Below are 71,894 nucleotides of genomic sequence, written 5' to 3' on the forward strand. Positions count from 1 at the left end.
CCTCCCCCCCTTCCCCCCCTCCCTCCCCCTCCCTCCCTCCCCTCTCCCTCCCCCTCCCCCCCCTCTCTCGTTTTTCCCTCTCCCCTCTTTTTTTTTCCCCTTTAAAACTATCAAACCCTAAATTTTGTGTTACTGCAGTTTAAAAATTTTTTGCCCGAGAGGAAGGGAGAGATAAAAATTTTCTAAAAAAAAAAATATACCCCATAAAAAACTTAAAAAAAAAAAATAGAAAAATTTTTTTAAAAAAAATTACCTGAATATTAAAAACAATTAACGGGGAAAATAAACTTTAAAAACAAAGAACCCTTTACATTTTTGACATATTTAAATTTTTGCCCCCCAAGTTTTTTTTAAAAAAAATTTTTCTTTTTTTTTTTAAAAATTTTTCTAAAGACCAATGAAAAGAGGTTTTAAAATTTTTACAATAAAAACAAATGAATATTTTTTTCTATCAACTCTTTAATCCAAAAGATTTATTGTCAACAAAATTTTTTCCGTAAACTTTTTATCTTTTTATATAATTTGCTCGTTAAAATATATGAGCATATTTTTAAATTTAAATTTTTTGTTTGAAAAATATTTCTATGAAAAAATTTTAATAAATAATTTTAAAAAAATCATAAAAAAAAATTTTTATAATAAAAAAGGTTTTTTTTTGTCGAAAAATTTTTTATCATTTTTTTTAAAAATTTTAAAAAAACTTTTGTCAAAAAAAATTTTGGGAAAAAATTTTTAAAATGACATTTTTTAGACATTTTTTTTTAAATTTAAAACCTGTTTTTTTGAAAATAACCTTTACGTGACCCGTAAATTTTGCCCCCTTTTTTTAAAACCTTTTTTTTAAAAAAAATATTTATCCCAATTAGCGCAACAAAATTTTCCCTAAACTTCAAATTCATTTGAAAAAATAATGAAAATGGTTCTTTAAACTTATAGCTTAACTTCCAATGACCCAAATTTATTAAATTAGGCAGTGATTTTATTTCAATTAACCGGAAAAAAAAATAGCTATCCTGAAATTTTTTAGGAATGAAAGAAAATTTTAAATTCCCAAAATTTAAAACTAAACAAAAAAAAGGGGAATTTTTCCCTTCCACATTTTTCTTTTTTTTTAAATAAAAAAACCAAAAACAACATGATACATAAAAACTTACTTTTTTTGTATAAAAAAAAACTATAAAATTCTGCAACAAAATCCGAATATTTTTTTCCCAAAAAAACAACAGGAAAAAACCCGTAGCGTACCAAAAAATTTTATGTATGTAAAGTTGAGGAATAATTTAAAAAATAAATTAAAAATTCACAATAAATTTTTAAAAAAAATCCAAAAATTAAAAAAAAAAAAAGATCTAAAAGAACTTAAAAAAAAGGGTTTTAAAAAAAAAGGGGGGACTAAAAAAGAAAATTATTTTTTTAAATTTTTGTGTTTTTTGCTTCCCCCCAAAAAATAAAGGCTTGCCTAAAATTCATAAAGAAAAAAATTTTCCCCCAATTTAATTAAATTTTTTCCCCCGTTAACCCCAAACCCAAAAACCCCCCTTTTTTAAAACCCTTTTTTAAAAAAATTTAATGATAAGTTTACCCAAAAAAAATAGTCAAAGTAAAAAATAGTTTTTTTAATTATGTAAAAAAATTATCTAACTTAAAATTAAAAAAAACATGAAATAATTGTACCCTTTAGAATATCGTGTTCCGAATTACCCCGGACCTTCAAAAAGACTTTTAAAAAACGGGGGCATTATTTGAAAAAACCCCCCATTTAAATTTTGGAAAAAAGATTTGGTTTTTGCTATTATATTTTTTAAAAAACAAAATTTTTTACTTTTTAAAAAAACTATTTATAACAAATTCCATGGAAAACCCCCCCGGGGGCTCCCCTCAAAAGCAGATATTGTTTGCAAATTTTAAAAAAAAACGATACTTGATACAATTAATGCCCCCCCAAAAAAGTAAGATTTTACTATCGCTTTTTTATTTTTTTTTTCATGCCGGGGACAGGCTCAATTTTTTTTTAAAAATTTAATGATTTTTCTAGACTAAAATTTACATAAACGAGAGGGGAAAACCCTTTTTTAATTTTTTGAAAAATTTTACTCAAAATTAATAAAAAAACATAAAATTTACATTTATTGGGTTTAAAAAAAAAAAATTTTTTGGGTAAAAAACTTTCAATTTTTCAAATCATCCTATGTATCCCTAAAAAAAGTGTCATATAAATCTATCAAAACCCCCTTACTTTTTTTTACTTCTATTTTTCACATTAAAAAAAAACATTAATTATAGAGATTTTTTTAAGTAAAATTTTTCCTTCGATCTATTTTTTTTAGAAATTTTAAAAAGAAATGAAATTTTTTTCATGTTAAAAATTAAACACCGAATGACCCAAAACAATAACAATACTAAAACCCAAAAAAAAAATTTATAGCGATAAACCCTACTTGAAAAACCCCCGGGGGAAATTTTTAAAAATCAAGTTAAAAAAAAATCAAAATAACGTAAAAAAAGAATTTTAAAATTTTTAAAGAGTCCCTAAAACCCCAAAAAACAAAAAAATTGTCAGCATAAAATTGGGGGGTTTTTTTAAAAATGCAATAATTTTTTGATGCTACCCATTTAAAGGGGGGAAATAAAAAAAAAAATTTGCACAAATAAAAGAAAATAAAAAAAATTCAATTGGATTCTGCAAAACCTCGGTGATTTCATCATAAAATTTTAAAATTTTCCCTACTTTTAATTAAAAAACAAAAAAAAAAATCTTGGGCACAAAGGAATTAAAAAAAAAGGGGTTATATCGGGGAAAATATATACTTAAAAAAAAAAAAAACTTTTCAAAAAAAAAAAACCCGGGGCGACTTGACGGTTCTTATTTTTTTTTTTTAAAAAAAAGTCATCTTGCATGGCGGTACTATATTCCCCGTTCTGACATTGTAATTTACAATATTTATTTTCTTCTTAAAAGTTACATTGTTTTAAATGTTTTTCCAAGAAAATTTTTAAAAAATTTTTTTTGTTTTTAATAGGTCCTCTTTTTTAAAAACAAAATAATTTGGGCTCCATAATTTTTTCCTTTTTAAAATTTTTTTAACATATGGTTAAAAATTTAACGTTTTTAAAAAAAAAAAATTTTGTTTTTTGGGATGGGCCTTAAGACAATTCAAATTCACCGAAATTTACCCCAAAATAAGGGTTTTCAAATTAGGAAAAAAAGGGTTTTTTTCTCAAAAATAATTTTTTCCAATTCAAAAAAAAACCCCGGGGAAAAAAGGGTCTTCGTTAAAAAATGGGGAAAATTCCCCCAAAACTGTAAAAAAATTCCCAAAGCAACGTTTTCCCGCATTTTTACGATGTAAAAATGCCCCTTTTTGTCACTTTTCCCGGCCTCGATCCCAAACGGTTTTTCGCCACGGGGGTTTTTGGCCGGGCGGCCAAAACCCCCTCGCGTTTCCCCAAACTTTTAAAAAAAAGTTTTTTAAAAACAAAATTTGGGGCTTGCCGCCCAAAAAGAAGGCCCACCCCAAAATCGGGGTACCCCAATTTCTTTTCGAAAAACCCGAAAACCCTAAAAAAAACCCCAAAACCCCTCCCGAAACGATTCCCCTTTCTACTTTTTTTTTAAAATAACAAAAAGGAAATTTTTTGAAACCGGTTTTTTTTAAAGGGGTCAATTCTTTTTTGGCCCAAACCCCTTCCCTTCACTGCGAAAAATTTTTTTGGCCTTTCCCTTTTTTTTGGGGGGTGGGAATTTCTTAAGACAATAAGTGTTAAAAAAAACGTGGGGGCCCACATGGGAGCCGCTAATTTTTGTTGGGGGTTAACCTTCAAATTTCCCCCGCGAATCCTAAAAAAAGGGGGCCCCAACTCAAAATTTTTCCCCGGCAAACGGGAACTCAAAAATCCCTTTTCCTTTGGCTTTCCCGCCACTTTTCCTACCCCTTTGATGGGCCCCCCAACTTCGTTAAATAAAAAAATTTGTTGTCAAATGGCATCCGGATCGAAAATTTCCGACCTTGGCGCATTAAACTTTTAAAATCGAGATCCCTAAAACCCCCAGGCCGGGTTTGTCCTGCCCCATCGGCCCTCCTCATTTAAACAACGAAAAAAAATTTCCCCCGGGGGGGCCTGCTAACTGTTACCGACGATTCCCCCCGGGCAAACCGAGGGGGCCACCCACCCAGAAAAAAACCACCTTGTTTGGGCGGGCTTTTTCCGGAAGAATGGGCCCAACGCAAGGGCCTGCTGGAACCCAAACCCCTTTTGGCTTCCCGCCACCTTGGAAAAGGGGAAAGCCCCAGACTGCTGAAAACCCCCCGAAAAGGGGCCCTCCTTCGGAAAACCCCCCCCCAAAATCCCGGAAAGGAAATTTAAACCAAAACCCCTTCCCAATGGTTTTCCGGGGGGGGCCCAAAATCTTCCAAGGGCGAAAAAGATTATTTGGGCACCCCCCTGGCCCCCGGGTTTTAAGTGGAACTTTTTAAGAACTCCTCTTCTGCATTGCGTGTTCCGGGAGGGGGCGAAAAACCTCAGTTCCCCCCCAAACCCGAAAAAAATTGCCCCGAGTTAAACCCCCCCCCCAAAGGAAAAACTCAATTTTTTTTTGGGGAAAAAAAAAGGCAGGAAAAAAATCCTTCCGAGGGGGTTTGGCCCCAGCTCTCCCAAGATCGCAGTAAAAAAACGTGCCGCCCCAAACCTTTTTGGCTGTTCCGGGGCCTCCTGGTTTCCGCCCTTTCCCCACTAAAAAGGGTTCCCCGTGGGGACTAACGCCTGAAGCCATGGGCCGGCTTTTACGAAACCTGGGGGACGGGAAAAGGGGTTTAATCCAGCGCTGTAACACGCCTAGGGTGGCAGGCCCCCCACACAGCGAATCGGGGGGGGGAAAACTCCAGTAAATCCAGGAGGGTCCAGAAAACCCCTGATGACGGGAACCCCAAATGAGCCGTCCTGTCCCTTCCCATCCTGCATCCCGGTACGGATACCCGGTCCCGTGGCGCGCCCCCCTCCCCCCCAAACCCCGGGGCCCCCCCCCCCAAACAAAACCCCTCCCTTTTTTTGGGGAAAATAAAACCCACCAGGACAAAAAAGCATTTGAAACCGCCCCCGGGCACCGCGCCCTTTAATTTCCCCCCCTTCCCCCCGGGGGTTTCAAGGGGGAGGGGGGAAAAACGTCGACCGGTGGGACCGGACCTTCCAACCTCGTCGTGGCTAAAATGTCTTTTAAATCCACCGGGGCCCTCAGGGGATGCAACCCCCCGGGGGGCTCCTTCACCCCTTCTGGTTCCCACGAGGCCCCTTTCAAACAATACTCACTTTCCCCCCCAAATCGCAAATTCCCCCTTTTTTAACTACCCCGCGATGGGGCACCCGCTCCCCCCATTTTTCGGGGGTGAAGAACCCCCCCCGGGGGGAAAAACGGGGAACCCGCCGGGGCATAAATTTTCATCGTTTTTTAAAACCTTCCCCAATTTTCGGTTACCCCGGTTAAAATGGTTATTTTTTTTTTTGGATTTTTTAGGAATTTTCCCAACCCAGGGGCTGCCGTTAAAACTAGCCCGTATGTCCACAGGGGCGGGAATTCACCTGCTCAACCGAAAAAAGGGGTTGCCTAACCCCCGTCCCCCCGGCTTGGGAAGCCGCCCCCAAACCCGCTTCCAGGGGGTGCGGTGCCCCCTTCCCGGGGAAACCCCACCCCCCTCCACAAATTTACTTTTAATTTCGCCTTTAAGGGCCCCCTCGACCAAAAGACCACAAAATCCGGGCCACCCCCCTTTCTGGGCCCCTTTCGCCCCCCGGGGGGGGAAACCGGGATCCGCAATAACACACCCGGGAGCCCCCTTTTCGGTTTTTGGGGGGAAAATTAAACCCCCCCCCCAAAAAAAGGTAAGGAAAGGAACTCCCTCACCCCTCCTTTGTCGCCAAATTTCCCCCCTTTTTTCCCCCCCCCCCCATACAAAATGAAACCCCCGGCCCATTCCTTTGGTATTTCAAACCGATTTAGTCGTCCCGTCGTAAAAATTTTTACCCCCCATTAAAAAACCCCCCAAAAAAAATGACGCCCCCAAACCTCCCCCTTTTTTTCCCCCAATACAACCCAAAAAGCATTAAACCCTTTTTTCCGAAAAATTTTAACCCAAAATTTCCCCATATTTCCAGCTTCCCCGGAAAACCCGTTTTTTTTCCCTATGGCGACATTAAAATACTTTTTGGGGGGCCCCCTCCCCTAAATTTTTAAAATTTTAAAATTAAAAAATAGGGGAAAGGGGGGGGGAAAAAAATTAAAAAAATTTTTTTTTTCCCCCTTTTTTTTTTTTTCTTTTTTTCTTTACTTTCCCCCCCCCCCTCCCCTTTCTTTTTCCTCTCTTTTCCTTCCCCCCTTTCCCTTGTTTCTTTTAACTTTTCCCTTTCCTCTTTTTTTTTTCCCTTCCTTTCCCGGGGCTTTCTCTTTTTCCCTTCCCCCCCCCAAAAAAACCCCCCCTTTTCCCTTCGAAATTTTTTTAACCAAAAAAATTTATTTTTATTTTTTTCTCCCCCTGGGCCCCACCTTTTTTGGGGCTTCTCTTTTTCTCCCGCTTTAAAAAAATTTTTTCCCCCCCCTTTAAAATCTTTTTTTTTCCTCTTTTTTCCCCCGCTAACTTTTTAAATCTTTTTTTTTTTGGGTTCAATTTTTTTCCCCTTTACGGCTCTTTTTCCCCTCCCCTTTTTTTTTATCTTTTTTTCTTTTCTTTTTTTCAAATTTTTTCTTCCCCCCTTTATTTTTTTTTTTTTCCCCTTTTTTTATCCCCTTCTACTTCCTTTTAATTTTTTTTTTTTTTTTTTTTTTAAAAAAAAATTTTCCCCCTATTCCCAAATTCCTTTTTTTTTTTTTTTTTTTTCCCAAAAAATTTTTTTTTTTTTTTTTTTTTTCTTTTTTCCTTTCTTTTTTTTCCCCTTGTTGTCCAAAAACCTTTTTTTTTTTTTTTTTCCTTTTTTTTTTCCCCTTTTTTTCCCCCTTTTTTTTTCTTTTTTTTTTTTTTTCCCCCCCCCCCCCTTTTTTTTTTTCTCTTTTTTTAAAAATTTTTTTTTTTTTTTTCCAAATCCCTTTGTCTTTGTCCCTTTGTGTCTTTTTTTTATTTTTTTTTGTCTCGCTATTCGCTTCGAAGTAAAAAATTTTCTACGTTTGGGGTTGCCCCCAAACCCTTTTTTTTGCACTATAAAAAAATGTTTTTTAGACTTTTTTTTTCCCTATTTTTTTTTAAAAATTTTTTTCCCCCCCCCCCTTTTTTCCCAAAAAATTTTAAATTTTTTAAATTTTTTATTTAATAAATCACTTTTGTTTTGGATGATAGAAAAACACCTACTTAAAAGGATTAAAAAAAAATTTAGCCCGGGTCGAGACATTAAAATGACATCAATTTTTAATACAAGATCTAAATCGTTTTGACTATATAGATGATAACATCATACATAAAAATACATAGGTGACTTTGTGATAAATTTTTCAGATCAGATCTGCAAAATTAGAATTTGCAAAAGTAATACAAAATATATGGCTGAGTAGCTTTTTTAAATATTTAAAATAATAAAACTTTGTTTATATACTTTAATTTTTATTTATTTGGCGCAGTTTTTTGATGTCATAATTCTTTTGTAGAATATATATAATTTGTAGAATTTATATAACTAAATTTTGTAGAACAATTTTTTGTGGGACAATTTCTTAGTAATTAAAAAATAACATTGTTTTTTTTTATATAATATTTTTACTTGGCTCTTTTTTTACCTTTTTTTAAAAAAGTAAGTTTTTTTATAGAAGTAGTCTTACATTTATTTAAATACATTTTCTTGCAATACAATAGAAGCTGCTTTGCAGCATAAAAATATTTGTGTCGCATTATATCTATTTTGACCTATTTAAATTCAAAATTTTCATAATATCCGTTAAACTTTGATTTATGTAAATTCTACATTTATTTAAGTACATTTTCTTGCAATGCAATAGAAGTTGCTTTGCAGCATTAAAATATTTGTGTCGCATTATATCTATTTTGACCTATTTAAATTCAAAATTCTCATAACATCCGTTAAACTTCGATACCGCATGCAATATGTTAATTTAAATTGAATGAATAATCTATTTTATTTTGCATGTTCTATTTTGATAAATACAAAAGTCAAGATTTTTAAGCTTATTAATATTTATAGTTTATTAGCATTTACACTTTACACATACACATTCATTAGTATTTATACCTTAAACATACACTATTTTGAAAATTTTATTAGTTAATTTGCATTATATTAATGAAAAATGTTATACATAGTGTTCAATAATTCGCGACCCACCTTTCATGGGCAGATAAAGCATGTTAAACTGAATAGAAACGTCCTGTATCATTTTGCAATATTTGCAATAATTATTGAGTTATTTATTAAAATATCTAAGCAAATAAGCGGAAAGAAGCATTATCTGATCGAGAGGCGGCGTCATGCAGCGAACAGTGAGCAATATAGCGGCGCAGAAAAGTAAGATGATACGTTTGAGACTCAGCAACATATAACAAATAAGCCGTCCGGCATGCCCACCGAGTCCGACCTACCGCTTTCTATCTGTTTATTCGCTTACAAAGGGAGGTCGCGGTTGACTCTTCACCGATTTTGATCTCCTTTGGTGTGGTGAATCTATATCGAAAAAAAATTGAGTGTTCGAGCTTTTCGTCCAATGCGCCTTCTAAAAAAAAAAAATTTTTTTCCTTGCATTTAGAGAAATTACCAGGTTTGTTATCAGGCTTAAAGAAAGATACGCTTTTGATCGGTGCCGCTAGTCCAGTGGCAGAACACAAAAATAGTAATCCCGGGTTCAGGACTTTGAGCTGTCATAATTTTTTTAATTTTTTATATTTTTTTATTATTGTATATACTTATATTTATATAATATGTATTATTTATTGTAATAAATAAATATTCGGCATACTAATAATGTTAGAATATACATTCTATTCTAACATTATTAGTATGCCAAATATTTATTTATCATAATAAATAATACATGTTATAAAATAATAAAAAAATATTAAAAAAAATAAAAAAACATTATGGCAGCCCAAAAAGTCCTAAACGCGGGATCCCGGGATTACTATTTTTGCGCTTTACCACTGGACTAGCGGCACAGATCGAAAGTGTATCTTTCTTTAAGCCTAAAAACGAACCTGGCAATTTCTTCAAATCCGAGGAAAAAAAATTTTTTTTAGAAGGCGCATTGGACGAAAACCTCGAACATGGATCAACTTTTTTTTTATGTAGATTCAACACACCAAAGGAGATCAAAATCGGTGAATAGTCAACCTCGAACTCCCCTTGTAAGTTCATTATATAAATTAATCTCGAACTTACATATGGAGAAATAAGCGAGAAAAATATAGATCCGAAAAGTCGCTGAAGCGGGAAACGAACCCGCATCTTTTCAACGCAACTTTTCAAAAGTGAAAGATGAAAAGTGAAGGGTTCGTTTCCCTCTTCAGCGACTTTTTGGACCTATATTTTTCTCGCTTATTTCTCCATATGTAAGTTCGAGATTAATTTATATATGGAACTTAGTAATCTCAAACCAAGAGATATAGTTCCGAAGAATTAATTTTTCGCGCTTGAGCTCTATTGGCCAATTTAAAATATTATAAATACAACTAGTGATAGATAAAAAAGCCAACTTATCGAGCAATTATTAGAGTTGTTCTGTCAAATAAAATTTATTCCATGTATAAACTAGGCAGAGTTTGAAATGAGGTGTCTTTTTATATTGTTGGTCTTATCTTGTGTCATCTTCAATAACTTTTTCAAAAAAACGTGGTTAAAATTGTCAAAAAGGACGATGTCAAGTAAGCATAATGCTAATTGTTAAGGATATATATTTTAATTTTTGACATACGTTAATCGTCAATTTTTTATTAATCGCAGCGCCTACGGAACGTATTAATTTCTCGCATATTAACGATGAAACTTTTCGAGATTTGATTAAAATTAAAGATTATATCGAGGCGAACATTTGTTGGATATGACGGATTGAAACACGCTTTAATTGCTTATAAATTCTCGACTCTTATTGAAAAACTAACATTAATTTTCGATATTATGTGGAATTTTTGTATGATTTTGTATTTTTTAATAATTACTGTAATATAATACTGAGGAAGACCGCGTGCGGTTGAAACGTTTATTTTATAATGATTGTAATTTTTATTTAAGTTTGAGTATAGAATGTTTGTAGCTTTTACATAATGTTTTATGTTTAGTTTATACATGGAATAAATTTTATTTGACAAAACAACTCTAATAATTGCTCGATAAGTTGGCCTTTTTATTTATCACTAGTTGTATTTACAATATACGAGCAAAACTTTGTATCAATTGATTTTAAATTATCATATTTATATTATTATTAATTTAATAAATTTGTGTGCCCCATTAACCGTGCTGGCTCTCATTGCCTTTATATTTTTTATATATTTTTTATTACATTTTTATTTGATCCCGAAATATATTTTACTTTTAATTTTTTTTCATAAAGTCTTAAGATACATATATTTGCATATAAATTACATGGATCGTCAAGTACAAAGTTCTATCTTTCACTAGTTATAAAAGACAGAACAATAAGCTAATCAGACAGAATAGTGTTGAATGTTTGACTTTTTAGATATTAGTTGTAGCTAACAATAAGTTTTTTTTATATTAAATCCTTTTCTTTCTCGAGGTATAAACTGAACATAATCATATCAATTGCTCACAGAATTGAGTAGAAGTACACAATGAACGTGTCGAAAATATTTCATTATTATTGGACGGAAATAGCAGGTAAGTAACATGATGTCAATGACAGATGTATTGGTATATAATCCTATTAGAATATAAAAAAAATGTTTTATAGAAAAGTTCGTTACGTGGAAAAGTTTATTTTATTTAATATGAAAAATACAAAAAAAGTTTTTATATCCCATTTATAAAATTTCTTATTTAATATAGTCGTCTTACGCTTCTATCAATTTTCCCAAATTTTTGTTCTAAAGTGCGACATGTCTTCGTGATCTATAATCGTATACGCTACTTCGATGAGTGCCCGAAGGGAAACAACTTTGAGATGTCTAGACTAGGTGTGTCTTTCGATTACACTCCACACGTAGTAGTCGAGAGGGTTAAGATCGGGATTATTACAAGGCTAGAAATCCTCCTTCGACCAAAACATATCCACGTTAGAGAGCTAATTTTGAATTAAATGACTGATGTGAGCGAGAGCGCCGTCTTATTGAAAATGTGCAGTTTCCCAGGGTCACAACCTCCATCCAAAGCTTCATCAGCTATCCTCAGAAATCTTCAAAATATTTCCTTTGTAACCGGTTTTCTCTTGTGAAAGAAATTCGGCGATATAACGTCGCCCTCACTTGAGACGACGCTTAAGACGTAGATACTAGTAAAAAAAAAATTTTGCTTTTTACGACGATGTTCTCGGTGTTAGCAAGCCAATCGTCCTTCTTGGTCGACGTTTTTCGAGCGCGCGGTCTTTCTACAAGAAATTGCCATTCTTTTATTATATTTTTAAGGAGAGATGTCAAAATAAACTATTTTTGACCTAAAAGCAGAACCTACATAAATCAACAACTGAAAACTTTTTGGAATTTTTTAGAAGCAAAAAAAAACAATTATTTGTTCACCAGGTCCGGGGAAAGTTGTGAAAATCAAAATTTATTATCGATTATTGGAAGTCATATAAAGATTTTAAACTTTATAGCCATGATGTCTATTCAAAATAAAATCAATTATACACTTATATATGGAAAAATAAGTAGTAATGTGGAGAATTTAATGTTTTGATTTACATAATTTACTTTACACTTACAGGATGTGCTTAAAGTTTGGAAATTATTGAATATTTTATAAACTGCATTTATAAAATACATTTAAAAAAAAATTTCAAACAAAAGTTGTAGCGCTTAAAGTATTTAAAGTATTTATTTTATAGAATCTCAAAAATAGTTTACAATGGTTGATTTAAATTCTGCTTCTGGGTCAAAAATCCCTTATTTTTAAATCTTCCTTTGATTTTATAAATTTGATTGTTTTGAGATTATAAAAGTCTTATCAACGTATCCAACCTATCTTAGCGTTAATTAGCACCTACCCTTGAATTATAATATATAAAAGTGTCAACCCTTCGGGTCACCGATTTTATTGAACTATTGTAGAAATATAGTATTCATATAAAAGTAATACATATTATTTGAAAACAATGCGTCTCTCAAGCGTTGATGAGAAATCGCGGTGTGAAGTTTAGTACATTCCTTAGTTTTTTCGACTCACAGCGGACTTAGCAACGAACTACAAGTATAAAGGTTGCCAGTTCGCGTCCCACTTTTTCTATAATTTCTTTTTCTTTTTTTTCAATATTTTCTATATTATTATACATTATATAGAATAAATTTATTATTATTACTTTAAAAATATTTATTATAATTTGAATTGTATTGTGCATAAACCATGTAAGCGCATAATATTATTTAATATTTAAGCAATATTCTAGTAGTTTTAGAATATTTAATATATATTAGTAGTATAGTGGGCACTATGGCCCGTCATAACAAACCCCCACCACCGACCCGTCTGGCGCCGAGTCTTATCTTATCTTTCCCCCACCACCGGCGTCTGGTTTTTCCGAGTGTGGGTGTAGGGGGAGAGGGTGTTGGGGAAAAAAAAATGGCGACTGGCCCCGAAAGGTGGGGATGAGAATTTTTTTTATTTTTTTTTTATTTTTTCTGATTTCCTCTGGATTTGAACCTGGGGCCTTCGTGTTTCCGAGCAGGGTCCTAGTATGTTGAGCTAAACGAGATCTTACTAGTCTAAGGATTAGATGAGGTATTTAAGCTAAAGTTGCGTAGGGTACGGTATGGGGGTACGGGTATACGTATGGCAAGGATAGCTCGTCGAATCAAATGGTCGATATTGGACGGGGTGGGGTAAAAACAGTTAGGGTATACGTATGGCAAGGATAGCTCGTCGAATCAAATGGTCGATATTAGACGGGGTGGGGTAAAAACATTTTGACCAAGAAAAGCGTCATGCGGTCGACCGGGGATCGGTGGCAGGTAGTAACTGACAATGCCGTAGGGTAATAAAAAAAGAACACGCAAATATTTGTACTGGCGAGCATTCCGACTCGTGTCACGATAAAAAAAATAATGCATCATCGTAGATTAGAAAGAATGCTTATTGTTGAAAAGATGTCGGATAAAATTTTATTTTAAAATAACTCGTTGCTTAATGAAGGTAAACAGAAACATGGATGTTGAGGAAATTTCTGGAAAGAGGAAGTGAAAGAAACTTGAACAATGGTTTTAAAAGTACAAATATGATTTATATTTAAAATATTTTTACAGAATAAAATTATTCACAAACATTTCAAGAAAATATTCGTCGAATAATTATTAAAATTTACGTTTTGATATAATTGTATGTACAATTTGTTCGAAATAAAGTGAAATTATTTCTAAAAATGTTATCTCAAAGTATACATCGAGAAATGTTAAATCTTTCAGTTGGGTACGTACATTACGTTCTATTTCCTTACTGTTACCTCTGATCGTGAGTTTCACGATACTGTTATTAATGCTACCGTTGACAGGAAGATTTAACTGTATTTCGTTAATTAAATATCGAGCACATTCGTTGACATTAGTTGAAATAAAATTTAGACGATTTAAATTAGCGTTCACACAATCAACTATATTTTCTACACCTTGAAAAGTCGTTCTCTGCATGACTATCGCAATGTTGTAAGTTTTACGTTTCTTCGCCTTCGGTCCGTTTTCGTTCGTATCCTCCACAGTCTCGGAAGAAAGATCTTCTTGCTCGTTTTTACGATATGTTATTAGTATGGCTCTAGCACCATATGCGGTAGTGAAATTTACAATTATCTTGTTAAAGATGATCGAGCTCAAATTAATTTTATCACCGTTTAAGTAGCTCGACATCGTTTTCATGTTTTCTTGAAATTTTTGCCACGATTCCATGTCGAAGCAAATCCCTACAGCTCCGTGAGATGTTAATTTAACAACAGGCAGAAAATCCAGTTCGACGTTGTCTTCCGTCATAAGACCCACTTGAATTTTCTTCGTGTAGGATGAATTCAATCCGTATGTTGTTGACAGCAGCATACGTGGTTGTTGCTCGATTTTCTTAAGATTGGTCATGGTAGTTGCTACCGCGTAGAAAATCAAAGATATAATAATCAAAGACACGGAAAAATCGAAAAATCGAGAACTTTTTACTAACAAACTTTTTTACTAACGAACTTGAAAGTCCGGACGATGAAAGACGAGTGAGCGAAGATTTTCAAGAAAATTTATAAGAAGGAAGATAAAATAGTAAAATGGTAGGGAGAAAATGTATGCGTAGATAAATAAAAATTATGAGGAAGGGATTTTTTAAACAATATAAATAATATAATTTTTAATGTGGAAGGGGAATTTTTTAAACAATAAAGCGATAGAGAGAAAATGCATGCGTAGTATAATAAAAATTATGTGGGAGGGGAATTTTTTAAACAATATAAACGATATAATTATTAATGTGGAAGGGAAATTTTTTAAACAATATAAATGATATAATTTTAAATCTGACTTCAGAGAAAATATAAAATTCCTATCGCTATCGAGAAAAGATACTTGAAAATTCCTCATCTTGATTTCTATAAACTTTTTGTAACTAAGTAAATAACGTCCTAGATTAAATATTTTCTGTATCTAAGTAAATATTACCATATATATATAAAACATGGGTAAAAATACACGGCTATGAGAAAAAAGATAAAAAAAAGATAAAAAAAGATAAAATAAAATCGAGAAAAGATACCTGAAAATTCCTCATCTTGATTTCTATAAACTTTTCGTAATTAAGTAAATATCGCCCTAGATTAAATATTTTCTGTATCTAAGTAAAGATTACCATATATATATATATAAAACATGGGTAAGAATACACGTCTATGAGAAAAAAGATAAAAAAGATAAAATAAATCGAAAAAGTTACCTGAAAATCCCCCATTTTGATTTCCATAAACGTATAAATACGGCTCTCGGAGTTAAGTTAGCTAGCTACATTTTTGAATTTCGTCTCTCACGTACTCACGTATTCGACGCAAGTGTACTATTAAATTTCAAATAATGAGTTTGAAAAAAGTAATTGAAATTTGTCTATCACTAGCGCAGAGTTTATGCGGAAAATATTTTTCCAAGCATATATATGAATTAACATGCGCGAGTGAAGACAAATGCTTCAATATTTTTGGAAAATTCGCGGGGGAATGTCCCAACGCTGTGCTAGCGGTATTATTCCGACTAGGACATTTTAGAGTTTTTCGCGAATTAGTGATTATCGCGGGTGAGGTGATCGAGTCGCGATACTATTTTGGTGGTGAGAAAGAAAACGACGCAGCAGGTCACATAGAATATCTCCTCCTACATTTTCATCGAGTTCTCCGGGGAGAAGATAATAATGGTAAGTTTTTATTTTTTTTTTTACACTTAATTATAAATAAAAATTAATTAAAACTACCCCAATTATTTATTTAAATCGCTTAAACTTTAGCTTTCGTACGCCCTGTCGCACGCGTTACAGGAAACCGGTTGCGCGTACTAGAGAATCGCCCCGTATCACTTAGATTAAGGTTAAATAGAAGACGACGAGCGGATTCTTCGCCGGAGCCCGGACCTTCGCGTAAGTTTTTAACATCATAAATTATATCGCGCTGCTAGAAAACATTATATTAAACAGGAAATTTTTTAATAAAAATAATATACGTTCCAGGCCGTGCACGCATCGTGTTAACGCCGGAGCTGGAACATCCGGTTATTGATTTAGCCGAAAGTGATAACGACGCGAAAGAGGTGCGGGTTCGCGAAGTAAGTCCGTTCGATGAGGCGGCCATATTTACTCCGCTTGAAAGTAAGTAAGAAAAATACTACAGTGCTATATATCAACACAAAAGATTTTTTAATTATGTGAAATACTAATAATATATGACTGATAAATATTAGATGACGCGGCGAATGAAAACGTGGTCGTAGAGGAGCGAGAACTGGGGGAGGAAATCGACGAGGACATAAACACGATTTCGGAAGATGATGAGGAGCTGGAGGAGGAAGTGGAGGAGGAGGAGGAGGAGGAGGAAGATGAAGAGTTGGAAGAAGAAGAAATAGAGCAAACGGAAGATGAAGAAGAAGAGCCGGAAGATCGAGAAGAACAAACGGGAGATGAAGAAGAAGTGGAAGATGAAAATAACAACGCCACGTTTTCTGTAGAAGAAGAAGAAGAAGAAGAAAATAGCGGGGCGATGGGTGAGGAAGGTAATAATTTCATATTTTATATTTAATCTTCTCCTACGTTTAAGTTTTTTGTTTATTTTAATTAAAATAAAATTTTATTAGGAATTTCTTTCTCTCCTAACATCGCGCCCGAAATTTCATATTCACCGGAGTATTAACCCTCGCACCGTGATACAAATACCCCGGTAAAAGAATATTAAAACGTAAGTGAACTTAACATAATTATTATTAATAACAACATTTTCACATTATTAATAAAAATTCAAACGTAAAAGAGTAATATTTTATTAAATATTTTATTTTGTTAATATAATTTTTATTTCTCACAGTGCAGAGTGGTGGGGGAAGGAACGTCAGAATACAACAAGAAGATTCCCAAACCCGCTCCGCTGAGGAAACTTCCGACGAAGAGCGACATTTAGAGGCTGCTAGTGGACAAGAGGAAGAAGAAGAAGAAGCGGAGGAAGAAATCGCGAATCAAGAGCCTGATGGTAATTTTAGATATTTAATAATGTTGGCGGAAAACGTGCGTCGCTTTAGAACTTTTGGTGTAGAAGGACGGGAAATTAGTTTCCGTATTCGTCCGATACCCGAAGGAGCAAACGTGTATGAGTGGTTAGAAAATGCGTTTCGCGAACTTCACGAGTACGCGTTGCATTCGTGCGAACCGAGGGATTATGTCGGTATATCTTTCGATTCCGCAAGTTTAACCCGCGGCCCCGCAGGTATATCGTTCCGACCTTTGAGAGATTTGACTTACGAAAATATTTGGGAACTCGTAAGCTCGTTAGCGCAAAGTTGCGGAGGACACGATATAGCGCAAGAATTTAACATTCGGATTTTTAAAGTCACCCCTCCCATTGGTCGCGGCCGTAACAGGATTACGCACGATGTTATTGCTAAACGCTCGATTTTAACAATTTCCAATACCGATAATTTATGTCTTCCTCGCGCACTTGTATCGGCTCTAATTTTTAACGAGCGTGGAAATTTACGCACGGGAGAGTTACACGCGAAATGGAATGCGGTGAGAAGACAAAACTCGGTGTTACAGCGCGAGTTTGCGTTGCAACTTACGAGGAATGCCGGTGTCACGATTCCGGAGGAAGGGTGTGGAATTGATGAAATCGAGCGTTTTCAGCAATATCTCGCGAGCGAAAATGTCGCGATAATAATATATAACGACGATACTTTTGGTCGAGGGGGTAATCCGCTATTCGATGGAAACGAATTTCTAACCACTTTGCAGCGGGAAATAAAAACTCGTCTAAATCTATTATACAGTTTAAATAATAAACATTTCGATGTAATTTTAAATTTAAATGCAGCAGCAGGCGGGCGGGGATATTGTATCCCGTGTAATTTAAGTTACCGCTCCGATGTGAGAGAGCATCGATGCTCTAATAAATGTCCGCGATGTAACGGAGAGCCGCCGTGCGAGCAATCATTCGCGGATCGTACTAGGTGCGATAATTGTAGACGTGAATTTTTCAATCATGCCTGCTTGGAGCGTCATCGCGCGGTAAAATCATACGATGGTAAATCACGTCGGAGTGTTTGTGAAACTATACGATTTTGCGAAGATTGCGGACGTTTGATTCAAAGAAATAATCAACACGAATGCGACACGGCTTATTGCGCTACGTGTCGTTCTCTTCAACCTTTGAATCATCTTTGTTACATGCTTCCCCTTCGTCGGCATGGCGATAATCGTCCCTATCCGAGCACTTCCGAACACGCGTATGGAAATAGCGAACAACAACAGCGGAGAAACGAGGACGACGACGATGACGCCGAAGGTTCGATTAATCAGACTCGCGAACGCGTAGAAAGCCGGGTCACATTCGTGTTTTATGACATTGAGACGAGGCAAGACGAAACGCTCCAAGGTAGCACAAATGTAAAAATTCACGTACCTACGCTCTGCGTCGCTCAACAAATTTGCGAGGAGTGTGCAGAAATGGATGAAATGTCGATGCGATGTCGCTGGTGTGGTATTCGCGAATTTATATTTTGTCGCAACCCTGTGCAGGAATTTGTAGATTTCGTAACGCGGCCGACAAAATATTTTAAACAAATAATTTGCATCGCGCATAACGCGAAATCATTCGACGCGCAATTTATTTTGAAATATATCGTTGAAAACCATGTCTTAGAGCCTTGAGTCATTTTAAACGGTACGAAAATAATTGTATTAACGCTAGGTCATACGAAATTTATCGATAGTATCAATTACATGCCGATGCGTTTATCCGAATTACCTAAAGCTTTTGGACTGACAGAAGGTACGAATAAAGGCATTTTTCCACATTTATTCAATACTATCGATAATCAGTCTTATGTCGGAGCGTTACCCGGTGTTCAATGTTATTCACCCGATTCTATGCAGATGAAAGAACGCGAAAAATTTCTCGCGTGGCACTCCGAGATGACGCGCGCGAACTATGTGTTTGATTTTCAACGTGAAATAATGCTTTATTGTCGTAACGATGTAGATATCCTTAGACGAGCGTGTATGGCTTTTAGAAAAATATTCTTAGAGCGTGGAAACGTGTGTCCATTCGAGGAATGCACAACCATCGCCTCAACGTGTATGCGAGTATTTAGAAAAAACTTTTTACGCGAAAGAGAGATCGGTATCATTCCAATGGGGGGATACAGACATGCGAATATTCACTCGCGTAAAGCCCTGCAATGGTTGATATGGAAAGAGCGGGAGCTCGCTCATCAGATTATCCATGGCGGTCGCGCTCGAGAATATCGATTACGCGATGGTACGCTAGTCGATGGATACTACGAGTCGGTAGAAAATAACGTAACGCAATATTACGCATTACAGTTTCACGGTTGTTTTTGGCATGGTTGTCCAAGATGTTTTCGGGTAAATCGCGATAGACTGCTTTCGACAGATCGTACAGATACATGTGATTCACGCTACGAACACACCGTTGCAACGACATTTCGTCTTCGTAAGCGCGGATATAGGGTGATTGAGAAATGGGAATGCTACTTTGATCGCGAGATGAATGAAAATGTCGAGATGCGCGAATATCTACATCGACATCAAATGATAGACGTCAAACCGCTCGATCCCCGAGACTCATTTTACGGCGGACGCACAGGAAATATCGTAACGCGATACGAGATCACGGGTACGGAAAAGATACGTTACGTGGATGTATGTTCTCTGTATCCGTTTGTGTTGAAGACCGGTGATTTTCGGATCGGTCATCCGACAATATACGTAGGTGAGGAATGCGAGGAATTAATCGGATTATCACCGGGATATAATTTCGATTCAGTCGAGGGGGTCGTGCGATGTAAAGTACTTCCTCCCCGCGATCTCTTTCATCCTGTATTACCCTATCGCGTGCAGGGTAAATTATTATTTGCGTTATGCCGTAGTTGCTGCGAAACATTTTCTCAGATTGCGTGTACTCACGAAGCTCACGAACGCGAATTCGAAGGTACATGGATATCGTGCGAATTACGAAAAGCAATCGAGAAAGGATATTTTGTGACAGGGGTTAGTGAGATTTGGCAATATAACATCACTCGTTACGAAACCGGTACGCGACAAGGGGGTCTATTTACGGAATACATCAATACTTTTCTACAATTAAAGCAAGAAGCTAGCGGATGGCCGAGCAACTGTGTCGATAACGTTGCTAAAGAGCGTTACATCCGTGAGTATGAGGAAGTAGAAGGAATCGTTCTTGAAAAAGATAACATTGCACACAATTCCGGTTTACGCTCGGTGGCTAAATTATACTTGAATTTTTTTTGGGGTAAATTTGGTCAACGTGCAAACTTACCGAATACCGTGATTGTCAAAACACAAGAACGATTAATGAGTTTGCTCACTAGCCTTCAACATGAAATAACCGATATATTGCCTGTAAACGATGAGGTGATATATGTTTCGTTTCGACTACGAGAAGAGGCGATCGTACCTTCGCCTCTTACTAATGTTATAATAGCGGCTTACACGACGGCTTAAGCGCGATTAAAATTGTATGATTATTTAGAAAAATTAGACAAGCGCGTTTTATATTACGACACGGATTCCTGTATTTATGTAAGTCGCGGAGATCCGCAGGAATACGAACCGCATACGGGTAATTTTTTAGGCGACATGACGGATGAACTCGCTAGCTACGGACAAGGTAGTTACATCGAGTCGTTCGTATCCGGTGGTCCGAAATTTTACGCATATGTGGTCCGTACACCCGAAGGACTCACGCGAAGTTTGCAAAGTAAAGGGTATAACCTTGAATTTTGAAAACTCGCGTTTAGTTAATTTTAATAGTATTAAAGATTTATTGTTGCGTAAAGAAAGAGAAGAAGAAGAAGAAGAAGAGGAACGGGAAGAGAAAGCGCTCGGAGAACAGGTTGAAGAGGCGATTCCTGGGACATCGATAAATCTTCGTTTTAAAGCCATTCGGCGAACCGCATTTCACGATATAATAACGCGTGACGAAACAAAAATATGCAAGCCTGTGTTATTAAAACGAAGATTTATCAAAAATCGATATTCTCTTCCTTACGGTTATTTACCGAAACAATGACATTGCTCTCCTCTTCACTCTTCTATCTTTGCGGAGATACGCGTGCGTTTTCCGCCACTTGCATAGCAATGCAAATATTATATAAAAGTGTAAATATTTTAAAAGTAAAATGTAATTCATCAAATATTATAAAATATTATACTTTATACTATATTTTATAAATCGTAGTTTTAAAATACCCGTAGTTTAAATTTTATTTTTATATTAGAAAGGATAAGGAATAGTTTAACTAAAGTTAGAAGATGTAGATATTAGTAATAAGAAAAAAATACTTTGTAAATATAAATACAAAAATTTATATTTTTAATAAAAAATATTGTTCAGTAATAAAATTTATATATTTTAATAAAAAATATTGTTTCCCCATTCTAGTTTTAATAATAATAATTAACCTTTTAAGCGAAATCATTTTTATTTAGTGAAATATTAAATTTTTTAACAAAAATTTTTAATATAATTTTTTTTTGTCTGAAAAACTTTAACATAAAAATATTTAATTTTTAAAAAATTCTTGTTACGTACAATTTTTATATATTCAAATATATTCATGCCGAACTCACATACGTCCGCTATCGCAAGACATACACACCAACGAGAACATTTGATTAAAAGCTGATTGTGGGCAGCGCAACGTAGCGCTCGTCAGCTGATCGGTAGCGGTGCGCTAACCAGGCGCTCATCAGCTGATCGGTAGTTGCAAGCTAACCAGGCGCTCATCAGCTGATCGGCGCTCGTCAGCTGATCGGCGCTATTCGCTAGCACGAGCATGCGACCGCCGCGGGTTGGCCCCCGGTGCGCGAATAAGCTTTTTCCGCCGTAACTCATTTCATACTATGAGTAATATTAAAATTTAAATACACGGACGCTCTTTACGCTAACTTTTGTTTTTAAGAACGCGCCGGATTAGACTTTCTTTCATTTACGAGATTGTACGTAAACGGTGAATATCGCGTTCATTTTGGGGAAATGGATGTACGCTGGAAACATCCTTGGACGTCGATCGTTTGCGGACCTACGGAATGTGGAAAAACGATTTTCGTGAAAACATTTCTTCGTTATTTGTTCGACGTGTCCGATACTCGATTCGAGAGAATTTTATTTTATTACGCCGAGTGGCAAGATGCCTATCAACGCCTGCAATGCGATGAAAATGAAAGAGAAGAGAAGAGTAGCGTAAGAAAAAAGAACGTATATGCAAATAGCGTTCCGATAAACTCGAAGAAAAATATAATCGAATTTCACGAGGGTTTACCGCGCCCGGAAGATTTTTCTTACAATCCACTCACCCCGAAATTAGTGATAATCGACGATCTTATGAGAGAGTCGTCATCGTGCGATGTTATCGTAGATCTGTTTACTAAAGGAAGCCATCATAAGAATCTCAGTGTTATTCTCATTTCGCAAAATCTCTTCCATCAGGGACGCGGACAACGCGACATATCTCTCAATGCGAATTACATAGTAGTTTTCAAAAATCCACGCGATCGCGCGCAAATTCGGCATTTAGCGCGTCAAGTATATCGGGACGATCCTAAGTTTATGGAAGAAGCGTACTACGACGCTACCTCGAAGCCTCACGGGTATTTATTGCTCGATTTAAAACAATCGACTCCAGATGAATATCGATTTCGGACGTGTATCTTTCCCAACGATAAGCTGCATTACGCGTACATTTCACGTAGATCGATCAAAAGAGGCGGAGGCGTATAAAAGGCTCGTATTCACACACGACTTGTCACTCGTGCAATTACACTGCGATGGTAAAAAAAGAAAAAAAATCGCAACCGGCATCATCGTCGTCGTCGAAGAATTCATCCGACGGCGCGGTAAAAATCGCTAGACGATCTATCGGCGAAAGAAACACGAATCTTTTGAAAACTTTATGTTATCTGAAAAAAAATCAAAGAACAGCGTTTTTACGTTCCGTCGATAATAATCTCATTAAGTGTATTCAAGATTGCGTTTTCAATACTCTTAAAGGTAACGTACCGCTTGCGAGTAGTGAAAAGAAACGCCTTGCTAGACACAAATCGATCCTACGTCGTATTGCTGCGAAAAAAGATAATTTGAAAGTTAAGAGAAAACTATTGGTGCAACGCGGCGGATTCTTACCCTATCTTATTGCTCCTATACTCGGAGCTATATTATCCCGGATCATTGGAGATTAAAAAAGGGACGCTATTCTGTGTATATTTGTTGCGTCAAATGTGAAAAAGATAAAATATTTACAATTCAATAATAGAAAGAACAAAAAAAATGGTTTTCATTTTGTCGGAAAATCTCGAAAGACTGCAGCGACAACCGGAAATTTCCTCTAACGCGTCGGCCGATAATTCATCGAATTAAATTACCGAGATATCGAATGTGGAAAATGATACTAATAATTCCGTACGGACCCCGGGAACTCCTTTGTCACGGCTCGATGCAGAGATGTGGCGTATTCTGAATCTCACACCTCAGGTCAGCGAGGACGAAAGATGGAAAATGTATAAGGAGGTACTTCAGCGTTATCTTCAATTTATTCGTGCTGCGAGAAAACGTTTACGCAAAAACGTGCACGCCAGCGATGAACGCGATGGAGAACAGGACGAAGACACGAAAGAGCAAGAGGATAATAACTTCGATGATGACGATGAACTTATGGAAACGCAAACTTTAATTACCAGCGACGGTAACATTAGCGCCACTAGTAGTAGTAGTAGTTTCGAGAAAAAACGCGATCAATCAGCGGAAATGATACAAAAAATACTTAATAGTGTTCCGAAAAGTTATCGTAGTAAAGCACGCTTGATAATGAAGCAACTGCTCCTTGCTCCGTCATCTAAGATTAACTGGAATAGACAAGGGCTCGTAACTATAGACGGCGACATTGTGGAGGGTTCGAATATCGCGGAACTTATAAACGATGCGGTACGCGAGAGAAAAACGGTAGAAGCAACCGGAAGAAATCAGTTTGCTCGATTACTACGTGACATAGGTACGTCACCGCGTCTCATAGGAAATCAAAAGTTATTAAAAGTAGGCGCGCGATCTCGCTATATTACTACCGCGTTACCTCGCGGATCCTCCACTCCGATCACACGTTCAAAATCGTACAGTCACAGGTTAGACGAAGCGAGTGAAACCGAAGGAGATACGCAATTTATATCCGCCGACGAGGAAGGTGACGACGACGACGGTGACGACGATAGAACATTATCACATACCGTAGTTTCTCCGTCAAAGAGAAGAAGAGGTTTACTCCATTGGATAAATCTCAATTGATGGAATTCGAAAAATTGTATTACGACCCCTCGCATTATGCAGGCTACTCTGCGGTGGACAATTTATCGCGAGCCGTTAAACCGAATTTTACGCGTAACAAAGTCGTCGAGTGGCTTAAATCACAGGATGCATACACGCTGCATCGACCGGTACGACGAAAATATGAAACGACGATGGGATAACGATAAAGGAAAGAAAAAGAAGCGTGGGCGTAAACAAAAGGCTAAATACCGCGTGAACGATCTCGTACGCGTCAGTAGAGCAAAAGTAACCTTCGAGAAAGAATACGAGGCGAAGTGGAGCGAGGAGATATTTCGTATTCATCGAGTTCTCGAATGGAGAAAATCCCGCGTATATGAATTAAGTGATTTATCGGGTGAAATTATAGACGGAATTTTTTACGAACAAGAATTAGCACCGGTTATTAAAGACTTACGCGACAAGGAATTTATCGTCGATCGTGTGATAAAAAGCAGAGGACGCGGTAACAATAAACAATTATTAGTTAGCTGGCAAGGGTATCCTTCTAAATTTAACTCCTGGATACCCGCTTCGAATTTAACTATTCTTCGAAATGAGGGTGGATCAATTTCTTCTGGTTCTTCCAAGCAATAGCAGTATACGCTATTCCCCCGACAATAAAACCTCATCGTTCATTACGGAATTACCTCAATCGCTGCACTTACACGGTGACTGGGAAGTCGGGTTGAGCGAAATCCAATTCCCTAATACCTTTTTTCATGTAAGGCGCGGAGAAAATATACTCAGTTTCGTCGATATCGACCCTCAAGTTAAAGAGAAAAATAAAGAAGATGAGGTGTTAATTTCGAAGGAAGCCGTAATATCAAATGGCGTTTATAATAATATGGAAGAGCTCGTCTCCGCGATTAATTCGTCGTGCAAAGAAACCGGTTCCCATATTCGTTTGGAGCAAGAAAAATTTACAGGCGGTAGTATTTTTTTCTTCCTCGCGTGTCCCGCTGGTTGCAATCTGATTCATTATATGCATTTTTCCGATAGACTTTTGCAAATGATCGGTTTAGCTGATTTTATTTATAACGCTCCTAAGGGGAGAAGTCACTATTGTTCTATGCTCACGACATCGAAGCTTAATTCCAAAGAAAAATCTACTTCAATTTTTCTTCAACTCGGTTCTCTTGACGAAAATGGAGTACGTCGCGAAGGATTCTATAGTTACGAAGCGTGTAGTATGGCGCGGGGTATTCCCGATAAACTGTTCGTTTATTGCGATATTTGCGAACCTTACATAACAGGCGATGTGCAAACTCCTCTTCTCCGAATAGTGCCTGTCACAGGGGTGGGGCGCGATTACGAATATGGAACGAATCAAATGAAATATTTCTCACCTCCGCATTATATCCCGGTGCGCCTAACAAATTTCCGACGGATTGAAATCGATATAAAAGACGATACTGGAAAAAATATACCATTTGAATCCGGCACGTTAACGGTGACTTTACATTTTAAACGTATCGATTAGATTTTTAAAAATACTCTGTAAAGATTTTTTTGATGAGAAAGAAGGATTTTGTTCATTAATATGGATTATTATTCGGAGTATTATAACGGATTACAAAACGGTGGAACTCGCGGCGGTGGAATTCCACGAGTTTTTGTCGGTTCACCCTATCAACGAGGTCATGGAATAGGTAGTTTTCTCGGAGGAATGTTCAGACGCGTATTGCCTTATTTAACTAGAGGACTAGGGGCAGTGGGTAAAGAAGCTTTGCGCGCCGGGGGGGTTAATATAATCGAGGATGTTGAAAATAAAATGCCGTTAAAGGTAGCTGTCAAGCATCGTTTTGAACAATCGCGTGACAATCTTAAGAGAACAGCTAGTGTTACGTCCCGTTCGCAGTCGCGGCGTGTTATTCGCGAGTGTATGATTCGCGTTGCACGTACTCGAACTATTGCGCGAGACAACGTCGTATTACGGAAATTTTTCCGGGGATACCCACGACGAAGGGTTTTCCGACAAAGGTTGCACGATGCGGAGGAAAGGGAAAGAATGTGTTACCCTTAAAGTAGCAGTTACGGCGTGGAGCCTATCTGTAATTCTACAGTTATGATCGCGGTTCCGTCTTCTATCCTCGCCGGGACCCTATCTGGGTTACGCGAGTAGTCTTCGTATACAGACTCGCAAAGTTCGCATAGGTCACCCGCCCGTGAGAGGGTGAGGCGGTTGCTGCAAGTTCCGCAAACTATCCCAACTAATAATCCACCTATGGTTAGGCTATGTTTCCGGATCCGCGTCCAGAACAATTGAGAAGTTCGAGGTAACGCGGCGAAGCATGAAAGACAAAGAGCGGCTTTAGTTTCAAAATGGATGTACCCGATACCGACTTGACAGTAATACGGAGGCTCGAGAGGTATTAGGAGATTAACTCCTGGAAGAGGGGTTACACCTCTAAAGGGGATTGGGCACATCTATACTTGCCACGTTAGTTGTATTAAAAGATCATGCGTTGTTCGCTCGTAGATGGTTGATGAGACCGGGCGTTGTCGAGAGGTCGGTAAATGTCGGTAAAGTGAGTCGATGTGGCGTCGATATAACGTCGGCAACTATCGGTAACGATCGTCGGTAAAGGCCGTCGGTATAAGCCGGTGGTAAATCGTTGGTAAGATCGTCGATAAAAGAACGTACGTCGGTATACTGTTGGTAAATCGAGAGTGTTCTTAATAGTTTATTGTTTAAATGACTACTTTGTTGTACGGATTTACGAAGTTATTTCTTGAGACACGAAGATTTTTAAAAGATTGAATTATTTGCGTTTTTCCGTGTTAGAAGTTCGAGAGTTGTACCGTGTGCAGTGGACGACCCTAGTTTTATAGCCTGACCCTTTTTTTATAGCTTCCGCAGTGACGATGGAAAAGAGGAAAAATGCGTCGGAGATTTTTCTAGAATGTTCTCTTCCACGTGGTAAAACCGTCTCTGAATTTGCTAACACGCACGATTCCTCAGGTTAACATGAATTTCACTTACCTTTAGTAGCACTTTCTTGATCGTGTCGGCTCGTACTTGGAGGTAGTGCGTGCGGCGAGGGTCGTTCACTGGGATGTTTGGCGGCGGCAGGCGTCGTGGTTGGAACGTTATTGGTATGCACTTCCACTGTAGGAGTTCGTCGCTCTTATTATTTTTAATGTTGAAAATGTCCTCGTATTCAGGATCGGCCTGATACTCCACTCCGAGAAATTGAGAGTATTCCTCGGTCGCTGATTCACGATAGAGTCGGTTTAGTTTTCGTAGTTGATTCTTCCTTCCCGCGCGTCGCGTCTTAGGCATAATGAATTTGATGCATCCTCTGAATGATTACTCAAATAAGGAGGGTTGATATGCGGCGGACCTCACTATCAATTCCTTATTTTGGCAAATGCTGAGAATGTTAATTCTAACTGTGATGAGCGGTGGTCCGCTCCAAAACAGTTTAAATTATTCTGAATTCAAATGCCGTATGACAGATTTAAACGCTGTCGTATTTTATCACGGGAGTGGAAGTTTTGAGGAGTACTGAACACTAGTTTTCACACATGAATACACTGATTTATTCGTATAGTAGTACAGGATTTGAAACTAGAACTTAGAATTTAGACTTAGACTTAGAATTTAGATTTTAGAGTTAGGATATTATACTTAGAGTTAGAATTTTAGAATTAGAGTTAGAATTTGGACTCAGAGTTAGAATTTAGAAGTGCGACTGTACTGTTCGGTGTCGCGCAGAGAACTGACGAAATTCGGGACTGTTCTGAGGTCCTTCGTTTCGGCGGCTCGGGCCTGCGGCGGCCTGGAGAGGGGGAACTCTCCGGAGTAGGGGCTCTCACCGTGGTGGGAGACCCTTAGGCGCTACGAAGCGCCACGCTTAGTTTCTAGGCGGAGTTAAGCGTCATGGCCGGCTTTGGCGCGTTTTTCAAATAATGTTTGATAGTTTTAGGATTTATTTCTTATAGGTGGAAAAAAATTTACATACCCGGACATAGTAATCAAGCCGGACGTGACACCTCCCCCCTTAGAAGAAAATGTTGGACCATGTTCCAACGTTTTCCGATCTTAGTAGTAGAATTTACAAGGTATAATTTTGTTAACTTATCATTGATCTATACTCCTTCGTTGAGGAGGTTGCGCAGTTCTTTGTAGTCTATAGGCACTTCACTTTGGACTTTTTCTGTCGGGGGTGCAAAAACTTCGGTCGTCGAAGGGGGATTTAGGGGTGTTAGCTCTCGTCCGTTGTCCTGGTTCTCGTCCGCTGGTTTTCCGAGGTGCAGTAAAACGTTTGTTACTGAGGTCCAAACGGCTCCCAGGAGGTGCAAACTCCATCCATATACGGAATGGAGTGCGTAGCCATGTATCAGTGTGTCGATAATTAGTTTGGCGACACGGACGATGACGAATATTCCGAGGATTCCAGCGCTTGCTGATCCGAAACTTACGAATCCTTTCCACAAGCGGGCTCCCGTATTTTCTGCTAGCTGGTCGAGGGTTTTCTCGTCCAACAGGTTTAGCATAGAGAGGCTTCCCGCGGGGACTTCTTGTCCCATTGCTCCTCTAGCAATTGTATTGAGCATAGAGGGTTTCTCCATGGGAAACATAATGTGGTCGCGAAGACGATCAAGGTCTTCGCTGGTATAGATGCCGCTGGAGGCGAGTGAATCTGGACTGACGTATCTCCATTGTGGTTTGGTTAGTGGTTGAATCATCGGCGGCGCCATTGATTCCACTGGCTTTGGAGTTAAACGATACCAGATGTTGTGTACTTGATACATCGCTGGAAGTAGTTCGTGGCAATCCCTGGGTGTTCCTGTTTTAGTAAGTATCCTTGATCTTGGCAACAGGAAGAGGGATTTGTTTTGGTGGGTGACGGGGAGTTCGTTGTAGCATCTTTCAGCTTGTCGTACTCGGCACTCCACCGGTACGCATTTAATCAAATGGAGGACTTCGCCTGCCGTAATGGCGGTGTAGCCTGGTGCCTTCATGATTCGATGCGCCATTTCGTCCGGGGCAATGCTGGCGAGAGAGAGAGCGTTTTGTAGAATTTGTCTCTCTAAAGCACATTTTTGTTCCATTATGTCTTGATACAATTGTGTCAATTGTGTTTTCAAGTGTTTTTCCACGTAAATGAATTTGGAATTTACGTAGGAAAATATATCGAGGTTATCGATTGGGACTCTGGAGTGGCCCTTAAACGTATGTCCAGGTTGAGTCTCGAGTATGCAGAGTTTGGGATGTTCCGTCCTCAAAATTCTGTAGCCGCACACATTTATTTCCGTGGTTCGTGCTAAAGCAAAAGTGGTTTCTTGCGTGGTGACTGTGTAGATAGTCGGTGATTCCCTCTGTGTAGGCTTAGATGAGAGGCGGTGCGCTAGGCCTTGGTAGAGAACGTCGTAGCGATTGAAGTGGCAGTTATCGCTGGGTAGCGCCGTCCAATATGTGGCTGAGCCATCTGCGTCGTTGCATTCTCCTTCAGCTACGGGACATCGAGCACCGGAGGGTAATATTACTTCATTGGTGCTATGTCTGACGGGGAGCTCGAGTCTTCGGGTGGTAATTTTTATAGATGCTTGAACGACCACGTTATCCCAAGTGCCAAACGGGTCGCTGAACTGAGTTCCGAAGCATGTTCCGTCGGTTCTGGTGGTTCCTGCAAGGGTCAAGCTACGGTGGTTGGTGGTATTCACCTTGATGTCCGTGATGAGGCCGTTGTTTCCCAGGAATATAGTTCCGGTGTTGTATAGTTTCTTGCAGGTTTCTGCCGATACTTCGCGGATGTATTCGCGCCTTCCATTGTGCACCAAGGATACATGTGAGTGCATCCCACAGTAGTAGATGGTTCGATCGATTTCAACCTTACATTGGAGTCCGATGGTGTGGTCGAATTCGCTCAGTTGTAGCAGTTGTATATATACTTCTTCTTTGTCCGCTTCAATGTTATCTAGGTTACATTCTCCGATATCCGTGAGGGATAGTGAAGTAATGTTTAGACCATGCCCTCCGCAGTCATAACCTATTAGTCCGTCAGAGGTTATGGCTAACAGCGAGACTGCTATTAGGATACTAGCGTAGGTCTTCATTCTACTGAGGTTCGTCGATTACTGGCCGGTCCTCCGCCGATGCATCCAAGATATAGTCGTCTGGCCCGGAGTGGGGGTCTTCCTCGATAGGGTCTTGATGTGGGGAAACTTTTAGCTTGTCTTCGTGTACAATTTTTGTCTTATTTCTACTTATGGCTAACTTAACGTTACGATTACCTAAGAGGCTAATGATTTTATAGGGACCGGTGTATTGATTGCTTAATTTGCCTTTATTTGGTTCTTTTAATAAGCACACGTAGGTTCCCGCTTGAAACTGTTGGGCGTTAACTCGGCGGTCGTAGTAGACCTTTGACCTTTGTTTAGCGGCTATTAAGTTTCCGCGGGCGACGGCTTGGGCGTCACTCAGTTTGTTAAAAAGGTTTGTAAGATAATTAGCGTAACTCTCGTCCGTAACGTCGGCGACATCGGGGTAATTGGAAGGCAACTTGGCTATCCTCCCAAAGACTAATTCATGGGGAGTATATCGCGTCCCTTCGTGTACGCTAGTATTATAAGAAAATGACGCTAGTTTTAAGTATTTGTCCCAATCATTGTTTCTATCTACGTATTGCTTTAAGTATTCCCACAAGACATGGTGGGATCGCTCTATTGAGCCATTAGATTGCGGCCGGTAAGCCGTCGTTTTGAAGTGCTTAATTTTAAACCTTTTTGCTATGTTACGCATTAGGCTATTTAGAAAATGCGATCCCTGATCTGTTAAAATAGCTTTTGGCGCTCCGAAGACGCATATTAGTTCATTGGTGAACGCGTCAGCTACGTCGATCGCGTTAGCGTGTTGCAGAGGGATTGCTAAGGAATATTTTGTTAAAAGATCTTGTATGGTAAGTATATATTTGTTATTAGTCCGTGTGACGGGTAACGGTCCCATAATGTCCATCGAGATTTTATCGAAGGCTGTGCCAGGAGTGTCCGTTAGAACCATGGGTTGTCTGGTCTTTACGCGGACTAATTTTTTCAGTTGGCAAGGGCGACAGTTTTTTATAAAAATTTGAATGTCATTTTTCATACCGTTCCATTGGTAGCGTTTCTTTATACGTTGGTATGTTTTTGTGATGCCTTTATGGCCACCGATCGCTGAATTATGATTTTCGGCGATAATGTTTTCTCTCTCGGTTTTTTGGGGAATAGATATTTCGTTATTACAAATGAATATTTTTACATTAATTTCGCTTAGAATGCGCGTTAGTAAAGAGTGTACCGCGTTCCAGGGGACGTTGTCGATATCGCCTCTGGCTAATGAGATAGAAGACAGTTCCAATTCTCTGACGACATCCAACAGCGATTGTAATGATTCTTGTAGTATCTCTTTTTCGGTAATTCCCGATTCGCGTTCTTTGACGACTAACGATATAATTTGGCGATTTCCGTCGCGGTTTACCTTTGCCCTGGCTAGAGTTGCTCCTCTAATCATGGGCAAAGATTTGTTCTCTTGGAGCATGCGAGCTCCAAGGTCGATTGGTATACCTTGTTGTGTGACAAAAACGACTAGGTTATCCTTACGCGTGACGAAATTATCTGGGATCGATATAACTTGCGGTCCGATTTTAGTTCTTTGCACGAATCGATCATTTATATTATCGAAAATAGGGGTGTCGTCGCTAGGATCGGAACTGTTGTCGCTCTCAGTCTCGCTTATTTCGCCGGTTTCGTCATTGTTAATATCGTCGTTGTTGATATCGGTTTTGTTAGAAGATCGCGTGTTTGGTGGGTCGTCTGTATCGTCGCTTTCCGTTTGCTGCGACGATTTTCCGATTTGTTGCGGCGTTTCGACGGATCGCCTTTTTTTTGGGTTAAATAGTGATTCCTCGGAACTGGAGAGTTCTCGGGTTTGTTCAAGAGGTAGGATTTGCTTTATCACGTTTAGGTTAGCAGGTTGGATTGGGTTTCGGGAAAGTGCATCGGCGTTATCGTTAATTTTTCCCGGCTTATATACTACGCTATATTCGTATTCCGCAAGTTTTAAGCGCCATCGGATGAGCCGTGAGGTGGGGTCCGTTACGGAATGCATCCACACCAGCGGTCTATGATCCGTAACTAGTGTAAACTTTCGTCCATATATATAAGGACGGAAGTAATTGACGCAATAGACGATAGCTAGTAGTTCCTTTTCGATTGTTGAATAATTTTTTTCTGCGCTATTCAAAAGACGAGATGTATAAGTAATGGGTAGGTCTTTGCCGATTTCCCCCTGGCTCAAGACTCCTCCGATAGCGTAACCGGAAGCGTCTGTTGTGACGACGAAAGGTCGCGTAAAATCGGGAAATTGGAGAATGGGCTTAGAGCATAATGCGTCGCGGAGTTTCGTAAAACTCTTTTCTTGGTCGTCTTCCCAAACAAATGCTTTGTCTTTCTTTAGCAAGTCTGTAAGGGGCCGTGCAATTTTAGAAAAATCCGGGATAAATCTACGGTAGTATCCAGCAAGGCCAAGGAATTGTTTAATATTTTTCGCGTTGCGGGGCCTGGGGAATTCCTTTACCGCGATTACTTTAGATGGGTCTGGTTTTACCCCATCGCTGCTAATTATGTGGCCCAAATATCCGACTTCCTTGCGCAGAAATTCGCATTTGTCTGGTTGGAGCTTCAAGTTAGCCTTGCGTAATCTCTCGGCTAGTTTGTTGAACTTGATTTCGTGTTCCCGGAGTGAGCTGGCGTACAATACGATATCGTCGAGATAAACGAAAAGTTCGATTCCTTGTAGTCCGCATAGAACCTGATCCATGAGTCGTTGGAACGTCGCTGGGGCGTTTTTTAAGCCGAACGGCATTCGCTTGAACTCGTAATGTCCATGCGGTGTCGAGAATGCAGTTTTTTTGCGCGTGCGACTCATGCATCGGTATTTGGTGGAATCCGGACGCGAGGTCGAATACACTAAAGTATTTTGCGCTGCCTAGCTGATCGAGAATTTCTGTTATGTTCGGCAAAGGATACGCGTCGCCTATCGTCTTTTCGTTTAGTGCTCGATAGTCCACGACCATTCTCCAACGCTTGTTTCCCTTCGAATCGGGTTTCTTAGGTACTATCCACAAGGGTGAATTATACGGTGATTCCGAATGTTTAATTACATCGTTGTTTAGTAATTCTTTTATTTGCTTGTCAATTTCCTCCTTGTGGATTGGAGGGAAACGATATTGTTTGGTATGTATGGGTTGATTGTCGGCTGTCGTAATTTTGTGAGATAGCAACCCTGTATACCCTAGCTTCTTGTTTGGCAGGTGAAACAAGTCGCTGTACGTTTCTATTAGGTTAGTTACATGGTTAATTTCTTCTTTGTTTAGATGGTCGAGACGAAGGAGATCCCGGATAGTGGATTTCTGTTCGACAGAGGATAACTCTGTGGTTGAGGAAATAGAAAGGATTTGGTTTGATGACCCTAAGGTTGCATCGGATTCGCTTCCGCTAGAGATTTGTTCTATTTCCTGGAGGTCTATCGTAGGGACCACTAACTCGCGGTCTGTATCACTAGCATTGATTGCGTGGAGGTATGCCCTTCCACCGTGATTAGTGACTATCGCTTCTCCGAGGAATACGTTTTCGCAGACGCTAAGACGCGGGACGTATCCTACTGCGACGTCGGAATTTTGTACGTTGACGTAGAACGTTGAGCGCGATCGAGCGGGTACTACTATAGTTTCGCGCTGTGAGAAAGGAATTTGAATATTTCGCCAGTACACTGACCCTTCCTTAAGATTAATGCTGCTAGCATCTTGGAGGAAGTCGGATCCTAGGATCCCTTCTTGAAGGATTGGGAAATTATTTGGTACCGCGTGGAGATAGAGGGGATAACCCATGTACACGATTTCGGTGGACCCGAGTGTTTTTATCTTCTCGTTTGTTATACCGCTAAGGTACAACGTGTCATCTTGACGGATTTTAACCTCGGGATGTAGATTTCGAATTTTAATGAGATTAGGGGCGGCCCCCGTATCTATCATAAATGTTGTTTCTTGTAAAAGTCCGTCAGCAATTAAGGCGACGGTGGGCGCGTGTGAATGACCGGGTAAATTTAATGTTGCGATTCTGGCTTCTCGGTACTCGTTCCTTCGACTAGATTTATTGGACGGGTCGTTTGGGGAGAAGCCCTTTGGTGAAGTGTACCCGACCTTCCCGCAGGGCTCGATGCGTTTCCCGTCTCATTCTTCCGCGCGTTATTATTGTATTCGCGTTTTCTACACTCCTCGATTTCGTGTCCATTGTTTTTACAATAGCGACACCATTTGTTAAGGCGGTCATTTTGACGAAGAAGAGCATTATTAGAGTTCGCGTTATTATAGGTTTGCCGTCTGTCGTTGTAGGCTGGACGATCCTCTCTTTCTCGCATTACAGGGGGTCTCGCGTAATTGTTACGCGATAAATTATTCGGATAACGCTCTCGAGAATAATTTCCATTGCGCGGAATAGTATCAGTTTGCGCCTGGCGTGTATATTCATTACGCGGGGGGTCCGGTTCGCGACGGTCGCGCGGCTTATTTCGATCTCTGTCCAGCTCCTCTCTCTTTGCAAGTTCCTTTGCCCTTGCAAATGCCTCAAACGGTACGGAGAAAAGGCGTCTATCCATCTGCAGTCTGTACTGAAGAGGTAGACCGTCACAGAATGATCGTGCCGTGAGTTCGTCGATTTCGAGAGCAATTTCGTCGTTCACATTTCCCGTTGTACGGCGCTTGGCATCTAGGATCGCGGATCTGAGTTCCTTAACACGACTAATGTAATCTAACATATGCTCGTGTGGTTTCAAGTACACCGTACTAAGTTCTCCTTTATATTGATCGATTGTTTTCGCGGAGCCAAAAGCGTTATTGAGTAGGTCTATTAATTGTACGACACTTTCGCAAGGTTCGTCCTCGACGGCGTAATAGGCGCGTCCACGAAGTTTAGTTTTTAGCAGAGCAGTGAGGTTCCGCTCCGAGGAAGGAGGAATGATTTCCCGAGCGCGACGACATGCTCGCGTGAATTGCCCTAGTGGTACGTTATATCCGTCGAAAAAAGGTACAGATTCCGTTGCTTCGCGAAATGAGACCTTGGGGAGTTGAGGCGACTCCATATGTGGGCCGGGTTGCCCGTTTGAATCGTCGAGGGACAATAAGGGTTGTCCAGAGAGCCGTAGAGGACGGACTGGTCTCTCTGCGGAGACGAGCTACTTCCCGGCGCAATTCCTCCATTTCAGCGAGGATGCTATCTTTTAACGCCGTCATTTCTCGAGGAGCGGCGTCCTCCGACGTTTTTTGCATTATTTCTCTAAGGGTTTCCAACTCGCGCTCTCTCTTATCCTGCTTTTTACGTTGGTCGGTTAGGTAGGCGGCTTCGTCTTTCAAACTATTTTCTTTAGACCTTAACGCGGCTTCCCTAGTCTTTAGTCTAGTCTGAGTTTCGGCTAACTCGGTTTCTCGTTGTTTTAGTTTCAACTGAATTTCAGCTAACTCTGCTTCGGAAAACTCTTTCCTCGTTCCCTCCTTTTCTACCGAATCTTCCCTTTCTCCTTGTTTCCGGCGCGTGTCAACCATAGCTCGGAAATTACGTATCCCACCGCTGTCACCAATTTTGTTACGTCCCGTTCGCAGTCGCGGCGTGTTATTCGCGAGTGTATGATTCGCGTTGCACGTACTCGAACTATTGCGCGAGACAACGTCGTATTACGGAAATTTTTCCGGGGATACCCACGACGAAGGGTTTTCCGACAAAGGTTGCACGATGCGGAGGAAAGGGAAAGAATGTGTTACCCTTAAAGTAGCAGTTACGGCGTGGAGCCTATCTGTAATTCTACAGTTATGATCGTGGTTCCGTCTTCTATCCTCGCCGGGACCCTATCTGGGTTACGCGAGTAGTCTTCGTATACAGACTCGCAAAGTTCGCATAGGTCACCCGCCCGTGAGAGGGTGAGGCGGTTGCTGCAAGTTCCGCAAACTATCCCAACTAATAATCCACCTATGGTTAGGCTATGTTTCCGGATCCGCGTCCAGAACAATTGAGAAGTTCGAGGTAACGCGGCGAAGCATGAAAGACAAAGAGCGGCTTTAGTTTCAAAATGGATGTACCCGATACCGACTTGACAGTAATACGGAGGCTCGAGAGGTATTAGGAGATTAACTCCTGGAAGAGGGGTTACACCTCTAAAGGGGATTGGGCACATCTATACTTGCCACGTTAGTTGTATTAAAAGATCATGCGTTGTTCGCTCGTAGATGGTTGATGAGACCGGGCGTTGTCGAGAGGTCGGTAAATGTCGGTAAAGTGAGTCGATGTGGCGTCGATATAACGTCGGCAACTATCGGTAACGATCGTCGGTAAAGGCCGTCGGTATAAGCCGGTGGTAAATCGTTGGTAAGATCGTCGATAAAAGAACGTACGTCGGTATACTGTTGGTAAATCGAGAGTGTTCTTAATAGTTTATTGTTTAAATGACTACTTTGTTGTACGGATTTACGAAGTTATTTCTTGAGACACGAAGATTTTTAAAAGATTGAATTATTTGCGTTTTTCCGTGTTAGAAGTTCGAGAGTTGTACCGTGTGCAGTGGACGACCCTAGCTTTATAGCCTGACCCTTTTTTTATAGCTTCCGCAGTGACGATGGAAAAGAGGAAAAATGCGTCGGAGATTTTTCTAGAATGTTCTCTTCCACGTGGTAAAACCGTCTCTGAATTTGCTAACACGCGCGATTCCTCAGGTTAACATGAATTTCACTTACCTTTAGTAGCACTTTCTTGATCGTGTCGGCTCGTACTTGGAGGTAGTGCGTGCGGCGCGGGTCGTTCACTGGGATGTTTGGCGGCGGCAGGCGTCGTGGTTGGAACGTTATTGGTATGCACTTCCACTGTAGGAGTTCGTCGCTCTTATTATTTTTAATGTTGAAAATGTCCTCGTATTCAGGATCGGCCTGATACTCCACTCCGAGAAATTGAGAGTATTCCTCGGTCGCTGATTCACGATAGAGTCGGTTTAGTTTTCGTAGTTGATTCTTCCTTCCCGCGCGTCGCGTCTTAGGCATATTGAATTTGATGCATCCTCTGAATGATTACTCAAATAAGGAGGGTTGATATGCGGCGGACCTCACTATCAATTCCTTATTTTGGCAAATGCTGAGAATGTTAATTCTAACTGTGATGAGCGGTGGTCCGCTCCAAAACAGTTTAAATTATTCTGAATTCAAATGCCGTATGACAGATTTAAACGCTGTCGTATTTTATCACGGGAGTGGAAGTTTTGAGGAGTACTGAACACTAGTTTTCACACATGAATACACTGATTTATTCGTATAGTAGTACAGGATTTGAAACTAGAACTTAGAATTTAGACTTAGACTTAGAATTTAGATTTTAGAGTTAGGATATTATACTTAGAGTTAGAATTTTAGAATTAGAGTTAGAATTTGGACTCAGAGTTAGAATTTAGAAGTGCGACTGTACTGTTCGGTGTCGCGCAGAGAACTGACGAAATTCGGGACTGTTCTGAGGTCCTTCGTTTCGGCGGCTCGGGCCTGCGGCGGCCTGGAGAGGGGGAACTCTCCGGAGTAGGGGCTCTCACCGTGGTGGGAGACCCTTAGGCGCTACGAAGCGCCACGCTTAGTTTCTAGGCGGAGTTAAGCGTCATGGCCGGCTTTGGCGCGTTTTTCAAATAATGTTTGATAGTTTTAGGATTTATTTCTTATAGGTGGAAAAAAATTTACATACCCGGACATAGTAATCAAGCCGGACGTGACACTAGGGAAAAAATAAGTAGTCTAATGAAAGGTAGGGGATATAAATCGGATAAAAAAATTCATGTAGCGCAGTTTCCTTTCGGCAAGCTTAAGAGTCACGTCGCTAAATCCTCGGTAACCGCATCGCGTAAACGTCGTAAGACAAATAAGAAAAAAAGTTTATCGAAAATCAAGTCGCGTGGGAAAAAAAGAACAAATACAAAAAAAACTAAAAATAATACGAGGAAAAATCGCTCGACTGTAAAAAGACTCAAGTTGTCCGCGAAACGGCGTAAAGCTAATAGCGGTAAAAAGCGTACAGTATACGATATATTTTCATAATCGCCATTATTCTAAATACGTTTGTTCGTGACAATAACGTTGGTAGAGCAGGCGGTAAAAGAAAAAAATGTCATTTCTTCACACACACTCGAGCGAGTGTTTAAAGAGCGAGCTCGATCTCTTCTCTTTACCGCCCACGCAAACTAGCATCGAAAGTTCGCAATGGATTTATTACAAACCCGTGACCTCGCTTTCGGACGACTCTCTGCTAGAATTCGTCATCCCGGGTCACGGAGAAGAATATTTAGATCTCACACACACGTTACTAAGTCTTCGGGTACGTGTAGAAACCGAGCCGCTACCCGGTCTCGCCACCGGATCCGCCGTCAACGTGGGTCCCGTAAATCATTTTCTTCATTCCATCTTCAATCAAATCGACGTGTATTTCAATCAAAAGCTCGTGTCGCCTCCAAACAACGCTTATGCGTACCGCGCGTACATCGAAGCGTTGTTAAATTATTCATCACCCGCAAAAACTTCCCATCTAACCTCGTGCTTATGGGATGCGGATACACCCGGTCACATGGACGATACAGTAGGAGCGGAAGGCAATACCGCTATAGCAAGACGAGCTCGTTACATACGCGGAGGGCGCGCGCTAGATCTTATAGGTCACCTCCATTGCGGCGTTTTCAATCAGGACAAATTCTTAATTAATGGTGTCGAGGTGCGGTTGAGACTCGTGTGCTCGAAAGATACGTTTTGTTTCATAGAAACTAATTGCACGTCGAAAATTCGTATACTCGATGCAAGCCTAATGGTGAGAAGAGCGAAAATAAGTTCCGGAGTATTACTAGCGCATGCTAGAATGCTGAGCAAAGTTACCGCCAAGTATCCGCTTACGAGAGTTGAAATTAAAACATTCACGATTCACAGTGGCGTTGTGGGTGAATCGTTAGATAATGTAATACTGGGACAATTACCAAAACGAATAATAGTATGTTTCGTCGATAATAAAGCGTTTAACGGTGACAGAAAATTGAATCCGTTTAATTTCCAAAATTACGGAATAAATTTCTTCTCGCTATACGTCGACGGTACACAAATACCCAGTAGACCGTTACAACCGGTTTTCTCGTCTCGCGAACCGCTTTACATCGAAGCTTATCATATGCTCTTCTCAGGGATCCATTTTTTGAACGAGGGAAATTCTATAAGTAGAGATGATTATTCTCAGGGATATACGTTATTCGCTTTTGATCTTACACCCGATCTATCCGCTAATTGCGCCGGTCATTGGAATCTCGTGAGACACGGAAGTCTTCGGTTAGAAGTGAGATTCGAGAAGGCACTCACTGAAACAATTAATTGTATCGTTTACGCCGAATTCGATAATGTCGTAGAAATCGACGCATCGCGTCAAGTTATCGTCGATTTTTCCGGTTAGCTTTTAACGCTCGTTCACCAACATGTATTTATACACAGTAATGTAATACGCGATTAGAAAATTTTCCCCCTCCTCTTCCTTTGGAAATTTCGATGACGCTATTCACGAAGTGGAAACTATGTAACACGCTAGAATGAATTCAGTTTTGTACGAGACACGAACAAACGCGCACGTTTCGCTAAGAGCTTGTACCTCACCAACGAAAATCTCACAATATGGACATAGTCGTCGACATACAAGATTTCCGCGATGAAGCCAATAAATTTATCGCGAAGGAAGTCGCCGTTGTCGCAATCGATGCTCCGATTGTCGAGTATTGGATTATGATGCCACCATACGCGTTTGGAAAATTACCCGCAAAAGCAAGACGAGAAAACAATTGGCTCTCACGAAATTATCACGGTATCGAGTGGTTCGACGGCTCAGTTAATCCTAAATATTTTACCTCGCATCTCCGCGAAATCGCAAGACACGCGCGCTGCGTTTACGTCAGAGGTAACGAAAAAGCAAACTACTTGAGGAATTTACTTTCCAGAGATATAAATAATTTGGAGGGTACCTCACCAGCATTTAAAAATCTACCGGATGAGGAGAATATCGTACAATATTGCGGTCATCACGGGATTCGAAAATTTGGAACCTTTCATTGCGCGTTATACAATGCTTATAAATTAAAATGCTGGCTAAGTGCGCAAAATAATTGCGAGAACGTTTCGACCTCTACCGAAGCTACTTGTAGTTCTGACGAAAGTTGGGAAATTACCTTCGACGATAGCGACGATAAATACGACGCCGCCGTTTCTCGCGATGTAAATGAGAATATAACTAAAATATAAATAGAGGAGAAAAATCAGCAAAACAACGAACAGCAGATTGAAAAAGAAGAAGAGAGATTTGTGATTTCTAAACCGTCATCGACGTTGACGGATAGAAACAAGAACGAAACAATTTCCATCTCGACGCAAACTGACATTGAAAACCTCTCAAAACAACTCAAGATAGAAGAAAACGCATTGTCGAAAGAGGTAAAAACTGGTATTGTTCAAATAATACCGTACACTCGTTCGTATTCGGGACAAAAAAATGAACTCTCGCGAAATTCTACAAGCATTGCGTCATCTAGATGCCAGACATGTTGGAGTCTATGCAGCCGACAGAGTTCCGAGGGTGTGGACGAGGTCGACGGCTATCGTCGCTAACACCGACAATCACGATCGACCTGGAGAACATTGGATCGCCTTCTACCTCGATGAACACGGCACAGCCACTTACTTCGACAGCTACGGATTACCCCCCTTGTATCCAGGATTTCTCATCCGACTTCGACGAAACTCCATCATCCATCGTTGGAATATTCAACAATTACAAGGAATTTTTTCTAAGACTTGCGGACAATACTGCTGTGTATTTTTATATTATATGTGTAGCGGCTATAATCTTAATCAGTTTCTCGCTCTTTTTTCCGAAGATTGCGAATATAACGATCGTTTAATCATACACTTATTTCGTAAAATTTTTACTCACAAAAAACAAGCGAATCATAACAATATATAATATGAATTTTAGTATTAATAAATAAATTTTGTTCTGTAAAAAATATTTTAAATATAAATCATATTTGTACTTTTAAAACCATTGTTCAATTTTCTTTCACTTCCTCTTTCCAGAAATTGTTATTTTAAAATAAAATTTTATCCGACATCTTTTCAACAATAAGCATTCTTTCTAATCTACGATGATGCATTATTTTTTTTATCGTGACACGAGTCGGAATGCTCGCCAGTACAAATATTTGCGTGTTCTTTTTTATTACCCTACGGCATTGTCAGTTACTACCTGCCACCGATCCCCGGTCGACCGCATGACGCTTTTCTTGGTCAAAATGTTTTTACCCCACCCCGTCTAATATCGACCATTTGATTCGACGAGCTATCCTTGCCATACGTATACCCTAACTGTTTTTTTTACCCCACCCCGTCCAATATCGACCATTTGATTCGACGAGCTATCCTTGCCATACGTATACCCGTACCCCCATACCGTACCCTACGCAACTTTAGCTTAAATACCTCATCTAATCCTTAGACTAGTAAGATCTCGTTTAGCTCAACATACTAGGACCCTGCTCGGAAACACGAAGGCCCCAGGTTTAAATCCAGAGGAAATCAGAAAAAATAAAAAAAAAATAAAAAAATTCTCATCCCCACCTTTTGGGGCCAGTCGCCATTTTTTTTTCCCCAACACCCTCTCCCCCTACACCCACACGCGGAAAAACCAGACGCCGGTGGTGGGGGAAAGATAAGATAAGACTCGGCGCCAGACGGGTCGGTGGTGGGGGTTTGTTTTGACGGGCCATAGTGCCCACTATACTACTGCTGTACAACCGACTGCGTTCGTTTGCTATAATTTCTTAATTTCATGGCAATATGTTCTCCATATACTTTACTATTATCACGTTGAGCACAGGCTTGTAGCATGTTAAATGCTTTATCAATACGAGAATCCTCTGATACTTTATTATCAAGTTTGCGCTTTCTCGCTTTCACTGATACAAAATGAGATCGCCGTGTTTCAGATTAAGTATCAGTAATGTTTTTTTCAGAAGTATTTTGCATATTTTCCCATATTTTCTTTGCTTTTTTTATTTTTATCTGCGATGTCATTTTTATCAGCAGTGAGTTCAATCTAAAAAAAGAATTTAAAAAAATATAAATAAATATATATATAAATATTATAAATTATAATTATAATTATATAACTATATTTTTATAACTATAGAAACATATAATGTGTAACATAATATAACAAATTAATAACAATTATCCAAAAAATAATTTTATATATTGTTTATAGATGCCAGAAACACAAAAGAAATGGTTAGACATATCTGAAAATTTCGAAAAACTATGGAATTTTCCACATTGCATCGGTTCAATTGATGGAAAACACGTAGTTATACAGTGCCCTATTAAAAGTGGGAGCGATTATTTCAATTATAAGGCATTCTTTAGCATCGTTTTATTTGCAATGGTGGATGCAAATTATAATTTTATCTTTGTGGATGCCGAATATCAAGAAAGGATATTCCGATGGTGGTATTTTTAAAAATACATAATTATTTAAAAGTTTACAGAATGGACATTTAAATTTACCATCACCAAAACCATTGCCAGAGCATCAAATATCTATATCTTACATAATTGTAGGAGATGAAGCTTTTTCTCTAAATGATAATTTAATGAAACCTTATTCAGGAATTTACTCAAAAGGTTCAAAAAAAAGAATTTTTAATTATAGACTTAGCAGATGTCGTAGAGTTGTTGAAAACGCGTTTGGAATTTTATCGTCTGTTTTTCGAGTATTAAAAAAGCCTATGCTTTTGCAACCTGAAAAAACCGAGTTAGTTGTGATGGCTTGTGTTTATTTACATAATTTCTTACGAAAAAGCAAGACGTCGAACAATTTATATTGTCCAAAAAATACTTTAGATAAAGAAGTGAATGGACAAATTATTTTTGGCACTTGGAGAAATGACACTGAAATGTCATCTTTATTTAGCATTAAAAAAGTTTCGAGAAAATCCCCAAAAAGGGCTCAACAAATTCGTGAAATTTGTTCTGCTTATTTTTTGAATAATGGAACCATTCCATTGCAAAACGAATATACTTAATGTATTAATTAATTCTATATTTTGTGTTGAGTTATTATCTATTAAAAACCTATATATATCGAAATGTATAATAAAACATTTCTCAATATTCAAAAGCTTTACAAATTTATTGAAATTTCGACCTAACTGGCCAGTACAATTTAATTAGAAACACTACGTTTCGACCCTTAGGTATGGGTCCTTTTCAAGTGTAACTTTCAAGATGTTGATTCGACAGCAGTAAAATTACTAATGTAATTTAGTAATTTTACTGCTGTCGAATCAACATCTTGAAAGTTACACTTGAAAAGGACCCGTACCTAAGGGTCGAAACGTAGTGTTTCTAATTAAATTGTACTGGCCAGTTAGGTCGAAATTTCAATAAATTTGTAAGGTTTTACTCATCACTGGCGACTTCATTAATTTTATCGTTATTCAAAAGCTTTTCTTACCTTAATTTCCTTGTCAGAAAATGTTTTCTTCTGGGCTGTATTAAGTAATTTTCTATATTTATTTTTATCCATTAAAAATCGAAAACTCTCATACGCAAACCATTTGCTTTTATATATCTCATTTGAACCTAAAAATATTTTAATAATTAAAAATAAATTTTAATTATTATAAATAATAAATATTTTAATTGTACATCAAAATCTGTTGCATGATTTTAGTTGAAGCAATACAGTTTGAATAAATAATTTGATAACTTAACCTAAAAAAACATACCTTTACCTGTTCCTATTGACTGCTCTTCTTTAGTCTTTTCTCTTCTAAATGTTCACAAGCATATGCAAACGTTTGTAAACGTTTGTTCACGTTTGTAAAGAATGCTTTTTTGGTGGATACCCGGCTTAATAGTTACTTGGTGTTTGCTAGGGTTTCCTTATACGATTCTTCATAGGCATATGTGTATAAAACTTTTATAACTTATATTAATATAAAAACAATTGCCTTCACTGGAATTAAATTATAGTCATCTATTGTTAGGATTAACGTGAAACTTAAGCAAAGCTTGCAATATCTTCCATAACCATGAAAAATCGTGTCAAAAACGATATGCATGTATATTGCCGAAAGTATCTCATATTTTATTGATTAAACAGATAAAAATATAACTCGCATAATTACATCCCTCGCATGTATAGGCCCACATAAAGTGTTACAAGTTGTTTTTTCGTCACTATTAGAGATATTACTTAAAATTTTTTTTAATCAAATAGAACAAGGTGCCTACAAATTTGATGAATAAGAAAAATGTTGAGGGTTTTTAAGGAACAAAAGAAGAACCCCCCGCATTTTTTAAAAATGGAACCATTACATTTTTTCATATAAATCGGTTCCTTGCAATTTTTGCCATAAATATTCATCAGGATAATATAACCAAAAGTGAATAGTTTACGATATATGTATTTTGCACTTTAAGGTGGCACAATTTTACCTAAACTATAATATATCTCGTAAAATATATATTTTTGATGATTTTATCTCAATACTTTTATGCACAAAATAATGAATTGAATCAATTGGTGTAAAAAAAACACGTAATTGTTTAGAAATATATGTAGCTGCTAGTTGCAAATATGTTTTTCTTCAAAAAACTATGCGTTTTTTTATGCCAATCAATTATTCTTATTATTTTATGCATAAAAGTATTGAGGTAAAATCATTAAAATGAATATTTTATGAGATATTTTACAAAATATACAAAATTATGCCACATTAAAATACAAAATAACTCGTAAACAATTTACTTTTCAGTTATTTTACACTTATAACACTGTCGTAAACAATTTACTTTTCAGTTATCTTACACTTATTACACTGTTTATCGCAAGTAGAACCATGGAATCGATAAATGAATAAATTATAGTGGTTCCATTTTAGAAAAAAAATAAAGCGAGTCGTTCCTTTTTATTCTTTAAAAGTCTTCAACATTTTTCTTATTTATTACATTTTCACTTTGTCCTATTCCATTAAGAACAAATTTAATTCTATTAATATCTGTAGTAGTTTCAAAGAAAATAGTTTGTAACACTTTATGTGGACTACCCTCTGTATACATACATATATATTAGATGAGTTAACAAAAAAACTTAAATATTTGTTACTCGTAATTAATTAAATTCAAATGGTGCACGCTAATTATTTTTCCTACGTAGTATCTCCATGGCGTGCAATACAAGCGTTCTAGTATTTCAAAAGTGCATGGAAATCTTCAGAAAGAATGTCTTTTACGTGAGAGTATAAGCACTCATGCATTGACTGCTTCACTTCTTCGTCGGACCAGGAAATCGAATCTGTATCAAATAACTAGATGAAAATTTTATTAAATAGCCGAATTTAATAGAAAATTTATAATTTTATTGGCCCAAATCTAATTCACTCATTTTTGTAATTTTCATATTTTTAAAATCGACTTTCTGAGATTTGCTTCTCATTCTAGCGGTCCAAAGACATGAAAATTACTAAGGGCAAGATCTGCCGAATGCAGTGGATGTAAAACACAAAGAATCGATGGGTGGCAAATCTCAGATCCACCAAAGCAAAGGTGTGAAACCGGTGGTACATGAATGCCATTGTTTCAGGTTTGTTATGTAAAGATATTCTTGTATTTCCGAAGCTGGATTACTTATGTATTACATAGAATAAAATTAAATAGAAAGATAATGTAAGAGAGTATACATATTGTATTTAATAAACTACAAAATAAAAAATATTTAAGGTTCCAGTTGACTCATCTAATATATATCTAATTTAATTACGCTTATCTAATTATTTTCTACTTTATTATAATCAAACTTTTTTCTATTTATTAATAAAAAGCCTTGAAGAAAAGAAAAATGAAAAATTATAAAGTTATTAAAAAAACATGAAATGACTTTTATATCTATTTCATGCATATTAAAATTCTCATTAGTCATGTTATAAAAATTATTTTTGATATCAGCAACTGTCTTTAATAAAGAGCCCCGCATTAATCATAGAGTAAAATCTATCCTGGTCAAATCAATTGGTTTTTTCATGTTGTAGCTTATGACCTACTGAACAAAAGATGTGATGGTCACAAAGCTCAATAATGGACAGTTTTTTATTTATACCCAGTCAAACATGAAAAATTCGGGCCGCCGAATAGTCAAATCTCATAAAGTATTGATTTTTTGGAAAAATATTTGAAACAAAGATAGGTTTTACAAAATCTGTTAGCTGGTGACATTATTTTTGAATTTTAAATGATTTTGAATGACCTTGATGACGGCTCTAGCTATATAGAGCACTCTATACATAACTCTAGCCCTCTATACAGCTAAAGCCGTTATCAAGATCATCCAAAATTCAAAAATAATGTCACCAGCTAACAGATTTTGTAAAACTCTACTATTTTTGTTTCAAACATTTTTTCAAAAAATCAATAACTTTCGAGATTTGACTATTTGACAGCCCGAATTTTTCATGTTTAACTGGTTATAACTCGATAACTGTCCATTATTAAGTTTTGTGCCCATTACATCTTTTGTTCAGTAAGTCATAAGCTACAACATATGAGAAAACCAATTGATTTGACCGGGATAGATTTTACCCTATGATTAGTGCGGGCGGGTTTATGGGGCATAGATGAATATTAAACACGCAATCAATAAATAGAAATGCGACTTAATTTTATAAGAGAAACAAAAATCTTATCAACTGCTTTTAGGAAAAATTGCGATGCTGCTTTTCGTCGTATGTTTGCTGCCTCTAGTGATGACCGCGCCACTCGATTCACAAATGATCATCGAGACACCTTCAAATTTAATTCTGGATGTCCGTAACGGCACCCTAACAGACGTTCGATTTATCGAAGGTTCAAATAATACGGTAGTAGACATGTCAAATTTTTCTCTTCGTGGATTGGAAAAAACCGCTTTCGACAATGTGCTCGATGTAGAGTCGCTCATTTTGGCCAACAATTCGTTAACTTCTCTGACGGAGTTTGTCTTTTCCAATTTATCAAGATTGAGGAGCCTGTCATTGTCGGGCAATCAAATATCGAACCTACGAAATTTGTTTGTCGGTCTGAAGAATTTGCAATTGTTGGATATCTCCCGTAATCTCTGTGAACGCTTCTGGAGAGGAGATCTGGTTGGTCTCACCAAATCCGTCAAGATTCTCACCAACGAAAATAAATTCCAGATGATCAGCAGGGGTATGTTTGCTAATTCCTCCTTTGAGAAAGAGAAGCCGACGCGATTAGTGGCGACAACGGAACACGAGATGAATTTTGTGCAGAACAATCAGGACGAAAAGGAAAGAAAAAATGAACACTGCGCGGAGGAACGCGATGCAGAAGAGTTAAAATCTCAAGAGATCGTTACGAGTCTTAACGAAGACACTCGAATAAAAATATGCAAAACGGACGGCATTGTGACAACGTTGGCGGTTATTGAGAAAGATGAAGATCTTATTGAAGAATGCGTTCAAGTATTTGTCAACTTAGTTAAGAAGCAAGTGGATCTTAGGGAGCAGGATATTCGAGGTTTTCAAGAGAATTGGTATCAGTTGCAATTGCTGCCAATTTTTTCATTGGATCTGTCGAGTAACAATATCACCGAGATTATAAAAGAGACGCTGAACAGTTTGCCGGTTGATCTGACGTATGTGAACCTTCTAGGCAACAATATCCATAGAATCCGTAGTCAAGTGATCGAAAACTATTACCTGAAGGCCATTAACCTTAACAACAATCTGATCGACGAAATTGAAGAGGATGCATTTGGAAGAACAAACTTACGGGAATTATATGTAGACAGTAATCAGTTGAAAAGTTTCGACTTTGTCTCCAGTTTACCAGACACTTTGAGGAAATTCGTCGCGAGCGGAAATTACATAGCGTCAATTCCTAACGGTGTTTTCTCCAAGTTCTCGTGTCTGGTCTCCCTAAATCTCGACTACAACGAAATCAAAGCATTACAGACTGATGTTTTTCAAGGTTTAAAATCTTTGCAAATGTTGCGTTTGAGAGGCAATAATGTAATGACCATCGAGCTTTCCGCTTTTAGAGGTCTGACGGCTCTCCGGACGATCGATCTACAGGGCAATTCTTTACGCGAACTGCCGAAAAACATCTTTGCCGATCTGACGTCTCTGTCGCAACTAGATCTCACTAATAACAACATCACGAAAGCTATGTTCGCCGATCTTCCGTCATCCGTTGGCTCATTGCTCCTTGATTATAATAATATTGAAGTGCTCGAGGAAGACAATTTTGTTCGAGTCCCGCAAGTCACGTTGTCATTAACTGGAAACAGAATCGCAAAAATAAAACGCGGCGCTTTCAAACTACCTACACTTGTGTATCTGTATTTGGATAAAAATCTCTTGACAACCATTAAAGGCGATAGCTATGAAGGTTTGGGTCGGTTAAAGCTCCTCTCGCTCTCGGAAAATAAGATATCAGAGATTCGCAAGGGCGCTTGCAACAATCTGGGCAGTCTTGCTCTGTTGGACATATCTAAAAATCCATTTGAAAAGTTAGAAAATGGCGCTCTTCACGGCCTTAACACCGATTTTCGTACTAGATTGTACATTCGCGCAAATAATTTGAAAGAGATACAAGGAGGTGTTTTTGATGATCTTTAATAAAATCTGTATTATTCTTTAAACCGTAAGTAAAACACACCTTTATGATTTACATTACTGCACAGTTTATAAAGTAGTTAATTATTTAATTATTATATAATATTATCATTCAATAAATGAAATTAATATCTTTAATAAATAATCCTTATCTTATTATATGCAATTTCATCTTTTTGCTGTAACTTTAAAACAATCGACTTTAGGGCAATATGTCTATTAAGACTATTTGAGTTAGAATGATCCCAAGAATACAAAGTTTCACTGTGGACATCACGTTGCAGGACACCCTGTATATTTTTAATTATTATTCCTTAATATTTTCATGGTCAAATGATAAGGAGAATCAATTGATGTAAAGGAGACACATATGATTTTTAAGATGTATATAATTTGCAATTACTACTACGCATATTTTTTTATTTATTATACTTCTTTAATGTAGTTAATTTTAAGCCACAGATTTTATATTCCGTAAAAATACATTTTAGATTTTAAAAAATCATTTCGTTCATCTATATTTAAGCTATGTGAACCTGGCACCCGACTTAAAGTAAATGGATATTTCAGGTACGCATTCGATTGTACTTCGTTTGTACCCGTTTGTACCGATTTTTATTTTGTTTGTACCCCTAAGGGTTGCAAGTTATTATGGGTTAAAAAATCACCAGCACCCCACTTTGAGATATCGTAATTTTTGTGGTGCCGTTCGATTTAGTATCGTTTGTACCCGTTTGTACCGCTTTCCATTTCATTTGTACCCCTAAGGGGGTGGAAATACGGGGTATTTAATATTCGCGAAAGGGGTAACTTTGTCAATTTTAAAGATATTCGAATTCTGCAAACGGGTGCTGCTTCCTAATCGTTTGTACCCGTTTGTACCGCTTTCCATTTCGTTTGTACCCCTAAGGGGGTGGAAATACGGGGTATTTAATATTTGCGAAAGGGGTAACTTTGCTATTTCTAAAGATATTCGAATTCTGCAAACGGGTGCTGCTTCCTAATCGTTTGTACCCGTTTGTACCGCTTTCCATTTCGTTTGTACCCCCACAGGGGTGAAAGTACCGAATTTTTAAAATAGAGGTAAGAGCTAACTTTGTCAATTTTAAAGATATTCGAATTCGGCAAACGGGTGCTGCTTCCTAATCGTTTGTACCCGTTTGTACCGCTTTCCATTTTGTTTGTACCTCTAAGGGGGTGGAAATACGGGGTATTTATTGTTCGCGAAAGAGGTAACTTTGCTATTTTTAAAGATATTCGAAATCTGTAAACGGGTGCTGCTTCCTAATCGTTTGTACCCGTTTGTACCGCTTTCCATTTCGTTTGTACCCCTAAGGGGGTGGAAATACGGGGTATTTAATAATTGCAAAAGGGGTAACTTTTCTATTTTTAAAGATATTCGAAATCTGTAAATGGGTGCTGCTTCCTAATCGTTTGTACCCGTTTGTACCGCTTTCCATTTCGTTTGTACCCCTAAGGGGGTGGAAATACGGGGTATTTAATATTCGCAAAAGGGGTAACTTTTCTATTTTTAAAGACATTCGAAATCTGTAAACGGGTGCTGCTTCCTAATCGTTTGTACCCGTTTGTACCGCTTTCCATTTCGTTTGTACCCCCACGGGGGTGAAAGTACCGAATTTTTAAAATAGGGGTAAGAGCTAACTTTGTCAATTTTAAAGATATTCGAATTCCGCAAACGGGTGCTGCTTCCTAATCGTTTGTACCCGTTTGTACCGCTTTCCATTTCGTTTGTATTCCCACGGGGGTAAAAATATGGAATGCTGAACAAACTTCCTTAGGGGGACAAACGAAATGGAAAGCGGTACAAACGGGTACAAACGATTAGGAAGCAGCACCCGTTTACAGATTTCGAATGTCTTTAAAAATAGAAAAGTTACCCCTTTTGCAAATATTAAATACCCCGTATTTCCACCCCCTTAGGGGTACAAACGAAATGGAAAGCGGTATAAACGGGTACAAACGATTATTAAGCAGCACCCGTTTGCAGAATTCGAATATCTTTAAAAATAGCAAAGTTACCCCTTTCGCGAATATTAAATACCCCGTATTTCCACCCCCTTAGGGGTACAAACGAAATGGAAAGCGGTACAAACGGGTACAAACGATTAGGAAGCAGCACCCGTTTACAAATTTCGAATGTCTTTAAAAATAGAAAAGTTACCCCTTTTGCGAATATTAAATACCCCGTATTTCCACCCCCTTAGGGGTACAAACGAAATGGAAAGCGGTACAAACGGGTACAAACGATTAGGAAGCAGCACCCATTTACAGATTTCGAATATCTTTAAAAATAGAAAAGTTACCCCTTTTGCAAATATTAAATACCCCGTATTTCCACCCCTTAGGGGTACAAACGAAATGGAAAGCGGTACAAACGGGTACAAACGATTAGGAAGCAGCACCCGTTTACAGATTTCGAATATCTTTAAAAATAGCAAAGTTACCCCTTTCGCGAACAATAAATATCCCGTATTTCCACCCCCTTAGGGGTACAAACAAAATGGAAAGCGGTACAAACGGGTACAAACGATTAGGAAGCAGCACCCGTTTGCGGAATTCGAATATCTTTAAAATTGACAAAGTTAGCTCTTACCCCTATTTTAAAAATTCGGTACTATCACCCCTGTGGGGGTACAAACGAAATGGAAAGCGGTACAAACGGGTACAAACAATTAGGAAGCAGCACCCGTTTGCAGAATTCGAATATCTTTAGAAATAGCAAAGTTACCCCTTTCGCAAATATTAAATACCCCGTATTTCCACCCCCTTAGGGGTACAAACGAAATGGAAAGCGGTACAAACGGGTACAAACGATTAGGAAGCAGCACCCGTTTGCAGAATTCGAATATCTTTAAAATTGACAAAGTTACCCCTTTCGCGAATATTAAATACCCCGTATTTCCACCCCCTTAGGGGTACAAATGAAATGGAAAGCGGTATAAACGGGTACAAACGATACTGAATCGAACGGCACCACAAAAATTACGATATCTCAAAGTGGGGTGCTGGTGATTTTTCAACCCTTAATAACTTGCAACCCTTAGGGGTACAAACAAAATAAAAATCGGTACAAACGGGTACAAACGAAGTACAATCGAATGCGTACCTGAAATATCCATTTACTTTAAGTAGGGTGCCAGGTTCACATAGCTCTATATTTATCCTTTATTTGATATTTTATCATACAATTTTTTTACATACTCTTTCGGGTAATTGAAATTATCTATAAATTATGAAAATTTATTTTTTTATATATTTTCCACTTATTTTCTGAATATATTATTATAAAATATGCGACAATAGGTTTTACTTAAAGAAAGCAATTCTGTAAAGATTAATATCCATATTCTTGATTTATAAAAATGTAGACATTTAATTTTTGGTTATACGCGCGTCGGATTACTTGGACGCTTCGATACGGGAATTAAAATAATTGTGAGAGAGTATTTACGGTTAACACCAAATATATTTTGAGAACAATCTTTCGATCTCGGTACAGAAATATATAAAAATCGTGCGGATTAATAACGTGCGACTGTACGCGGCGACTGTCGGTAGCGGAATCCTCTAGCATGTAAAACGCTCTTCCTATCGTTCGCCTTAAAAAATTCACTTTCGATAGGCTTCGAAAATGTTCTATTCGTTTATTTCCTTTCTGTTACGTCTCGATGTTTTTCGTCTTTCGTCTGTTATATTTTATTTATGTTTATTAGTGAGTGTTCGTATGTATGTATGTCCGTATTTATATACGTGTTTTCGCTTTCGATTTTTGGGGAAGCATGTGACGATATAATCGCCACAGTACTCCCCCGCCAGTGCTATACCGATAGCACGATACGTTTGCGTGATGCACTGTTTTCGCAAAAGTTTTTTTCGATGGCAGACCGAGACGAATGTTACCGAATGTTGCATACGCACGACAAAGACTTTGTCGCCTCGGCTGATCACCGCGTACGGCCCCTCGTACGGCGCCTGCAACATCTTTTTCGGTCCCTCGTGTCGCACGAACACCTGTTCGGCCGTCGCTAGGTCCTTGTAAATGAACGGCCGTCGCTCCCCGTGTCGGGTGCCATCCACCGGTCGCAGCTCCTCGAACTGCTCCCTCAGCGTCCTTGCGAAGTCGGCCGCGTCGTCCTCGTTGTCCACAGGTCGTTGGCCCAGGAATTGCCCTGGGATCCTCAGCGTCTGGCCGTACACCAGCTCCGCTGCGGTCGCCTGCAGGTCGTCTCTCCACGCTGCTCGGATCCCGAGCAGCACCGTCGGCAGCGCCTCCGTCCAGCGATCATTCTGCCGGCATTTGATTGCCGCCTTGAGCTGGCGATGCAACCTTTCAACCATTCCATTGGCCTGCGGGTGGTACGCCGTCGTCCTCAGGTGCTGCACTCCCGTCATCTCGCTCAGCCGTCGAAAGAGATGGGACTCGAACTGACGCCCCTGGTCCGTTGTTACTCGCACGGGCGCCCCGAATCTGCAAATCCATCCCTTGTAGAACGCTTTTGCGACCGTCTCCGCCTCCTGGTCTCGTAGTGCGAACGCCTCCGGCCACCGTGTGAAGCGGTCCACGCACGTGAGGCAATATCGCATGCCCTCTGAGACGGGCATCACGATAATGTCCAGGTGTACGTGCTCGAATCTGCTCGATGGTACTGCAAATTTTCCTAATGGCGCCGAGACATGTCGGGAGATCTTCGAACGTTGACAGGGCACGCATGCACGCGCCCAGCTGCGACAGTCAACGTTCATCGACGGCCAGACGTAGCGCTGCGCCACGAGTCTGCCCGTCGCCTTGATTCCTGGGTGTGCCAGGTCGTGCACCAAGTTGAATGCGGCCCGCCGAAAGAGCCTTGTCAAAAACGGCCGCGGTGTCGATGTCGTCGTATCGCAGTAAACTTGTATCCCCGTTCCGGGAATCTGCACTTTCTCGAGTTTTATTCCGGTCTCTCGCCTTGTATAATCGTCGAGTTCTTTGTCAGTCCCCTGCGACTCCGCCAGTGCAGCGTAGTCCAGGGGAGAATTCAGCTCCTCGACTCGTGATAACGCATCCGCCACGACGTTCCCCTCGCCTGTCACGTGCCGGATGTCGGTTGAGAACTGCCCGATAAGGTCCAAGTGGCGGAACTGGCGCGGCGTGCTCTTCTCCGGTCGTTGACGAAAGGCGTAGATCAACGGTTTGTGATCCGTGTAGATCACAAACGCGCGCGCCTCCAGCATGTATCGAAAGTGTTTGACCCCCAGGTAGATTGCCAGCAGTTCTCTGTCGAACGCGCTGTACTTCATCTCGGATGGGCTTAGCTTCTTCGAGAAGAAGGCTAACGGCTCCCATCCGTCGCTGCCACGCTGTTGCAAAGTCGCGCCGATGCTCTGCTCCGACGCGTCAGTGAACAGGGCGAGCTCTGCGTCTATCCTGGGGTGTCGCAAGAGCGCGGCCTGTGCCAAGCTCTCTTTCGAATTCTTGAATGCCTTCTGCGCTCGCGGCGTCCACGATATCGCCGCTTTTCCTTTGACGTTGCCGTGGAGGAGATCGTTCAACGGCGCTAGCATTTCGGCAGCTCTCGGCAGGAATCGTCGGTAGAAGTTGAGCATGCCTAGGTAGCGTCGCAGCTCCTTCGCCGTTCCTGGCTCTCGACACGCGAGGATCGCCTCCACACGTGTCGGTAGCGGTCGTGTTCCCCCGTCGGAAACTTCGTATCCCAGGAACTCTACCTTCTGCTGTCCGAATACGCACTTCGCGGGGTTGATAGTCACCCCGTATTCCCGCAGACGTTCGAATACTGCTCTAAGATGGTTTCGATGCTCCTCCTCCGATGTTGACGCGACCAGAATGTCATCGACGTACGCGTAACAAAAGTCCAATCCGCGTAAGACTTCGTCGATGAATCTCTGAAACGTCTGCGCCGCGTTTCTCAATCCGAATGACATGTACGGAAATTCGTACATGCCAAACGGTGTGGTGATCGCCGTCTTCGGGATGTGCTCCTCCGCCACTGGAATCTGGTGGTACGCCCGCACCAGATCTATTGTTGAAAATAGTTTTTTTCCTCCGAGGGCCTGTGCAAAATCCTGGATGTCGCACAGAATATCGGTCCGGAATCGGTCCTCGCGTTGAGTGCCCTATAGTCGCCGCAAGGTCGCCATTCTTCGCCCTTTTTCGGCACCATATGTAAGGGCGCCGACCAACTGCTCTTTGAAGGTCGCGCGATTCCGGTCTCAACCATTCGTCGGAACTCCTTTTTCGCGGCCGCGAGTCGATCCGGAGCGAGTCTTCGTGGTCTGCACGCGACAGGCGGTCCTGGCGTCGTTTCAATAAAATGTCGCGTGGCGTGGATCGTTTCTTGTATTTGTTCGCTCGGCCTTGTAATGTCCGCGTATTCCACCAACAACCGGTGGTACGGCGTCTCCCCTGTGACCGTTTTAATCTGCGGTACGTCGCAATGGATACAACGCCTGCGTGCGGTCAAGCTCGTCAGCTGATCGACGAGGCGAGAATTGCGCAGATCCACGAGGAGGCCATAATGCGCGAGGAAATCGGCACCGATTATTGGCTTCGACACGTCCGCGATCACGAAACGCCACGCGAAAGCCCGTCGCAATCCGAAATTCAAAGTCATGTTTTCCGTCCCGTATGTGTATATTGGTATGCCGTTGGCGGCCGATAACTCGTAGGTCGATCTCTGTCGTGGCCCTCGAACCATCTTTCGAGGGAACACGCAGAGATCCGCGCCCGTGTCAATTAAAAATTTTGTTCTCGTGTTTGTGTCCGTCACGAATAAGCGGCGCGCACTATGTTCCGGGTCGCTTGCCGCCTCTAACGTCCCGCTCCTGCGTTTCCCTGCATCTGCATCGAGCAGGGTGGTCTGCACTGCCGTGCCTCCGCTCCGAACTGCCAATGATACCAGCATACGCCGCTGGCCGGTGGACCACGGCTGCTGGATCGCGCTCGCGGGCGTGAACGTGAACGCGAACGAGGTCGCGAACGACGTCGATCATCGTCGCGATATCGGTTATCACCAATTGATTCTATCGACTTACGTATGGCCGTCAGCTGTTCTGCCATCTCTTGCTGCATCGCAAGCCGCATTTGCGCCAGTCGCACCTCCATCCTGGCTTCCAAGGCCCCGGGATCGCTCGCGCATTGCGTCTGCGGTGGCACAAATTTTGACGCCTCGGCCACTTGAAACGCCGGTGCCCGGGTCGCCTCAACAATCGCATCCGCGATATCGGCCAGTTGTTCGATCGTGTCTGCCGTGCGCGTCACCAGATGCGGCTGAATGTAAGCTGGCAACCGGCTAAGCCAGATCGTCCGCAAAACGGGGTCGCCAACCACGTTTCCAGCGAGGCCGCGGAGGTGTCTCAAAAATTGCGACGGCTTCCGATCAATTTCTTCATGTTCCAGGAGCCTCCGGGTCTTGTGCTCCTGTGACAGGCTCAGACGCTTGACCAGCTCCGTCTTCAACGTTTCGTACGCGTGCTCCGCAGGCGGATTCATGATTATATCTCGCACCTCGGCAGTGTAATTCGGCCCGATGGATGTTAGTGCGTAGCCGAATTTCGTAGCATCGACCGTGATTCCGGCGGCCTGGAAACTCCGGTCAACGATATTAAACCAGAGCTCCGGATCCGACGGCGTAAACTCTGGCATTCGCATGTCGACACGGTTTATCTCGGGAGCGGTGAAAAAGTATCCCGGCGGCTGCTCCAACCTGGCCGCCTGCATCGCACTCGGGGCCGCCTGCATCGCGATCGGGGCCGCCTGCTGCATTTGCACACGCGGCTGCTCGTACGCCCGCGCCTCCGTCTCTACGCGCGAACCGATCACTCCATCGTCTCGCGTCACAATCATGTCAAATCGTTTTTTTTTTTTTTTTTACACGCAACTGGTCACTATCACTTTTCCGGGTCCGATCGAATAGACCGTCTCACCAGTCGTCACAATAAAAAGTAAAAAATGTACCGCTCTCTCACGCGAACACAAAAGAATCGCGAATTCCCGCTCGCTCGCGATCACGTCGGGACGTCACCACTTTGGTTATACGCGCGTCGGATTACTTGGACGCTTCGATACGAGACGGGAATTAAAATAATTGTGAGAGAGTATTTACGGTTAACATCAAATATATTTTGAGAACAATCTTTCCATCTCGGTACAGAAATATATAAAAATCGTGCGGATTAATAACGTGCGACTGTACGCGGCGACTGTCGGTAGCGGAATCCTCTAGCATGTAAAACGCTCTTCCTATCGTTCGCCTTAAAAAATTCACCTTCGATAGACTTCGAAAATGTTCTATTCGTTTATTTCCTTTCTGTTACGTCTCGATGTTTTTCGTCTTTCGTCTCGTCTGTTATATTTTATTTATGTTTATTAGTGAGTGTTCGTATGTATGTATGTCCGTATTTATATACGTGTTTTTGCTTTCGATTTTTGGGGAAGCATGTGACGATATAATCGCCACAAATTTATCTGGGAAAAGCGTATATTGTCTATCACAAAAGTAATGAGACTATGTTAATATGTAGCACATAATGTAAAAGCATTGAAAAATTTTTACGTGGAATGTTTTGTACATTTTTCTTCTAAAAGCACACCAAATTTCGATTCGTTCGATTGCGTTTACGTATCGTTATAATATATATATATATATCGTTATAATATATATATATATATATATATATATATATATTATAACGATACGTAAACGCAATCGAACGAATCGAACTAGCGGAAAAGTTTTAATAACAAATTCCTGGTATTATTTGGAAACGATTTTTCCTCGGCAAAAATCGAGACACCAATAATTTTCAAATTATAAGCACATGAAAATAAAGGCGTTTTTGGAAACTAAGCCTTGTGGAAACAATATATTAACAAAACTACATTCTTCAGTTAATTTTAGGTAGAGTTTGCTTTAATACAATTTTAATATAAGATTAAACGACTTGACTACGACGTAACTAGCAATTTTATTTGATTATTTCACGACGTTTCGACCATTTGGTTGTGGTCCTTTTCAAGTGAAATTTCTACAACATAATGTTACACAATATTTTTTAACATACGAAAACTCATTTAAGTGCATTTAAACTCATTTAATGACGATGACGTAATGATTTCCTTAGATGTTTGTTCGTTGTTTACAAATATTCCAAAAGATTTAGTTTTTTCTGCAATTGAGGGTCGTTGGAGTGACATAAGTCTAAAAACTAAATTTAATTTGCAACAGTTCCTATACGCTGTTGATGTAATACTTACTTCAACGAGTTTTCAATTTAACGAGCAGTATTATGAACAAATTTATGGAAGCCCTATGGGATCCCCTCTATCACCGATACTAGCTGACTTAGTAATGGATGACTTGGAAACAAATTGTTTAAATTCTTTAAGTTTTAAAGTTCAGACTTTTTATAGATATGTGGACGACATTTTTGTTATTTTACCTAACTCTAAAATAAATGAAATTTTAAGTACATTTAATAATTATCATGAACGTTTAAAATTCACACATGAAATAGAGACCAATTCTTCTATTAATTTTTTAAATTCTACAGTTATCCGCAATGGGAATAAATTGACAACTAATTGGTTTATGAAACCTACATGTTCTGGCAGATACATCAATTTTCTTTCGAGTCATCCTATTAAGTACAAAATTAATACGATTTACAATTTAGTAGACCATGCAATTTTACTTTCTAACGAACAATTTCATAATACGAATATTGAGATTGTAAAAAACATTTTAATTAATAATTGTTTTCCGGATCATATTATTAATAAGTATGTAAATAAAAGAATTAATGTACTGAAGAACAACAGGAATGGTAACGGTCACAATGCGGATAATAACGACAGTTTGAGTAACGATTTAGATAATAACGTTAATGTGAATTCGGCTCAAGATAAGAATTATGTAATTCCACTCCCATACGTTAAAGACGTTAGCGACAGTATTAAAAGGTTACTTAATAGTGCTAACATAAATGTCGTTTATAGTTTGCCAAAAAAGTTGAATAGGCTGATAAAACGAGGTAAAGATTTAATAACTAATGATATTAAAACGAATGTAGTTTACAAGATTAACTGTGAAAATTGTAATGCATCATACATTGGACAAACAAAAAGACATTTATGCACTAGAGTGAAGGAACATGCCAGCAATATTAAATTACATGAGTCTAATCATTCGGTTTTGAGCAAACACAGATGTGATTTTGGGCATAACTTTGATTGGAAATCACCGACAATTTTACATAACGAGAAACATGTAAGAAAGAGAGAGATTGCTGAAATGTTCTTCATAAAGAAGCATGACAATACAGTTAACCTACAGAAAGACACCGAGAATTTGACAAACATTTACGACAAAATAATAAAGATTGTTTAGTGGCGCGTTTCAAGTTTAGTCGTTGACGAAACATCATAACGATGGGACGTGTTCCTCTTTTAATTTTTAACTTTTAACATCATAACGATGGGACGTGTTCCTCTTTTAACGTTTAACTTTCGATTTCAAATAACACCGGTGTGATGTTATGTTAACCTCGGTTTAATTGATGGTATGTTTATAAAATTTATACTTATTTTATTAATTTAACACTTAAATGAGTTTTCGTATGTTAAAAAATATTGTGTAACATTATGTTGTAGAAATTTCACTTGAAAAGGACCACAACCAAATGGTCGAAACGTCGTGAAATAATCAAATAAAATTGCTAGTTACGTTGTAGTCAAGTCGTTTAAGCTTATTTTCACCACTAGCGACAAATATTAATTTTGATTGATATTAATTTTAATTGATCGTTTAATATAAGACTTACAATTAGTTATAAAGGTACATAATAACAAAAATTGGGAACATGTTAAAAATGATGGCTTCCCTCAACATTTTCACTAAGGAAAAATCGCCCCCAAATGAACCAGGAATCTGCCATTAAAAACTTTTCCGCCGGTTTTGGGACACCCTGTATATATATATATATTTTTTTTAATAAATATTTTTTTTATATTTTTGTATATTAACTTTTATTTTCTAATATATATATTTGGAAAATATTTAGCGAAATATGTATGGGACTCCTGCGACTTAAAGAATAACATCGATTTTATTAGTGTACATACATACAAGTCGAGGCGTTTTTCAACTTTTGAAACGGATTCCTAGATACATATATATTATATATATATATATATATATATATATATTTATACACAACATAGATATGTAATACATATACATATGTATACAAGGTGAGTTTTTAAAGTGTTACAAACTTATATCTCGGAAACAAAACATCTTAGAGAAAATATTTCATACAAAAGTTTTATAATTTCGAGGGGAACAGTAAGATGATATCATTGGTTTGACTTTAGAAAGTCGTTTGAAGGTTACGTAAAGGTTACCTTCAATTTCTTAAATGGGATCTACTATTTTTTCATTGCATATTCTTATAGCTTATCTCGAGAATTTTTAAAAACATTATAACAAAGTATTTTTTCATTAAATATTTTTGAGTTATAGAGATTTGAAGTTAACAAGTAGTTTTACGCCTAAAAAACTTTTAATTAAAATATCTCAAGAATTAAAGCCGTAATGTAGCAAAAATCTAATTGTATTTTTATCATATAATGTAGATACAAGCTTTCGATTGCGACTCATTTGAATAAGATTGATGCAAGCAATCTTAAGATATGATAATCATATATCCGAAATGTGACATTTTCATTCTTCTCAAGGTTCAGACACATATGTATGCTCGCACGCACACACGCAAAACGATTTTGTCCCTTAAGTGTTGTTCACACCGCTCAGGTATGCAAGTGACGTTTACAATCTTCAGGTACAATTATTTGCTCAAGTGAAAAACGCTTTAATAATCCTTTGTGCATGTGTGCGTATATGTGTGATATAAAAGAGATCCCTCAACTATCTGTATTATCGACACAATTATTATTTCTAGTGTTCTGTCGCATTAATTTGACAGAATTAAAAATATGCTTCTTCACGATTGCAATACACATCAATAATCCCAGGAAACTCCGATTTATGTGGGAAACGAGAAATAATTACGAAATTACATTTTCCTTATCTTCCAGGTATAGAAGCAACTGCTTTCCGAAACCGTAATTGTAAGCGTTATATAATTACTTGATTCGCGATTGATTGAACCCTTTTATTACGGTTACAATTACAGTTACGATCGATACTCTGTATAAAAGATGGGGATCTGCCCAGAAAATGGTGGCAATAAAATTGAAATAGAAATCAGAACTTGACCCATATAGCACAAAATGTCTTGTGGATGTTCATATTATATTTATTTTAAATCTAATGTCCATGGATCCAAAATTGATATAAAATGAATATCCATGGCATATATAATTTGAGACATCCATCAGTAGATCATATTTAGATATCTATAGAATGTCCAAGACATGTTAAGAGAATCAATAACCTCGTGCCTACTGTTAACGGACATGTCGATTAGCGTCGTGTTGATCAAAAGATTATTAAATTCTCTTCTCGAATTTTTTATGCTCGAGATCCGGCAGGCAAGTATTACGGTACTGATTGTGAGTAGAAAAGGATAGGGATGGCTATGTTCTATGTTTCTCACTTTTGATAACTATTTTTTTAAAGCGGATGACGCAGTCCATACTTCATATTTATCGTCATGACTGCGAAACCGAATTTCCTGCCGGCCTTACTTTTTTGTCCGCCCGAAGTTAGCGATCTAGTAGTGTATAGACATCTGTGAAAATTCAAAATATCAGTAGTAAAATATCAACTAATCCAATTTCTTATGCATATGCTTATGCGCCTATACAAAAAGTGTGTGCTCCCCGCTTTAGCACATCCACTGCGTATCTCATCTGCTAGTCACGTAACATAACTTATCGAAGCACCCATGGGAATTGGCTGCTGGGACTAATTCTTCCAATGGTAAGGGCCGGAACACGGACTTTTGCATAATACATATATTCTTATAAAAAAGCAGGGAGCACACACTTTTCCATAACGCATAACGCATAAGCATAAGAAATTTGATTGGTCCATGTACGTGCATAACGCATATGCATAAGAAATTCAACCAATCGAATTTCTTGTGCTTATGCGTTATGCGTTATGCGTTACGAAAAAGTATGTGCTCCTCGCTTAAAGCTGGATTCTATAAAGTACATATGCTTATGTATCTATAGTATTCCAAAATTCGCTTATGTATCTATAGTATTTCAAATAGTATCTATAAATTCCCAGTTATTAATGACTAGTATTAAAATATGAATTTTGGAAATAATCGACCAAACTAGCAGGTAAAATCGTTTATTTAATTTCACGACGTTTCGACCATATGGTTGTAGTCCTTTTCAAGTGCAACTACAATAATTATTAAACATATTATTATTATCATCAACGAAACACTAATATAAAGTTTACAAATGAAAACGCACGTAATACAACCAAAAATTAGTAATAATTAACTTATCATAAAGCAACAATCAATATCAATTTATAGTGAAATATACAAGTCAAAATTAAAATTAAATTGAAATTGTAAGACAGCCACGACATATCCCAACCAAGGATCGTCAGTTTCTAATATATTTTAAGTGAGATTGTTTACACGACCTTAATTATTTTTGTATTACACGTGTAGGCAAAGTGGCACTTTGTGTGCGTGTTTTCTGTGCAGAAAGCGGCCGATTTCCCACGCCGCCATCTAGCGGCGACGCTGTGAATGAATAAGCCGCGTCCAAAACCATTGCCTACGGCTATTCCCGCACCGTGCCGCCGCAAGATGACGGCGTGCGATCGGCCACCTCGCGCACAGAAAACGCACACAAAACCACTTTGCCTGCACTTGTAATACAAAATAGTATGTGTATCACGTGTGGATTGACAATTGTTCACTCGTGTGGGGTAGTCGCATCCCCCGCACTCGTGACCAATTGTCAACTTTCCACACTTGATACACAATATACTATATTATATTTATTGTTAAGACTCTCTGTATCCCTCTGTGAGTTTATGTTGTTGTTTAGTTTTTTAATATAAAACATTTCGGTTATCTCTCTCTTCCTCACATGTTTTTCCGTGTGTAAGATGTTAAATCTATTCCACTCAAAATCATGTTCAAATGCAGATCAATATTTACTTATAACCGAATGTGAACTATGATGTAATTTAATATTATTACAATGTTCCTTAACCCGTGTACTAAGATCTCTTTGTTTGTCCTATATAAGATGCAGAACAATCCTTGCAATCAATTTTATAAACGACATTAGTCGCACATTCCTTAGATAGCAAATCTTTATTACACCTAATCAGATTGTTCAGTTTCTTCGGTAATCTATACACCACATTCAAGCCGAACTTCTTTAAAAAATTTGAGATATTGTCACTAAAATTCTTCACGTATGGTATAGAGATGTACAGGGTTTGTCCGGAAAGTAATGCGTCGCATTTTTTTGTGACGCGACTATACATCGCAGAGCGATGGGACCGGTTGGGGAGGAAGGGGGGTACCCTTAGCTTTCCAACGGTAGGTCGCTCAATTGTTTCCATGCGCTTGGAGGGTTAGGACGGCTTATTCTGTGAACCTCTGCTTAGTGGTCGCGTCGAACTTGTGATGGAGAGAACGATAGAGCAACGCTATGCGATAAAGTTTTGCGTGAAGCTGGACAAGACGCCGCTGGAAACTTTTGAAATGCTCAAGAAAGTTTTCGGGGACGATTGCCTTTCCAAATCGCAGTCAAACAGATGGCACAAGATGTTTAGAGAAGGTCGGAAGGAGGTCGCCGACGAGGCCCGCGCAGGACGCCCGTCAACATCGCGAACGGACGACAATGTGACTCGTGTGCGCCAATTATTGAATTCAGACCGTCGAATGAATGTTCGCTTAATGTCGGAATTATTGAACTTGCCGAAAACGATTGTTCACGAGATTGTATCGGAAGACTTGGCCATGTGGAAGATTTGCGCAAAACTTGTGCCCAGAGTGTTGACCGACGAATTATAAAGCAACACCGAGTGGAAGTTTGTGAAGAACTCAAGCAACTCTGTGCAGATAATCCCAATTTCCTGAACAACGTTATCACTGGGGATGAGTCATGGGTCTTTCAGTACGATCCGGAGTCAAAGAGGCAGAGTGCGGAATGGCACACGACGTCGTCGCCGCGCCAGAAGAAGGCTCGCATGAGCAAGTCCCGGGTGAAGTCAATGCTCATTGTTTTTTTTTATGCAAAGGGGATAGTGCACCATGAATTCGTACCCCCCGGCCAGACTGTCAACGCTCAATTTTACAAGGAAGTGCTTCAGAGACTGAATCACAGGATCGCCCGCGTCCGAAAGGAGATCCGCGCTTCATGGAAACTCCATCACGACAACGCGCCGGCTCACACCGCCTTTGTTATTACGGCCTACCTGACCCGGATCGGTGTGGCAACGGTGCCGCAGCCGCCCTACAGTCCCGACTTGGCCCCGGCGGACTTTTTTTTATTTCCTCGGCTGAAAAGGGAGCTCAAAGGACAACAGCTCGAGTCGGTTGACAACGTACAAGCTACTTCGACGGCCTCCCTGAACAGCATCCCAGTCAAGGAGTTCCAGAAATCTTATGACGCATGGAAATCGCGTTGGCAAAAATGTATTGACGCAGAAGGGTCATACTTCGAACAATTTTAAGTTGTTTTACCTATGCGATCAATAAATTCTTTTTTAAAAAAATGCGACGCATTACTTTCCGGACAAACCCTGTAAGATGCTCTCCCTTGTGACTCCGTTGTAATGTCATCCATTTCATTAGATTTATTATGTTTTAGAAAATTTATTATTTTGTGTAAATATCGGTTGATTATTTTTGTTGGGAAACAATTATTCCGTAAAATGTTTTTAATAATATTAATATTTTCTAGACGAAACCGCTCATCAGATAATAGTATTGCGTGGTCAACCAAATTATAGATCGTGTTAATTTTAAATTTAAAAGGATGACTAGAAAAAAAATTGATGTATCTATCTAACCACGTTGGTTTCTTATACCAATTTGTTATCAATTTTTTATTAACTCGACAAACAATGGTATTTAAAAAATTAAGTGACAAATTACATTCCAACTCATACGTGAATTTTAACAGTTCGTGATAATTATTAAAAGTAGATAATAGTGTGTCTATCTTATCTTTTGGTATTATGGCAAAAATGTCGTCAACATATCTGTAATACACCGGAACCGAAAAATCAAGTAACCCCAAGCAATGTGATTCAAGGTCATTCATAATTATGTCAGCTAAAATTGGGGACAATGGTGACCTCATTAGACCACCAAAAATTTGTTCATAAAATTTTCTTTTAAACCTAAAATTATTCGAATCAAGGATGGTTTCGATAATGTATAAAAATTGTGCTAAGTTTAATTTTGTATTCGAAATGTCCACCCATCGCTTTTCAATACCATTCATAACCAACTCCTTAGGAATGTTGGTAAAAAGCGAGGTGACATCCAGCGAAATCATTACTTCAGAATCATTAATTATTCTCTTTCCTTAATGGTAAAAGTCGACCAAACTGGCAATCATTTATTATAAATAATTAGTTAAACTACAACGTTTCGGCTGTCATTGCAGCCCTTTTCAAGTAGATCTGTAAACAGTTACATAAAATAATTATAATTGTAATACAAACATTTCATCGCAACAAATAATTATAAATTTATATACAAAAATATGTTACATACCAAACGTAAATGCATAATAAATTAGTACAGTAAATCAAATTCACTGCATACCATCCACAATATTCACAATTGTTTTAATGAACAATGTAGAATTGACGGTAGTAAGCATGGAATAAATAGATGTTAACAGCTAGCAAGAATCTTAGTCACTAATCGTTAAGAAAATCGAAACAAAACTAATGTGTCTTTCGCAATCTAAAACCTCATAACAAAATCAAATAAATAAATAAATAGGTAAAAATAATTTAAATAGCGTCAAGAACACGATCATAAATCCCACTAAAATTCTCCGTATCTTTCTGCAAATTAATGCCTTTACTTTATTTTTTTATATAAAACATTTCTGCAATTTCTCTTTTTCTTGTTTGTTTTTCTTGATGCAAGATAACCGGAGAATCCCAACGGAACTCATGATCATTGCAAGTCCGATGCAAACTAACGACTGAATGCAATGTAGTGTCTTTTTTGATATTATTTCTATGTTCTTTGATGCGCGTTTCTAAATGTATCTTTGTCTGTCCAATATACGTAGAATCACAATTCGCACATTCAATTTTATACACAACATCGGTTCTTTTTAAGTTGTCTATCCTATCTTTTCCTCTTTTTATCAGTGTGTCTAATTTTTTTGGAACGGTATATAGTACATCAACTCCATTTTTATTAACGCAACGCGTAATATTCTCGCTCAAATCTCTTATGTAAGGCAACACCATACAAGTTCGCGCATCAAATTTATTGCGGTTTAATGAGCTAAGATTACCGCCAAATTTAATCGCTCTACATCTTTTATTAATATTTTTGTTTATAACCGTTAACGGGTAACAATTATTACGAAGAATTTCTCTGACTATATTAATGTTTTCTTCGTGAAATATAGGGTCAGCAAGTAAAATAGCCCTATCCACTAGGCTTGTAATCACACTGAGTTTATATCTCATCGGATGATTTGATAGAAAATTTATATATCGACCTGAAAACGTAGGTTTACGGTTTAGTTTAACTAATTATTTATAATAAATGATTGCCAGTTTGGTCGACTTTTACCATTGAGGAAAGATTTTTATTAATTATTACTGGCGAACCTTAAGGATTATTATTTGATTAATTATTCTGTCTTGAATATTTTTTGAGAACGACCAACCATCCTTGATGTGTGAACCTGGTTTACTTATGGAACATTGTATAATACTGTGAATATAGTTTGCTAAATTGTAGAACGGGCTATCAATTGAAGATACAATGATTCGCAATGGGAAGCTATTCTTGTGGATCTTAGGGAGTCCGTAGCATCGCGGCAAATTACCGTTCGTACAATTCAAATGTTTATACATTCTCTCATCGATGATATCATTAGAGTGCTAAAATTTTAACAAAGAATTTAATTTGTTTGTTAGAGGTTTTATGGGATCTTTATTGAGCCTTCTGTAGGTGCAAGGATCATTAAGTAGACCATTCATTTTTTGCAAATAATCCGTTCTGTCCAAAATTATCGTTGTTTGTCCCTTATTAGCCCGAGTGGCTAAAATATCTTTAACATCGCGTTTGACTCTGTGGCCGAGAAGAAAGAGGTGTATATCGTGTTTTAAATTAAAAGAGCTGACCTAATATTCGTATTATTGTTTATTTCGTGTCTGGGCTTAATTACGACGCTTTGAGGGGTGAAAGCATTGAGAAAAGTATTGTTTCGTAAGTGTCTGAATAGCTCAGTTGGAAGAGCATTCGCTCAGCAAGCGGAAGGTCTCGGGTTCGATTCCCGATTTAGCCAACTTTGGAACCAATATTTTTCTCGCCTATTTCTTTACAGGAAAAGTTAAAAGAGGTACAAGGAGAATTCTTGAGATCCCAACCATAGGATACAAATTCTCAGATTCCTAAATTTCGCAATAACATCGCGTTTGGCTCTGTGACCGAGAAGAAGGAGGTGTATATCGTGGTTTAAAATATCTTTGTTGTCCTTAAGAAACCTTTCACACTCAGAAAACCCATCAGATAACAATCTATCAATATAATTAAAATGTTTTTTATCACGCAAAAATTTTGTAAGTGAATCAACTATTGAATTTCTCGCATCCGATCTGTCTTCTCCAGATATCTTTAAAATATTAACCTCAAAATTTTTTATGACGTCTAACGTATTCTAATTTGATTCCTGCTATTAGATTGCTGTAACGGAAGCGCGAAATTTGACCTAAACTCAAAATGTTCTTAACATTGTCAGGAAGTTTTTTATTACTGCTACTCACTAACCATTTCGAATTGTCGATGTTTTTAAATAGATCAAAATCAATATCACATTTTTGTTTTAAATGATTAAATTTGTTGATGGCGTTCATTTTCTTTATGTGATTAAAATTTTTAAGTCTTTGTTTACTTAGTTCAAAAAACTGATTAGCAACATTGTTTGGTAAACATTTTAACAAACTCTTCTCGATAGATTTTATCTTTGATTCTAAGAACTTTAGGTCAAAATTTAAATCTTTTATCTCAAGTTTTAACAATTTTTGCTGGTTATATTTAATAAAGTTGTTAAACTTACATCTCACATTGTTGCTATGAAACGCGATATTGATTTTTAGATTTTTAATATGTGAAGGCATTAAATCGTACCTTCTACATCGTAATACAAAAATCAGTTATTGGTTAGATGTATAAAATCTCTTCTTGTATTTTATTCATGCTTTCAAAGAAGGACGTGGTCTTGGTGTCGTAGTGTTTCGAATGTGTTGAAAAAAAGTCTTTAATACGTGTATCCTCCATATCCAAGTCCAGGAGTGTATCAATAAATTCCCAGTTATTAATGACATACATCGATCTGAATTTGAACATTATTTTGAGTGGAATAGATTTAACATCTTACACACAGAAAAACATGTGAGAAAGAGAGAGATAGCCGAAATGTTTTATATTAAAAAACTAAACAACAACATAAACTTACAGAGGGATACAGAGAGTCTTAACAATATATATAATAAAATAATTAAGATCGTGTAAACAATCTCACTTAAAATATATTAGAATCTGATGATCCTTGATTGGGATATGTTGTGGCTACCTTACAATTTCAATTTAATTTTAATTTTGACTTGTATATTTCACTATAAATTGATATTGATTGTTGCTTTATGATGAGTTAATTATTACTAATTTTACTTGTAAGTATTACGTGCGTTTCCATTTGTAAACTTTATATTAGTGTTTCGTTGATGGTAATAATAATATGTTTAATAATTATTGTAGTTGCACTTGAAAAGGACCACAACCCTATCGTCGAAACGTCGTGAAATTAAATAAACGATTTTACCTGCTAGTTTGATCGAGTATCTATAATATTCCAAAATGCTTGTGTATCTATAGCATTCCAAAGACCGCGTGTTCCAAAATTCACTATCAGCGTTAAAAATAAAAATTTTCTCGTTTGTGGTAAATTTTGAAATATATAATATGTTTGTTTACGCAGTACTGCGAGCAGAGCATCTAGAATAGAACCTTCGAGGTGGCTGCGCAGGACAGATACTGTACAAACGAAATCTCTATGAAAGTATGATCTTCGAACCTAGCCTAATTTTTCGAAAGTTCAGTTGGTAAGTACCAATATTTTTAATTCCAAAATGAGGGCATTACTATTTTGTCGGAGTTCATCGTTCGTTGCATAGACGTAGGAAATATCTGGATGGAGCGTAAGGTACCTACTATAGACGAGGGGTATAAAGCCTGAAAGGTGAAGAAGGAAACTCGTGGCAACCATCTTGGTTGTAAACTTCAGATGTTGACCTTTGGAATTTCACAGACCGCGGCATTATTTTAACATTTTTCCGTTGTTTGAGACATGCTTTTCTGTGAAAATAGCCGCGCACTGTGGCATTAATCTTTATCGACCGTCATGTTGGTTGCAAAATCCATGGTCTTACAATTATATAATAGCTTTCATTCTCTTCACCCCTTAGGCTTCAACCCCTTTTATATAAGCTCTGTCTAGATATTTCCTATGTCCATGGTTTGTTGAGCTTCTCTTAATATAAAAATATCGTGAAATTGTGGGCAAACGTTAGATAATATTAATCAAATATAAATAATTCTTATATTTTACTTGTATAACTTAATTAATATTAATATTAATTGAAACTGATAAATAATAATCATTATATAATAATTAAAGTAAATATTGTATATACATATATAGTTAAGTTATAGTGTTTGCCAACGTCTCTCCATCCTCTCTCGCCAAGAGAGAGAGTGAGAGAGAGACCGACGCACAACTTCGTCGTGCCGCTCTCGCGTTAACTCGATCGCTACTCGAAATCAAAGAGTGAGCGCCAGGTACGGTCAAGTCGCACCACTCATTAATATCGCGACAACTAATTAACGGGCACAACGGCTCAACCTCGGAAGCTCGGTATCGACATGGGGTAGAGTGGCGGGGTTCTTTACGCTAGGAGAGTCGGAATCGTAGTCTCGGAGAGAGAGAGGAAATATCAGTATAATCAACCATTAGATATAATATAGAATAATAAGAGTATATTTCACATCGTTGGTATGCAGCAAACAATGGTTGTAAGGCAGTGTACTATCGAGCTCGAAGGAGATCGCTGGGTTTTCTAATTATCAATATCGTTACGCTCCTTCTCACATTATCAGCTCGGGATCGTGAATACCATACTCTAATCCAGCGATAATAATTTACAATGTTCTTGAACAAAAGACTCGATATAACAAGACAACAAATTACACGATTTTACAGCGACTGTCGACTCGTTTCGGTGCCCCTCGGAGAGGCGAAGAAGGCAAAGAGATACCTAATTACTTAATTACGCGAAAATCGACGCGAGTCCCGTGCGTATCACTCTAGATTTTCGGTACTTTATACAATAAGCTGTAACGAGCCCATACGCTCGGTATCGCGAGAAATCTTTGTTGACACACGGGTCCCGGCCGAATCCGCGCTTACCGAGAAATTGAGGAGGTGGCCTTACAAAATTCGTAGTCGCCGCAAGATGTGGGTCGCTGATCCTGAATCCTTTCGGGACACCGGCTCGCCGAACAGTGATTCCTATTCGGGCCGGTGGAACGTCGGAAGTTACGTTGGGGAAGGGGGAGACAGTGCGTGCCACCCCGGCCCGGTTGCCACGTTTCGCGACGGCGTTGCGCCCCGCGCCAGGCCCGTAATCGATCCTCACATCGATTTTCCCTTGCCGTGGTTGGTCGTGGATCTCCTGCCGCCAATTTTGAACCTTCGCCCTCGGGGGTCGCGATGTCGCAGCTCCGTTTGCCACCTCGTACGGCCGTGGAAAAACTAATAATTTACTAATTAATAAATTGTAATTAACATATTATTAGCTTTTTCAAAAAATCTTTTATATTACGTGTACTTTTATGAAAATTAGTTGCTGCCAGAGATTCTTATATAAAATTTTCAGCTTTCAGCGGTCAAACAGCAGTGATCCTTGGCATCTTTAAATCCAATATTAAATAAACTACTTACATTTATACATATTATATTTTGTGAATGTAATGTTTTAAGTGAATCTATACTTTTATATTATATGATATTTTATTTTGAGTTGTCATTTAGATGAATCAACTTCTGTATTACAGGATAACATTTTGAGTTAAGAAAAAATAAATTAAATGTGCTGTCTTACAGGGCATTTGTACTTTTATGAAAATTAGTCACTGTCAGTGATCCTTATATGAAGTTCATAGCTTTCAGCGATGCAACACAACAGTAATGATTCTTGGCATTATTGGATCTCATAGTAAGTATATTCTTTTTTCTAGTTTTGAGACTTTCGCGGCCATTGGAATCATCAATGCAAAAAGTTTTCGGATGGATGCCGCGTGGTTAAACAGCGTAATGCCGACGTTTCGTAAACGTTGCAGTTTGCATCTTCAGGGCTGAGAGCTCCGATATTGAGCTTTCTTGGATTGTGGTCCTTATATATATTATAGGAGGTTTTTCATCTACGGAAAAGTATTCCGTTATGACACCGCCTAGTGGTGTGAGTGTATATTAAACTGTGGCAAATCCTAGACAGAATAACATATGAACAAGCTACTCGCTTGGCTGAAGTCAGAACACGAATACAGAAAAACAAATATAATAAAATCAAACCAGAAACCTTAACTCCAGTACCCACACATACAGTAAAAAATCTTAGCAATCAAGCTTTTTCTTCTTCTGAAATCTCTATTCTTGCCAAAGGA

At 38.6% G+C, this 71,894-nt stretch overlaps 8 protein-coding genes and 1 non-coding gene across 9 annotated transcripts; 7 read left to right on the forward strand and 2 right to left on the reverse strand.

The window, feature by feature from the left end:
* The first annotated feature begins 10,623 nt into the window (after positions 1 to 10,623).
* Positions 10,624 to 16,734, forward strand: LOC114945733 (uncharacterized). The gene is made up of 7 exons (XM_085488533.1): positions 10,624 to 10,821; positions 11,034 to 15,513; positions 15,604 to 15,732; positions 15,823 to 15,960; positions 16,053 to 16,361; positions 16,443 to 16,543; positions 16,670 to 16,734. Exons 2-6 carry the CDS (start codon positions 15,180 to 15,182, stop codon positions 16,496 to 16,498), a joined length of 966 nt encoding a protein of 321 aa, XP_085344659.1. The 5' UTR covers positions 10,624 to 10,821; positions 11,034 to 15,179; the 3' UTR covers positions 16,499 to 16,543; positions 16,670 to 16,734.
* Positions 13,437 to 14,245, reverse strand: LOC146724872 (uncharacterized). Its single transcript, XM_085488538.1, has one exon. It carries the CDS (start codon positions 14,205 to 14,207, stop codon positions 13,443 to 13,445), a length of 765 nt encoding a protein of 254 aa, XP_085344664.1. The 5' UTR covers positions 14,208 to 14,245; the 3' UTR covers positions 13,437 to 13,442.
* Positions 16,660 to 18,514, forward strand: LOC146724873 (uncharacterized; the record flags this gene model as incomplete). Its single annotated transcript, XM_085488578.1, has 1 exon — positions 16,660 to 18,514. A coding segment is annotated over one exon (1,845 nt), but the record flags the coding sequence as incomplete, so codon positions are not given.
* A 473-nt stretch (positions 18,515 to 18,987) lies between these two features.
* LOC146724874 (uncharacterized) lies at positions 18,988 to 20,340 on the forward strand. The gene has a single exon (XM_085488580.1). It carries the CDS (start codon positions 18,988 to 18,990, stop codon positions 20,338 to 20,340), a length of 1,353 nt encoding a protein of 450 aa, XP_085344706.1.
* A 4,387-nt stretch (positions 20,341 to 24,727) lies between these two features.
* Positions 24,728 to 25,690, forward strand: LOC146724875 (uncharacterized). The gene has a single exon (XM_085488507.1). The coding sequence runs from the start codon at positions 24,747 to 24,749 to the stop codon at positions 25,671 to 25,673; it is 927 nt and encodes a 308-aa protein (XP_085344633.1). The 5' UTR covers positions 24,728 to 24,746; the 3' UTR covers positions 25,674 to 25,690.
* Positions 25,691 to 27,473: 1,783 nt separating this feature from the next.
* On the reverse strand, positions 27,474 to 30,480 carry LOC146724876 (uncharacterized). The gene has a single exon (XM_085488511.1). It carries the CDS (start codon positions 30,254 to 30,256, stop codon positions 28,286 to 28,288), a length of 1,971 nt encoding a protein of 656 aa, XP_085344637.1. The 5' UTR covers positions 30,257 to 30,480; the 3' UTR covers positions 27,474 to 28,285.
* A 7,876-nt stretch (positions 30,481 to 38,356) lies between these two features.
* On the forward strand, positions 38,357 to 39,676 carry LOC146724877 (uncharacterized protein F54H12.2-like). Its single transcript, XM_085488591.1, has one exon. The coding sequence runs from the start codon at positions 38,357 to 38,359 to the stop codon at positions 39,674 to 39,676; it is 1,320 nt and encodes a 439-aa protein (XP_085344717.1).
* Positions 39,677 to 45,774: 6,098 nt separating this feature from the next.
* LOC114941581 (uncharacterized) lies at positions 45,775 to 49,007 on the forward strand. Its single transcript, XM_029316593.2, has 2 exons — positions 45,775 to 45,910; positions 47,020 to 49,007. The coding sequence occupies exons 1-2, from the start codon at positions 45,892 to 45,894 to the stop codon at positions 48,939 to 48,941; spliced, it is 1,941 nt and encodes a 646-aa protein (XP_029172426.2). The 5' UTR covers positions 45,775 to 45,891; the 3' UTR covers positions 48,942 to 49,007.
* Positions 49,008 to 67,385: 18,378 nt separating this feature from the next.
* TRNAA-AGC (transfer RNA alanine (anticodon AGC)) lies at positions 67,386 to 67,458 on the forward strand. Its single transcript has one exon. It is a non-coding gene; the product is annotated as a tRNA-Ala (tRNA).
* Positions 67,459 to 71,894: the final 4,436 nt, after the last annotated feature.

The sequence above is a fragment of the Nylanderia fulva genome, unplaced genomic scaffold (assembly GCF_048542155.1).
Source record: "Nylanderia fulva isolate GAGA-0341 unplaced genomic scaffold, ASM4854215v1 Scaffold112, whole genome shotgun sequence".
NCBI lineage: Eukaryota > Metazoa > Arthropoda > Insecta > Hymenoptera > Formicidae > Nylanderia > Nylanderia fulva.

Bases quoted from the DNA above. Each gene is read 5' to 3' on its own strand.
- LOC146724876 (XM_085488511.1), bottom strand. From the start codon at position 30,256: ATGAAGACCTACGCTAGTATCCTAATAGCAGTCTCGCTGTTAGCCATA.
- LOC146724877 (XM_085488591.1), top strand. From the start codon at position 38,357: ATGTCATTTCTTCACACACACTCGAGCGAGTGTTTAAAGAGCGAGCTC.
- LOC146724874 (XM_085488580.1), top strand. From the start codon at position 18,988: ATGGGGGGATACAGACATGCGAATATTCACTCGCGTAAAGCCCTGCAA.
- LOC146724872 (XM_085488538.1), bottom strand. From the start codon at position 14,207: ATGACCAATCTTAAGAAAATCGAGCAACAACCACGTATGCTGCTGTCA.
- LOC114945733 (XM_085488533.1), top strand. From the start codon at position 15,180: ATGAGTTTGAAAAAAGTAATTGAAATTTGTCTATCACTAGCGCAGAGT. The intron at 15,733-15,822 runs GTAAGTTTTTAA...TATACGTTCCAG, and splicing joins GCCGGAGCCCGGACCTTCGC to GCCGTGCACGCATCGTGTTA. The intron at 16,362-16,442 runs GTAATAATTTCA...AAATTTTATTAG, and splicing joins CGGGGCGATGGGTGAGGAAG to GAATTTCTTTCTCTCCTAAC.
- LOC146724875 (XM_085488507.1), top strand. From the start codon at position 24,747: ATGAGGGTGGATCAATTTCTTCTGGTTCTTCCAAGCAATAGCAGTATA.